The 72,089-nt window shown below is 39.7% G+C and overlaps 2 protein-coding genes across 2 annotated transcripts; both read right to left on the bottom strand.

The window, feature by feature from the left end:
• Positions 1-3,866: 3,866 nt before the first annotated feature.
• Positions 3,867-11,803, bottom strand: LOC308615816 (uncharacterized protein). Its single transcript, XM_081231611.1, is given in 3 exon segments — positions 3,867-6,596; positions 6,599-6,639; positions 9,241-11,803. Coding segments are annotated over 3 exon segments (4,794 nt in total). The 5' UTR covers positions 11,630-11,803; the 3' UTR covers positions 3,867-4,232.
• Positions 11,804-23,854: 12,051 nt separating this feature from the next.
• On the bottom strand, positions 23,855-60,916 carry LOC308616366 (uncharacterized protein). The gene is made up of 5 exons (XM_081232621.1): positions 60,034-60,916; positions 52,379-54,597; positions 48,324-48,429; positions 39,355-41,805; positions 23,855-24,258 (listed from the first exon to the last, which is right to left on the bottom strand). The coding sequence occupies exons 1-5, from the start codon at positions 60,169-60,171 to the stop codon at positions 24,124-24,126; spliced, it is 5,049 nt and encodes a 1,682-aa protein (XP_081088747.1). The 5' UTR covers positions 60,172-60,916; the 3' UTR covers positions 23,855-24,123.
• Positions 60,917-72,089: the final 11,173 nt, after the last annotated feature.

Raw genomic sequence — 72,089 nt, 5'->3', positions numbered from 1 at the left:
ATAATAAGCAACCAAAGGAAAAAATAAATAAATTGGGTTTCATTAAAATAAAAAAATCTTTTGTGCTTCAAAGGATACTATCAATAAATTTAAAAGACAAACCACAGAATAGGAGAAAATATTTATAAATCATATGTCTAATAAGGGTCTGGTATCCAGAATAAAGAACTACTCCAACTCAACAATAAAAAGACCAAAATCCTATTTTTAAATGTGCAAAGCATTTAAGTGGATATTTCTCCAAAGAAGATATTCAGATGGTCAATAAGCAAATGAAAAGTTGCTCAACATCATATACCATCTGGGAAATGCAAACCAAGCCACAATGAGATACTACTTCACACTATCTAGGATAGCTATAATCAAAAAGAAAATAACAAGTGTTGGTGAGGAGACACTGGAACCCTCCTACACTGTCAATAGGAATGTTAAATGGTACAGTTACTTTGGAAAACAGTTTGACAGTTCTTAAGAAGTTAAACAGAGTAACTGTATTTATGACCTAGCAATTCTAATTCTGGGTATATGCCTAAGAGGATCAAAAACATACATCCACATAAAAACTTGTACATGAATGTTCACAGCAGCATCATTCATAATAGTGAAAAAGTGGAAACAAACCCAAATGTCCATCAGCTGATAAAATGTGGTACATCAATACCACATTAATATTATTTGGCCATAAAAAGGAATGAAGTATTGATATGTGCCACGACATGGATGAACCTTGGAAACATGCTAAGTGAATGAAGACAGACCCAAAAGGCTACATGTTGTATGATTCCACTTATATAAAATGTCCAGAACAGACAAATCCATAGAGACATAAAGTTGATTAGTGGTTGCCAAAGGCTAGAGGGAGGAGAGAAGGGAAAGTGACCACTAATGGGAACCAGGTTTCTTTTCAGGGTGATGAAAATGTTCTGGAATTAGACAGTGGTAATGATTGTACAACTGTTTGAATATACTAAAAACCACTGAACGGCTTTAAAATGTGACTGTTAGGGTATGTAAATTACATCTCAATTAAAAAATTAAAAACTAAAAAGCTATAGAAAGAACCTTCAGAGAACAAGAGAGAGCTTTTTGAGAGGAAAACTATAATAGCAAAAGTTTAAAACTCAATCAAAAGGGTTAAAAAATAGGTTGAGAAAACCTATTAGAATCCAGGGAAATAAAGAGAAAAATAGTAAATAGAGAAATGTTAAGAAAAATTAAATATCAACCAAGGAGGTCACTATACAACTAACATGAGTTACAGAATAAGAAAACAATGAACACAACAGAGGAAATCATTTTTTAAATTACACACACACACACACACACACACACACACACACACATCCCAAATCCTGTCTTAGTCTAAAGAACACATTACACAAGATTGACAAATCTCATTGGGTATTTATCACAATAAACGACAAAATTCTTACACTCTGGGCTTCCGTGGTGGAGCAGTGGTTGAGAGTCCGCCTGCTGATGCAGGGGACACGGGTTCGTGCCCCGGTCCGGGAAGATCCCACATGCCGCAGAGCGGCTGGGCCCGTGAGCCATGGCCACTGAGCCTGCGCATCCGGAGCCTGTGCTCCGCAACGGGAGAGGCCACAACGGTGAGAGGCCCGCGTACCGCAAAAAATAAAAATAAAAAAATTCTTACACTGACACATAATTAAGAAATTCTACAAAAATGGAGATAATATATAATGACCTAATTTCATCTTGAGCAAGGTTTCTCAGCTACAACACTATTGGCATTTGGGGCCATATACTTCTTTGTGGGCAGGGGGGCTGTCCAGTGCATTGTAGAATGTTTAGCAGCATCCCTGGCCTCTACCCACCAGATGCCACTAGCACCATCTCCTCCACTTGTGACAATCAAAAATGTTTCCACACATTGCCAGGTGTTGCTGGGTGGCAAATTTGCCCCCAGTTGAGAACCAGTGATCTAGGAAAAAAATAGGTCTCAGAAAAAATGGGTAATGAGAATGTTGAATATCTCAACATTGGAGATTAGAAGACAATGAAGCAATGCCTTCAAAATACTAGTAGCAAATAATTCCTCACCTATAATTCCACATCCAACAAAATCAACAAATCAACATTTGATTTTATAGCATCCAAAATTTTCAGATGTTCAAGTTCTGAATAAATTTGTCGCCAAATATTTTTCAGGAATTTAGGGGGGTAAACCAATAAAGAGGAAGACATAATAAATGCAGAAAATGAAATCAAACATATGAGAGACAGAAAATAAATTTCCAGGATGAAGGGTATAGCAAATCCCAAACTGCCAGCTGTGGAGTAGGTCTAAAGAGAAAATAGTGTACAGTTGAGCAGGAGTCTGGGTGGCTCCACAATAGCTCCAAGAAAAGATAATGGGGGCTTCCCTGGTGGCGCAGTGGTTGAGAGTCCGCCTGCCGATGCAGAGGACACGGGTTCGTGCCTGGGCCCGGGAAGATCCCACGTGCTGCGGAGCGGCTGGGCCCGTGGGCCACTGAGCCTGCGCATCCGGAGCCTGTGCTCCGCAACGGGAGAGGCCACAACAGTGAGAGGCCCTCGTACCACAAAAAAAAAAAAAAAAAGAAAAAAAAAGAAAAAGAAACTGAGAGGTTTTTTTTATGGGCTTAATAATACAATGAGGAGCTTTAGACTTTAGAAAGTATGGGGATAACTTTAAAATATGTACATAGAAAAGTAAGTAAAGTGGAAAATGAGGCAATTATTAACTTAATAGTAAAGAAATAGAAACAAAATCTTAGAGCAATATGAGGTTTGGGTCTAAGTGATATTTCAATAGTCATAATTATTTAAACACTATTTAAACAGAATAATGATATTGGTATGAGAGAGGATGGGGTAGAAGAAATGTGCAAGTTTGTGTGTGTGCCCTTTGTAAGTAAATGGATAATATCTAAAACTTAAATTTGAGAAAAAGCATTTTGTAAGCATATTATTTAGAAATATGGAGGTAAATATCATGGGGGAAAAAACCAAAAGGTTCAAAAGTTGTTACCTCTGGACAGACTTGAATAAACTTGAAAAAAGTTGTAGCGTTGTATGACATTAAATATTTGAAACATAAAATGTCTAAACAATTATGAAGATTATCCTTTTAAAGCACATTGTAAATGTTATAAACATTGTTAAGGTAACTACATATAACAAAAGTATAAAGTAAGGTGAGGAGAGGAGGAAGTGTAACATTGTTTATTTGCTCGTTTTTCAGCAGGCAGTTGATCATTGCTAATATCTTAATATGCACCATAACTCCTGTTTGTTAATCTTATAGGGAATATTTATCTAAGCTTAAGCAAGTTCTATAGTTTCATATTATTTTTATTATATTTCAGTAAAATCTGATGGTTTTAATTATAAAGAAAGCAGTTTCTTACAGATTCGTTTCATAAAATTATTTCCATCTAGCTAGTAACTTATAAGCATCATAGAAATATTTTAGAATGATGATGACATTGATAATTATTCATGAGTGGGACAATCATGGTGTTAATTCACTTTCTTTTTTGGTCTTATTGAATATGTTTGAATCATGTGACTACATATTATTTTAAAAGAATGAAAATCATTATTTCCATACTAAAACCCATTTATTATGAAAAAGAAATCATAACTCTACCAACATTTTTTCTATTTAACTGGGATTAAATCCTTTTAAATTATAGCAGACGGTCTAAATAATGATATAAATTTTGAAAGAAAATACTCAGAAAACATCCAGATAAAATATTAGTTCATTTGAGGAAAGACAATAGTATTTTCAAAACAACACTACGGAAATCCAACGATATTCGAGGTCACAAAATTTTTTGCATAGGTGAAAATTATTTTTAAACCTAAAAGCCATCATTTACAATAGCCTGACATGCTATGATCATCGTAAAACACAATTCTCTTAGTCATAACAAGATATCAACGAACAAGCTCAAATATCAGGAACCTGAAAACATTTGTGACTTCCAAATATCTGACCACCAAAAAACTGAGAAACACCATTTCACCATTTCATGTCTCATCTCACATGCAAAATGTGAAGGGCTTAAAAAAAAACAGCAACAATAAAAAACATCTAGAGATTCGAAATGTAAAATACTTCAAACTATAAATATGACAAAACTTACGAATGAGTGAATATGTAAGCTCTATGTGAATGAAAGGGTTGGAAATTAATACATTCGTGAATATGATCATTTATCACGTCTTGTCAAGTGAGATTCTTAATTGAACTCAAAATGGTTTCTAAAGTTCGAGTTTTCCTCGGTGTCCGTACCAACCCCTTCACCCATGATGTTGGGGACAGGAGGTTTCAGACACCTGAACTCCCTGGTCCCAGAGCCTGCCGTCAGACACACCTCGTACTGGTAGCTCTGGGACAGGGTCCCCGTGCCGCTGACGTCCACCAGGTGGCCCGGAAAGGGGCCCTCGGGCACCGAGCAGCGACCCACCGAGGCCGCCCCGCCCCTCCTGCACAGCCGCACCGCGACGAACACCAGAACCGAGAAGAGGAAGAGCGACGACACCGACGCCAAGGCGACCACCAGGTAGACGGTGAGCGGGGCGGCCGGGGCCGCGTCCGCCGCTTCCGCTTCCGGGGCCGGCAAGTAGGGCTGCGAGAAGCCGTCCACCAGCAGCACGTGCAGCGTGACGCTGGCCGACAGCGGCGGCTCCCCGTTGTCCTTGACCAGCACCACCAGCCTGTGCTTGGCCGCGTCGCGCTCGTTCAGCAGCCGGGCCGTGCGCACCTCGCCGTTGTGCGCCCACACGCCGAAGAGCCCGGGCTCCGTGGCCTTGAGCAGCTGGTACGACAGCCAGGCGTTCTGGCCCGAGTCGCCGTCCACCGCCACCACCTTGGTCACCAGGTAGCCCGCCTCGGCCGCCCTGGGCACCAGCTCGGTGCAGGGCGCCGAGGCGTTCTGCAGCGGGTACAGCACGAAGGGCGCGTTGTCGTTGTCGTCCGCCACGAGCACGCGCACCAGCGCCTGGCTGCTGAGCGCGGGCGAGCCGCGGTCGGCGGCGCCCACGCGGAACTCGAACGCCCGCAGGGTCTCGTAGTCCAGGGACCTCAGGGCGAACAAGTGGCCGTTGTCCGGGTTGATGGACACCAGGGAAGCCAGGGGCACGTGCGGGTCGAGGGGCGGCAGCAGCGAGTAGGTGACCTGTGCGTTGGCGCCCGCGTCTCTGTCTGTGGCGCGGACGCTGCCGATGTGCAGGGCGGGGCTGTTGTTCTCGCGGACGGTCAGGGTGTAGGAGGTCTGGGTGAAGGCGGGGGCGTTGTCGTTGACGTCGGCCACCAGCACGGTTATGTTGTGCTCGGTTTTCAGCCTGGGGGTTCCCATATCTGTGACGGTGATGGTGATGTTGTACTTGGCTCTGCTCTCTCTGTCCAGCTCTCCTTCTGTTACCAAGGTGTAGAAATTTTCTACAGTAATTTTCAGAAGGAAGGGGAGATGGTCTTGGATGTAACACATCATTTTGCCATTGTCCCCGGCGTCTGGATCTGAAATTCCGAAAATAGCGACCACAGTGTCAGGGGTGTTTTCTGGGATATCATTCATGAGTAATGACATGGTCAATTCAGGGGCGTTGTCGTTTACATCCGTCACTTTTATGGCTACAGTGCATTTTCCTGAAAGACCCCCGCCGTCTGAGGCCTCAATTTCCATACGGTAAGATCGAATTTCCTCAAAATCCAACATTTTTTTTAATCGAATATCCCCCGTGACTGTGTTGATTTCAAAGGCCTGAATGACTTGATTTGAGGATTGGAAAAATGAGTAGGAGAGCTCTCCGTGGGTCCCAGCATCCAAATCTCTGGCAGAGACAGTGATGACAAGGGAGCCTATAGGGCTGTTCTCTGGGACCTGCACCTCGTAGAGCTGCCGAGCAAATTCAGGGGCGTTGTCATTTATGTCCAGGACCATGATGAGAACCTGGGAAGTCCCAGTCTTTGGTGGTGACCCACCATCCAGCGCCGTGAGGGTTAACCTGATCTCTGGCTGCTCCTCACGGTCCAGCTCTTTGTCCAGCACCAGCTCCGGGTATTTCCTGCCGTCGCTGCGATTTCGAGTGAAAAGGTGGAAATGGAAGTTGGTGCTAATTGTGTAGTTCTGAACTGTGTTACTGCCCACATCTAAATCTTGAGCTATTTTCAAAGGAAATGCGGTCCCTGTATGGCTACTTTCTGAGACTTTCAGGAGGATTTCATTTTCCAGGAACTCAGGGGCATGGTCATTTACGTCTTGGAGCTGTAATTCACCTTGAATAAACTGCACCGGGTTTTTCAGTAACACCTGGAAATGCAGTATACATGGATCCATGTCACCGCACAACTCTTCCCGGTCCAGTTTTTCGTTTAGGAGCAAATTCCCACTCTTGTGCTCGACCTGCAAATGCTGTTTATTTCCTTTGGAAAGAATCCGGGCGCCCCGCGAGGCCAGCTCTCCTAAGCCCAACCCCAGATCTTTTGCTAGGTTGGCCACAACTGAGCCGCTGTGTCTCTCTTCTAGAACGGAATACTTAATGACCGCACCACCCACCTCCCACAATAGTAATGAAATAATAATGGCAGTCACTTGCCTTTTTTGCGTCGCTTTGGGTAGCGGCGTCTCCATGGTTCCTCCGGGTCTATAAGATGCAGTATTTAATCACAAAATAATTGCTTTGCAGCCAACTCTGCTATCTTGGTTCAGAAATCTTGAGTTAGCTCTTAACATTGATCGACGGGGATAGCTGCCTCTCTGAAATCTTCTTTACCCATCAGTGTAAATGTTTCCTTTGTGAGCTGCCACAAACGGATCGGTTTTTATGGAGTCTGGGAGCATGCAGCGACGGTTTTTCACTCTCTTAGCCTGCAGCGCCACCAAGCGTTCTGCTTCACAACTTCAGGTAGTCTTTATTTCAAAGAGTAATGTAATAATAGCTAAACTGCATTGAACACCTTTTGGGTCACAGAGTGTTATAAACTCCTTTCCCCCTCACCTGTGATGCAGTTTTGTTCAAGTATCTAACAACAGTTGTGAGAGCAAAGTAATACCTATTTATCTATATATTCATCTTCCCTATAAAGGTACAAGTTCAGTAGACAAAACTGGGCTCAAGACAAATTTATTTATTTATTTAATAAGTATTTGTGCAGGAATTTTTCTAGCTTCTCAGGATAAAGCAGTAAATTAAACACAAAAATTCTTGCTCTCAGGAGCTTATATTCTATTACAAAAATACTAATTTGTTCTATCGTGTTAGAAGTTATAAAATTTTAAATCCAGTTTCTGCTCCCAATCAAATTGCAGTGTGCCTGTAACTTCTGAAAAATGTGATTTCTTTTCAGTCTCTGTATACATAACCTTGGGGACTTTTTTTCCTTCATAACCTCATTGTGTGCATAGCTCACTAAAGTTGAGAAGAAATGGCCATTTGTTTTATTGGAAATCAGTAAGTTCTGAATTCAGGCAATGTCTTTCTGCAAACATGAAGAAGGCAATAAAGCCAATGAAGTCAAAGATATACTTTCTAGGGAAGGGTTTTGACCTGTCAGCATTGGACAGGGCCCATCCCAGTGTACACCCTCTGGGACTGTGCAGATGGGGTTACTGAAAAAATCCACTGCAACAAGTAAAGCCATGTGGTTGGAGTAAGAATAGCAGAAGAAGCAGTTCCCCCAAAGAAGAATGGAGGAAGAGAGGGGAAATATCTGGGAATACAAACCAGTAAGGGTTCCCTACACTCATTGAATTGATCAGTAATCATCCCTGACAAAAGAGCCATGATAGTTAATTTATTTGGACACAGAATACAGCTAAATATAATTTAGTTAAGCCCAGTTCCATTTTAATTAAGGATAAAAAGAAAATATTCACTCAATTGTCACTGCCAGACTTTGACGGGACCTTGTAAAGAGGGATACTTCATAAAATACTACAAATAAAACCAACAAAAATAAAACCAAATATGGGTTAAACTGTGAAAGTAAATGATTTTGTGGTTAATAAAGATAAATGGTGCATACACAGCACTGGAAGGGAAAATCTGACATTAGCTAGTAACCTGCTACTCATAACTTACTTACGTCTTGGCAGGTATCACACATATAGAAGGAGGAGGAGTTTGAAAAGTATAATTTGGATTTTACCAAAAATACCTCTGAACTTGCAAACTGTTAGACAAAGACAAGGAGATAAAATGTACTCTCAAGCACTTTATATTCTGTAATAGAGATTAGGGTGAACAAGGATGTTTTCTGTTTAGAAGGAAAGTTAAAACAGTGATATTTAATAATGTCACTTATTGGCAAGGATACTATATTGTAAAGAGAATACTAGTATTACTAATTCCTTGAAAGTTATTTTTTAAGTTTGCTATTAGAATGTTAATAACATTTAGCAAATATTTATTAAGCATTTATAATTGGCTTGGTGTTGTTTTAAAAAGGCCAGCATATTCTTACATGAAGCTCACAAACTAATGTAATGTGTTGACAATTTTGTTAAGTCTATATTCATAGAAAATATGTATTGACTATTGTGGTAATACTGAAATACACATAAATATGAATGGCTATTTTAGCATTTAGCCATCTTTAGTATTTATCTTTAGTTTTCCACACTTTAGTTACCCCAAACTTATACTGGGAATACAAAACAGTAAGTGTTCCCTACACTCATTGAATTGATTGGTAATCATCCCTGACAAAAGAGCCATGATAGTTCACTTATTTGGACACAGAGCACAGCTAAATATAATTTAGTTAAGTCCAGTTCCATTTTAAATAATATCAAATACATTCAATAATATCAATTACATTAAAATTTAAAATATCTGATTAAATAATATTAAATACATTAAAATTTTTTCCCTACATAGCAGTAGTGATGACAATTGTCACAACTACTTAGAAATACAATCTTAAGGACTTTGGAATATAATTTTTGTAAAAAGGATAGATTATTCAATTAAAAAAATTTTTTTGAATGCAAATAAAAATTTACTTTTGTTCAAATTTTCAAATATACTTGAGTGAGAGTAATTTTTAAAAACTACTAACGATAATATAGGGAAAATACTGTGCATACCCAGTACCTGATTTTTAAAAATTTCACCCTAAGGAACAGTAATAAAATAATCAGGAAAACGGACCGTCAATAATATGCATTAATAACATGTAGGTTTAAATTAAAAGAGATTTCCAACTTATTAAGTAGGGTTTAATAGAATAATCCGATACTTAACTGAACAGGAAACTACTCCGAAAGGTGGGGTTTTCCTCCATTTCCCTCCTAGTGCCCTGGGGAGGGAAGTTACGGTGAATAGGTTTCAGAAACTTGAACTCGCTGGTCCCAGGGCCTCCCGTCAGACACACTTCGTACTGGTAGCTCTGGGAGAGGGTCCCCGTGCCGCTGACGTCCACCAGGTGGCCCGGAAAGGGGCCCTCGGGCACCGAGCAGCGACCCACCGAGGCCGCCCCGCCCCTCCTGCACAGCCGCACCGCGACGAACACCAGAACCGAGAAGAGGAAGAGCGACGACACTGATGACAAGGCGACCACCAGGTAGACGGTGAGCGGGGCGGCCGGGGCCGCGTCCGCCGCTTCCGCTTCTGGGGCCGGCAGGTAGGGCTGCGAGAAGCCGTCCACCAGCAGCAGGTGCAGCGTGACGCTGGCCGACAGCGGCGGCTCCCCGTTGTCCTTGACCAGCACCACCAGCCTGTGCTTGGCCGCGTCGCGCTCGCTCAGCAGCCGGGCCGTGCGCACCTCGCCGTTGTGCGCCCACACGCCGAAGAGCCCGGGCTCCGTGGCCTTGAGCAGCTGGTACGACAGCCAGGCGTTCTGGCCCGAGTCGCCGTCCACCGCCACTACCTTGGTCACCAGGTAGCCCGCCTCGGCCGCCCTGGGCACCAGCTCGGTGCAGGGCGCCGAGGCGTTCTGCAGCGGGTACAGCACGAAGGGCGCGTTGTCGTTGTCGTCCGCCACGAGCACGCGCACCAGCGCCTGGCTGCTGAGCGCGGGCGAGCCGCGGTCGGCGGCGCCCACGCGGAACTCGAACGCCCGCAGGGTCTCGTAGTCCAGGGACCTCAGGGCGAACAGGTGGCCGTTGTCCGGGTTGATGGACACCAGGGAAGCCAGGGGCACGTGCGGGTCGAGGGGCGGCAGCAGCGAGTAGGTGACCTGGGCGTTGGCGCCCGCGTCTCTGTCTGTGGCGCGGACGCTGCCGATGTGCAGGGCGGGGCTGTTGTTCTCGCGGACGGTCAGGGTGTAGGAGGTCTGGGTGAAGGCGGGGGCGTTGTCGTTGACGTCGGCCACCAGCACGGTTATGTTGTGCTCGGTTTTCAGCCTGGGGGTTCCCATATCTGTGACGGTGATGGTGATGTTGTACTCGGCTCTGCTCTCTCTGTCCAGCTCTCCTTCTGTTACCAAGGTGTAGAAATTTTCAACGGATGGTCTTAGAAGAAAGGGGAGATTGTCATCTATAGAACAAGTAATCTGTTGGTTATGTCCAGAATCTGCATCTGATACACTGAAAACTGCCACTATGATCTCTGGCAGGTTTTCAGGGATGGGGCTGGTAAGTGACGACATAGTCAATTCGGGAGCATTGTCATTCACGTCCAGGACCTTGATGACTAAACTGCATTTTCCTGATAGTCCCCCACCATCTGTGGCCTCAACATCCACCTGATATGATTGAAATTCCTCAAAATCCAATGTCTTTCTCAGTCGAATTTCTCCCGTATTTGCATTTATTTCGAAGGGTTGGTTAACATCATCGACTTGAAATAGGGCATAAGATACCTCCCCAAAGGATCCTGCGTCTAAATCTCTCGCTGAGACGGTGAGAACCAGAGAGCCCAGGGAGCTATTTTCAGGGACTTGGGCCTCATAGAACTCCTGAGCAAACTCGGGGGTGTTGTCATTGCTGTCCAAGACCACGATCTGAATTTTTGTGGTCCCAGACCGGGGCGGAGACCCGCCATCCAGCGCTGTGAGGATTAGCCTGAGCTCGGGCTGCTCCTCACGGTCCAACGCCTTGTCCAGTACCAGCTCTGGGGACTTCCTGCCGTCCTTGCGGTTCCGAGTGAGAACGTGGAAGTGAGGATTGGAGCTGATTTTGTAGCTCTGAAGGCTGTTGCTACCAGCGTCTAAATCCTGTGCCATTTTCAAAGGAAATACCTTTCCTGGCATAGTAATTTCTGATATTTTTAGTAGCATTTCTCTAGCGGGGAACTCTGGGGCGTGGTCATTTATATCTCTAATTAGCAAGGCAGCCTGAAAAAACTGCAAGGGATTTTCCAGTAACACTTGGAAGGGTAGCACACAGGGCTCAGTAGAGCCGCAAAGCTCCTCCCGGTCCAGTTTTTCATTTAGCAGCAAATCATAGGTCTCTGGATCAAACTGCAAATACTGCCTATTCCCCTTAAAAACAACTCGGGCGGCCCGGGCAGCCAGCTCTCCCATCCTGAGTCCCAGGTCCTTTGTCAGGTTGGCCACAAATGTGCCACTTTCTGTCTCCTCCAGTATAGAATACTGAATCGATTCTGAACCTGCCTCCCACAAAAGAATCAATATAATGAAGATCACCACTTGCCTTTTCTTATGATGTACTTTTGTTTGCACCATCTCCATTGTTATGTCTGGTTCCAGAGGAAAAATCCTTTTCCAATCCCAATCACCACATCCACCGTTGACCCTCCAAAATGTCTGCTATAAAATTTCAAATTCGTTCTTATAATTTGTCTGGTGGCGACCGCTCCCTGAACACTTCTATCTTAGCTTTAGCTGTGTGTTCTGTGTTTTTTTCTTGGGTTTCTCCGTGAAATGGAGTCCACTGAATGCAGAGCTTTTATCCACTCTCTTAGCCTGCACTGCCACCATGCGTTCAAATTAATAACTTCGTGGGGGTGCTGCAGGTCGACACCATATCCAAAATCTGAGCATTAAAAGGTTTTTTAAAAATCAGTGTTTCTCAAACTGTAGTGTGTGAAGCACATGAATAAAGACTTACCTGGGAGTCTCGGGGTGTTTTTTCAAAGTCAATTCCTGAGCTCCCCTCCAGAACTTGAATCAAATTCTCTGGCAGTACTAACAGAAATTTGCACTTCAGTCTTACTTCTTAAGTGATTCTGATGCGAACTAACACATTTAAGAATCATTCCCTCAGGTAATGTAAACTTCCTATAACCAACTTTTATTCATTGGCAGTGCAGTTTATCTCTGAGGAGCAGTGTAATTTCTGAATCCAAGTATACTATTTAATTGTCCCATCAACAAACTATACAAAACGTAAAAGTTGGTTAGCAAGACCAATCTTAAAATACACAATCATTTCTCTAAATTATATGGCTAATAAAATGATATGAACAACATACTTACTTTGTTTTGTGGGCACACCTGCACAGTACAGGGAACAATTAGGCTATTAGGAAAACTGAGGCCAAGAAATACTTATGATAGAAGTATCTAATCAAATTAAAGTGTTTAAAAGATGGACTAGGAGCAATCAGGTATCTGTCATAAGTAAGCATTTTAGGATTCCCTTCATTTTTGTATGGGTAAAAATGGTCATGATTTTATTAGTGTTGTTCATTTTATTGTAACTTTTTGGTCAAATTTCCCTGCTATATTAAATAATTAATCAAGGTCCAAATATATTGCCCTGTTGTAAGAGCATATGCAATGCAGAAAACAAACATTCAGGAATCACCTCTACCAGTCTCTCACAACAAGGATGACACTAGGTCCTATAAATATAGACCAAGTAAGGTAGTGTGAAAGGTGAATTATATTTGAGTGGATACCCTGGAATTCAATGATTGATGGTTCATCATGGCTATATTCATTCACAGCTCACCAATTTCTGCTCAGATAAATTGGAAAATGTATCTCTAAACTTCCTGAGAATACATTAAATGGGTCAGTGCATATCTGAGTACACAAAATACACCAAACATAATTCATTTAAGAATGATTTCATATTTATTGAGAGGTGAAATCAACCGAGTTCAAGCAAAATTCACTTCAGGTAAGGAGTGAATAATGGAGGATTAAAAATGAGGATATTTTTCAAAATACTTCAACTCTAGCTAAAATAAATAAAGCTAAATGAATCTAAACTCTGAACAGATGAAGTCATTTTGTAGTTGAAAAGCACCTCTATCTACCCAGAAGGATAAAATTAACATCATTTTGTTTCACTTGATAAATTTTACTGAGAACAGACTTCCTTGAGGATCTGAATAACAAAATACACTGATGAAGTAAAACTAACAATCATAAACATCTTGGATGGGTTTAGTTTCTTCTCTGAAACAAAATTATTTCTAGCTCAATCCTAAATGCTTTCAGTGGGCAGTCTGAGTTCTGATTCCAACTTAATGGCATCCCTGGCATCCACAGAGTCCTTTATTCACTCTCTTTGCCTGCAGGCATCCTCAAATACAGCTTATTAAATTATTTTTTCATTTTAAAGCAAATCTTAATTATTAGCAGTACAGTATGTGTAAAAAATCAAGTTAGATCATTGAAGTGTCTGTGAGAGCATTACCTGTTATGATAGAAAGAAGATAGTATCTTTTTGTTATCTTCTTTGGTTTCCTCTTTTTTAAAACTTATTTTATTTATTTATTTTTGGCTGCGTTGGATCTTCGTTGCTGCACGCGGGCTTTCTCTAGTTGTGGCAAGCGGGGGCTACTCTTCGTTGCCGTGCGCGAGCTTCTCATTGCGGTGGCCTCTCTTGTTGTGGAGCACGGGCTCTAGGCGCGGGGGCTTCAGTACTTGTGGCTCATGGGCTCTAGAGCGCAGGCTCAATAATTGTGGTGCACAGGCTTAGTTGCTCCGCGGCATGTGGGATCTTCCCAGACCAGGGCTTGAACCCATGTCCCCTGCATTGGCAGGTGGATTCTTAACCACTGCACCACCAGGGAAGCCCCTCTTTTTTTTGAAAAAAACACTTTTTTTTGGCTGCGTTGGGTCTTTGTTGCTGCGCATGGGCTTTCTCTAGTTCTGGGGAGCAGGGGCTACTCTTCATTGCGGTGAGCGGGCTTCTCATTGCGGTGGCTTCTCTTGTTGCAGAGCACGGGCTCTCATGCCTGCGGGCTTCAGTAGTTGCAGCACGAGGGCTCAGTAGTTGTGGCTCACGGGCTCTAGAGTGCAAGCTCAGTAGCTGTGGCGCACAGGCTTAGTTGCTCTGCAGCGTGTGGGATCTTCCCAGACCAGGGCTTGAACCCATGTCCTCTGCATTGGCACGTGGATTCTTAACCACTGCACCACCAGGGAAGCCTCAAGAAGAAAGTATCTTAATGTAACCCCAAAAGATATCAGTTGGGTATGTGAAGAAACTGCCTTTTTGGAAAGTGGATTACATTAGATTCCATCAGGAAAATGCTTCTCAGTTGCTTTGATTTGATCAGCTAGAGTTGAATTGACTTTGCTTTTACAAACATCTCACAGGAATAATTCAAGTCTTTATTATGGAAAAAGTTCAACATATACAAAGTAAACAGCATAAACTTGCATGTACACATCACCCAGCTTCACAACATTCTGTCTTGTTTCATCTGTACTTTTTCCTCCACTTTATGCCTCCCACTCAGTGTTTTTTTTGGTATAGTTCTTTTCTTTTTTTCTTTTTTTAACATCTTTATTGGAGTATAATTGCTTTACAATGGTGTGTTAGTTTCTGCTTTATAACAAAGTGAATCAGTTATACATATACATATATTCCCATATCTCTTCCCTCTTGCATCTCCCTCCCTCCCACCCTCCCTATCCTACTCCTCTAGGTGGTCACAAAGCACCGAGCTGATCTCCCTGTGCCATGCGGCTGCTTCCCACTAGCTATCGGTTTTACATTTGGTAGTGTATATATGTCCATGCCACTCTCTCACTTTGTCCCAGCTTACCCTTCCCCCTCCCCATATCCTCAAGTCCATTCTCTAGTACGTCTGCCTCTTTATTCCTGTCTTGCCCCTAGGTTCTTCATGACCATTTTTTTGTTTGTTTTTTAGATTCCATATATATGTGTTAGCATACGGTATTTGTTTTTCTCTTTCTGACTTACTTCACTCTGTATGACAGACTCTAGGTCCATCCACCTCACTACAAATCTCAATTTCGTTTCTTTTTATGGCTCAGTAATATTCCATTGTATATATGTGCCACATCTTCTTTATCCATTCATCTCTTGATGGACACTTAGGTTGCTTCCATGTCCTGGCTATTGTAAATAGAGCTGCAATGAACATTGTGATACATTACTCTTTTTGAATTATGGTTTTCTCAGGGTATATGCCCAGTAGTGGGATTGCTGGGTCGTAGGGTAATTATATTTTTAGTTTTTTAAGGAACCTCCATACTGTTCTCCATACTGGCTGTATCAATTTACATTCCCACCAGCAGTGCAAGAGTGTTCCCTTTTCTCCACACCCTCTCCAGCATTTATTTTTTCTACATTTTTTGATCATGGCCATTCTGACTGGTGTGAGATGATATCTCATTGTAGTTTTGATTTGCATTTCTCTAATGATTAATGATGTTGAGCATTCTTTCATGTGTTTGTTGGCAATCTTTATATCTTCTTTGGAGAAATGTCTGTTTAGGTTTTCTGCCCATTTTTGGATTGGGTTGTTTGTTTTTTTGTTATTGAGCTGCATGAGCTGCTTGTAAATTTTGGAGATTAATCCTTTGTCAGTTGCTTCATTTGCAAATACTTTCTCCCATTGTGAGGGTTGTCTTTTCATCTTGTTTATGGTTTTCTTTGCTGTGCAAAAGCTTTTAACTTTCATTAGGTCCTATTTGTTTATTTTTGTTTTTATTTCCATTTCTCTAGGAGGTGAGTCAAAAAGGATCTTGCTGTGATTTATGTTATAGAGTGTTCTGCCTATGTTTTCCTCTAAGAGTTATATAGTGTCTGGCCTTACATTTAGGTCTTCAATCCATTTTGAGTTTATTTTTGTGTACCGTGTTAGGGAGTGTTCTAGTTTCATTCTTTTACATGTAGCTGTCCAGTTTCCCCAGCACCACTTATTGAAGAGGCTGTCTTTTCTCCACTGTATATTCTTGCCTCCTTCATCAAAGATAAGGTGACCATATGTGCGTGGGTTTATCTCTGGGTTTTCTATTCTGTTCCATTGATCTATATTTCTGTTTTTGTGCCAGTACTGTATAGTTCTTTTCTTAAGGTAATGTTTACACAAATTGAAATGCACCAATCTTAACTGTATCATTTTTAACAAATGGATCCATCAGTGTTAAAGATAATGAACATTTCCATGATTCACTGGGAACTGTCTTAATTATATTTTCCAGGTTAATTTTAATAATTAGGTGGCAAAATATTGATCTCCTCTGTACACAACACAGAAAGGTAAACAATGTAAAAAATCACCATGTCCCATGCTCTTTTTTGTTCATGTATGCTAATTTGAAGTGACCATTTCAAGATTAATTTAGTTGTATTATTACCAATGGGTTGAAATAGTACTTTAACTGATGAAACATTGTAAAGTGTGTTAAACTTAATTTTATTAGTTAACTTATAACTGTTGCATAGCTGATCAAGCTGATTTCCATTTATATGCCACTTGTGTTTGTTTTCCTTTCATTCCATTATAACATTTAAAAAACTTCAAGTTATTAAAAATGAAAGATAAAGACTAAACTTCAAGGATGGATTGAACCTCTTGGAAATCTTTCTAAATTTAGTTATGTGCAAGGAAAAACACAATAATTCAGGGAAAAGATAGAAATGATATATAAGCCAATAACTTATGAAAACCTTTCAACTGATGTGACATATGCAGCAGAAAAGTTTTAAAATACAAACAATTTTATGCTAAACACATTTGAAATCTGAAATGGTTGGGGAAGATCATTCACTTCAATATATTTGAAAAATTTCCCTTGAGACTTTGTGTTTGACCCATGGATTAGTTAGAAGTGTGTGTGTTGTTTAGTTTCCAAGTGTTTGAAGATTTTCCTGTTATTTTTCTGTTATTGATTTTTAGTTTGATTCCATTGTGGTTGGAGAGCCCATGCTGTATGGTTTCAATTTTTAAAAATTGGTTGAAGTTTGTATTATTGACTTGTTTACATGGTCTGTCTTGTATATGTGCTCTGAGCATTTGAAAAGGATGTGTATTCTGGAGTTGTTGGGTGGGTGTTCTATAAATATGTTGGTTGATGATACTGAGTTTTATGCATTCTTGCTGATTTTCTGCCTAGTTGTTCTGTCAGTTGAGATAGGGTTGAGAGAGGGTGTTTAAGTCTCCAACTTTAATTGTGGATCTATTTCTCCTTTCAGTTCTATCAGGTTTTGCTTCACATATTTTTCAACTCTGTTGTTTTGTGTGTACATATTTAGGCTTTCTATGTCTTCTTTTATCATTATATAATGTCCTACTCTATCTCCAATGTCATTTTCTTTGCATAATATATTTTTCTATCTTTTTACTTTCAATCTGCCTGTACCATTATATATATTTTCTAATTAATTAATTAATTAATTTTTGGCTGTATTGGGTCTTTGTTGCTGCGCGTGGGTTTTCTCTAGTTGCGGCGAGTGGGGGCTACTCCTTGTTGTGGTGTGTGGGCTTCTTATTGCAGTGGCTTCTCTTGTTGCAGAACATGGGCTCTAGGTGAGCAGGCTTCAGCAGTTGTGGCTCACAGGCTCTAGAGTGCAGGTTCAATAGTTGTGGTTCACGGGCTTAGTTGCTCCTCAGCCTGTGGGATCTTCCCAGACCAGGGCTCGACCCTGTGTCCCCTGCACTGGCAGGCGGATTCTTAACCACTATGCCACCAGGGAAGCCCCTGTATCATTATATTTGAAGTGAAGTTTCCTATAGACAGCATATGGTTGGTCATTTTTTAAAAACCCATTCTGCCCATCTCTGTTTTAATTGGTGTGTTCAGACCATTTACATTTAATATAATTAGTGATATGTTAAAGCTTAAGTCTGCCATTTTATTTTTTGTTTTTTATTTGTCTATCTTTTCTTTCTCCATTTTCTTTTTCCTGTCTTCTTGTGTGTTATTAGAATGTTTTTTAGAATTCTACTTTGATTTCTCTATAGTGGGTTTTAGTGTATCATTTTGTATAGCTTTTATAGTGGTTGGCCCACACATAACTTATCACAGTTTACTGGTTGTCATTTACCAGTTCAAGAGAAGGGTTGAAAACCTTCCTCCCTTTACATACCTTTACCCTCCCCCATCTATAATTGTCTTAAATATTTCCTCTACATACATTTTGAACTATATCAGACAGTATTATAATTTTGGATTCAACCGTCAAACATAATTTAGAAAACTAAATTCTAAAAAGGAGAAGACCAAAGAAGATATACAGACTGCCAACAAACACATGAAAGAATGCTCAACATCATTAATCATTAGAGAAATGCAAATCAAAACTACAATGAGATATCATCTCACACCAACCAGAATGGCCATCATCAAAAAATCTACAAACAATAAATGCTGGAGAGGGTGTGGAGAAAAGGGAACACTCTTGCACTGCTGGTGGGAATGTGAATTGGTACAGCCACTATGGAGAACAGTATGGAGGTTCCTTAAAAAACTAAAAATATAACTACCCTACGACCCAGCAATCCCACTACTGGGCATATACCCTGAGAAAACCATAATTCAAAAAGAGTCATGTACCAAAATGTTCACTGCAGCTCTATTTACAATAGCCCAGAGGTGGAAACAACCTAAGTGTCCATCAAGAGATGAATGGATAAAGAAGATGTGGCACATATATACAATGGAATATCACTCAGCCATAAAAAGAAACGAAACTGAGCTATTTGTAATGAGGTGGATAGACCTAGAGTCTGTCATACAGAGTGAAGTAAGTCAGAAAGAGAAAGACAAATACCGTATGCTAACACATATATATGGAATTAAAAAAAATGTCATGAAGAACCTAGGGGTAAAACGGGAATAAAGACACAGACCTACTTGAGAATGGACTTGAGGATATGGGGAGGGGGAAGGGTAAGCTGTGACAAAGCGAGAGAGGCATGGACATATATACACTACCAAACGTAAGGTAGATAGATAGTGGGAAGCAGCCGCAGAGCACAGGGAGATCAGCTCGGTGCTTTGTGACCGCCTGGAGGGGTGGGATGGGGAGGGTGGGAGGGAGGGAGATGCATGAGGGAAGGGATGTGGGACCAGATGTATATATATGACTGATTCACTTTGTTTTAAAGCAGAAACTAATAAAAAAAATGATAATAAAGCAGAAACTGCCACACCATTGTAAAGCAATTATACTCCAATAAAGATGTAAAAAAATTTTTTTAAATAAAAAAATAAAAAGAAGGAAAGTCTATTGTGTTTACCCATATTTTTGTTTACTGTGTTCTTCCTTCTTTCCTGATGTTCCAAGATTCCTTTTTTTATTGATTCCTTTCTGTTTGGAGAACTCCCTTTAACCTTTTATTTATTTATTTATTTATTTATTTTAGGGTAGGCCTATTGGCAACAAATTTCTTCGAGGAGGATATTTTCACTGGACATAGAATTCTGGGTTAATTTTTCTTTTCTTTCACCACTTGGAAAATACGCCATTTTCTTCTGACATCCAGGTTTCTGATGAGAAATCTACTCTCATTCAGATAGTTATTGCCCTATGGGTAATGTGTCATTTCTTTCTTGCTTCTTTTAAGATTTTTTCCTTCTTTTTAGTTTTCAGAAATTTGACTATGTCTTTTGGTATAAATTTTTTGTTTGTTTATCTTGCTTTGGATTTGTTTGGCTTCTTGAATCTCTGGGTCTCTATCTTTTGCCACATTTGGAAAGTCTTCTCCTCTCCTTCTGGAATTCCAGTGACACAAATATTAGATCTCTTGGTATTGTCCCTGAGGCTCTGTTAATTTTTTACACTTTGTTTTCTCTCTTTTGCTCAAATTGGGTACATAATTGCTATTGTTCTATCTTCTGGTTACCTGACTCTTTGTCTTCCTGTTGTTAAGCTCATCCACTGTTTTTCATTTCAATGATTGTATTTTTAATTTGTAAAAATTCCATTGGTATTCCTCTGTATTTCTTTATTTCCTTGCTGCAACTTTACATTTCTTTTCTGAGAATATTTTTTCTTTTGTTTCAAGCATGTTTATAATTGCTCATTGAGGCATTTTTCAGTCCACTTAAAAATCATTGTTAGATATTTCCAACATCTCTTGCATCTTGGTGTTGGCATCTTTTAATAGTCTATTTTATTCACTTTGATATCTTTCTAGTTGTTGGTATGACCCAGGTAGTACCTTCCTAGATGTGCCTGTACCCAAAAGGAACTCTTGCTCAAGTGCATGAGGAGATGTATTCAAGAATGCTTATAGTGGTATTATTATGGTAACAAAACTCTTCGAGCAACCCAAAAGTCAATCAATAGTAAAATGAATTTAAAGGTGAAGATGTATTTATATAGTGGAATACTGTAGAGTGGTGTAAATGAATGAACTGCATTAACATGGATGAATTCAATACCATAATGATTGAAAAAAGCAAGCCCACAGATGATCCATACTACATGAATCCATTTATATAAATTTCAAAGACAGACAAAAATCAAACAATGTATTATTTAGCAATAAATGCATATCTGATATAATTACAAAGAATAACAAGTAATTAATTAAAAATTTAGGATAGTGGTTGATTATAATGAGGGTGGAAGATGTTATCGTGGAGGCACACAGGGATTTCCAAGGTCTTGGTATTGTTCTAATTCTTAAGCTGGGTGATGAACATTTTATTATTTTTATTTTAAATTGCACATATACATTGTATACACTTTTTGGAATGTTTAATAGATTTCAAAATAGAAAAAAATAAAAACAAAAAGTAATGTCTTTGGGGTCAGGCTGCCTGGACTCAAATCCTGATTCTACCACTTACTAGCTAGGTAGCCTTGGGCAAGTTACTTTAATTCTGTATGTCCAGTTTGTTCATCTCTAAAATTGGCATACCAATTGTACCATTATTTTGAGGATTAAATGAGGTATGTGTAAAGAATTTAGAAAACAGTAAGGTGCATAGAAATTGTATAATAGTAATAATAATAATACATCATATGTAACATATAATTTTAATAATTATTAGTTTCCCTCCAGACCTTCCTTCAAAAACATTAAGGCTCATTCCTAAAGAAATAAAAGAAATTTTTTTGGAGAACACTAGGATATTTTAGTGGAGATTTTAGGAGTCCCAGCTTTGTATCCTGACACTTGCCGGGCCACATCCTGAAAAGAGTTCTTTGCCCATTCATCACAATGCCCCTTAAAGTCAAGTCTGATATTTTATAAACCTGGCTCTGCACTACCTCACATGGAGCACCATGTCAAAATTTCCACTCAGGACAGAAACTTGGGTGCAGACCACCTTATCACACAAAAGCAGAGAAGACTTGGGACTTCCCTGGTGGTCCAGTGGTTAACACTTCACCTTCCAATGCAGGGGATGCGGGTTTGATCCCTGGTCAGGGAGCTAAGAACCCACATGCCTCACAGCCAAGAAACCAAAACATAAAACAGAAGCAGTACTGTAACAAATTCAATAAAGAATTTAAAAATGGTCCACATCAAAAAAATCTTGAATAAAAAAAAGCAGAGAAGAGAAAACAGCAGTTGCTACACACCAGCTACTCAGTTTCTTTTTCTTACATATGAACAGATAATCTATCACCAGACATATGAAAACCACAAATGACACAGAAACACAAAAAGAGAAATGCAACCTTCAGGAAACAGATCATTCAGGAAATAAAGTGAACTTTGAAAATCTCAAGTGCTACTATGGAAAAGACATAATCAGATAATAAGAAAACTCTTAGGGATTTAAATATGCCATTAAAATTAAAAATTCAATAAAAATACTCAAAATAAAGTGAGAGACTAACTTTAAGTGAGGATATAGAGGAAAAACCTAAGATGTAAAAGAGAAATATAAGAAAGATAGAGAAACAATTTAAAATGTTCAATATCCAACAAGTACAAGTCTCAGAAAAACATAACAAGCTGAAGTTAGGAATACAATTATTAAGGAAATAATACTAGAGATGAAAAAAATCCCAGATATGAAAAGGCATGAATCGTTAGAATGTATAAAACATTGAATGACATAAGTAACATGTAAGACATTTATGAAGTGGAAGCGAAAACTAAATGCATTTCCAGTTATGCAGAGACACAGAAAGTTTATTTTTGTGCACTCTCTCTTAAGAAGCCACTAGAGGATATACTGTAGCAAAGAGAAGGAATTAAAAAAAAGAAGGAAAGAAGGAGACTTTCTTGAACCTTACCGCAATCACCTAACATATGCCCAAATCCTCTAACTCCTTTGTAGGGCACTGTTACTTAGTTGACCCATGGTTCCCCATGGTGTGCAGTCTCCCTCATTATAAGTCAGTAAACCCACCTTTACTGACTATAATGTTCTGATATAATGTGTTCCTGGTGATCTTTACCTGCAGGGCATTCATAATTTATAGGGTCATTAAAAGTAAATTTTTAACATTGCTTTTCAGGTTTTAAAACATCTATAGACAAACAAGGAATTCTTAGCTACAGTTGTAGAATGGGTCATTAACCCTAACTATATAAAAGTAAAAGCGCATTTTTGAGAGGTTTGAAAGTATAAGGGAGAAACAAGTAACAGGAAAAATAAGAATTCTATTAGTTTCTTTCATGCAAGAAAATCAAAAGAAACTGTTGTTAGTGGAACAATAAATGGAGCTTTCAGTTTGAGCAGAGAAGTAACAGAAACTAGTGAGACAGCTATATGTGAAGGATGTATGAGAGAAATTGTAAGTACCAGATACCAAACAACAATAGCATGAAATTAATTGTTTAAAGTTTATGAAAAAGTTACAAACATATTCTTTAGCGATAAGAAAGTATTTTAAAAGTTAGAAAATGAAGGTTTAAAAGTGCTTTCCAAAAGGATAAAATGAAAAACAGATAATACCAGGTGTTGGCAGGAATGCTGAGGAACTGGTATATCCAGACACTGCTGAAAGCAATGTAAACTGGGACAACCACTTTGGAAAACTATTTGGAAATATCTGCTAAAAGTGGACATGCACTTACTAAATGAGTAGCAATTCCACCCTTAGGTATATACCCAACAGAAATGCATATACGTGTTTGTTGAAGGACATGTAAGAGAATGTTTATAGCAGCGTTATTCAAACAGCCAAACGTTGCACCAACCCAAATATCCACATACAGTAAGATGGGTTATAAATTGTGACATATTCCTACAGTGGAATACTATACAGCAACAAGAATGAAGAACTAAAATTAAAAGCAGTATCACGGATAAATGTCATAAACATATTGTTGAGAAGCCAGATGCAAAACAGTTCACACTCTACTATTCCATTTATATAAATTCAAAACCGGCAAAACTGATCTATAGTATTGGAAGTTGAGATATTTGTTATACTTGAGCTGGTAGTGATTTTAAGGGGTAATTGTGTGGCACCTGGGATGCTAATAATGTTTCGTTTCTTCAAGTGCTGATACCAAGTATGTTCACTTTCTGAAAATACAGTGAGCTGTGTTAAGGGTTTGTTCACTTTTCTGTATGTATGTTATAATTGAATTAAAATATTCATTTAAAAAATTATTTGCCAGTAGGATGAGAGCTAGGAAAGAAGTGTAAATAGAAGTGTTGGTTTTCATCGTGCTTTCTCACATATTATATTTGTTATATGAATGTATTCCTTTGCAAACAAAATGAATATTATGTAAACATTTAAAATTTTTGCTATTTAGCATCAAATAACTTAGAGCGTGATTAAACAGAATGAATATAGAGAAAACAATATTTTATTAAGACAGTTTATTGCAACAAGTACCAACGGAAGGAGCAAAAATTTCAGGAAAATCAACAGCATGCAAGGATTTGGAATGGCACACTATAAATAAATGCAATGACAACAGAATTTAGTTTTCCAAAATTGGACAAGGTAAAATTAAATGGACTAATTCATTACAAAAAGGAAATCAAGGCTATATCGGAAGATGGAATTTTTCTCCATGATGCCCTCAAATTCGGTATCTGGGGAAATTAGAGATAAATGACAAATACCTTGCATCATGATGAGATCCCTAACTGAATCCAAAGCTATTCCAGAAGTTGGCGTTTTCCTCTATTTCTTCACCAGCGCCCTGGGTCGGGAGGTTAGGGAGAATCGGCTTCAAAAATTTAAACTCATTTAACCCGGAGCCTCCTGTCAGACACACCTCATACTGGTAGCTCTGGGACAGGGTCCCCGTGCCGCTGACGTCCACCGGGTGGCCCGGAAAGTGGCCCTCGGGCACCGAGCAGCGACCCACCGAGGCCGCCCCGCCTCTCCTGCACAGCCGCACCGCGACGAACACCAGAACCGAGAAGAGGAAGAGCGACGACACCGACGCCAAGGCGACCACCAGGTAGACGGTGAGCGGGGCGGCCGGGGCCGCGTCCGCCGCTTCCGCTTCCGGGGCCGGCAGGTAGGGCTGCGAGAAGCCGTCCACCAGCAGCACGTGCAGCGTGACGCTGGCCGACAGCGGCGGCTCGCCGTTGTCCTTGACCAGCACCACCAGCCTGTGCTTGGCCGCGTCGCGCTCGCTCAGCAGTCGGGCCGTGCGCACCTCGCCGTTGTGCGCCCACACGCCGAAGAGCCCGGGCTCCGTGGCCTTGAGCAGCTGGTACGACAGCCAGGCGTTCTGGCCCGAGTCGCCGTCCACCGCCACCACCTTGGTCACCAGGTAGCCCGCCTCGGCCGCCCTGGGCACCAGCTCGGTGCAGGGCGCCGAGGCGTTCTGCAGCGGGTACAGCACGAAGGGCGCGTTGTCGTTGTCGTCCGCCACGAGCACGCGCACCAGCGCCTGGCTGCTGAGCGGGGGCGAGCCGCGGTCGGCGGCGCCCACGCGGAACTCGAACGCCCGCAGGGCCTCGTAGTCCAGGGACCTCAGGGCGAACAAGTGGCCGTTGTCCGGGTTGATGGACACCAAGGAGGCCAGGGGCACGTGCGGGTCGAGGGGCGGCAGCAGCGAGTAGGTGACCTGGGCGTTGGCGCCCGCGTCTCTGTCTGTGGCGCGGACGGTGCCGAAGTGCACGGCGGGGCTGTTGTTCTCGCGGACGGACAGGGTGTAGGAGGTCTGGGTGAAGGCGGGGGCGTTGTCGTTGACGTCGGACACCAGCACGGTTATGTTGTGCTCGGTTTTCAGTCTCGGTGTCCCCATATCTGTGACGGTGATGGTGACGTTGTATTCCGCTCTGCTCTCTCTGTCCAGTGGCCTCTCGGTCACTAGGGTGTAAAAGTTTTTGAATGTGGGTTTCAAAAGAAAGGGGAGATCATTCTGGATGGAGCAAACCATCCTACCGTTGTCCCCGGAATCTGGATCAGAAACACTGAAAACGGCCACCACAGTCTCTGGGGAGTTTTCTGGGGTAGAGCTGGTGAGCGTCGACATGGTCAGTTCAGGGACATTGTCGTTCACATCCACCACCTCTATAACTACAGTGCATTTTCCTGAAAGGCCCCCGCCATCTGTGGCTGCAATCTCCACGTTATAATATCGAGTTGCCTCGAAATCCAATGCCCTTTTCAGACGAATTTCTCCTGTTATTTCGTCTATTACAAATGGTTGAGTAACTTCATCACCTTGGAATAGAGCGTAGGCTACATTCCCATTCGTTCCTGCATCTAAATCTCGGGCGGAGACAGCGACAACAAAGGAGTTTAGGGGGCTGTTCTCCGGAATCTGTACCTCATAGACCGACTGTAAAAACTCAGGGGCGTTGTCATTGATGTCCACGACTTCAATGCGGACTGCAGTGGTCCCGGACCTGGGCGGAGCCCCACTATCCAGCGCCGTGAGGGTTAAACTGAGCTCAGGCCCTTCCTCCCGATCCAGCGGTTTGTCCAGCACCAGCTCTGGGTATTTTCTGCCATCTCCGCGATTATGAGTGACAACATGAAAATGGGAGTTGGGGCTGATTGTGTAATTCTGAATAGTGTTGCTACCTATGTCAAAGTCCTGAGCTATTTTCAAAGGAAACACAGTCCCTGTCTGGACGTTTTCTGGGATTTTTAGGAGCATTTCCCTCTCGAGGAACTCTGGGGAATGGTCATTTATATCTGTGAGCTGCAGATCAGCTTGAAAAAATTGCACCGGGTTTTCCAGTAATAGTTGGAAATGCAGTATGCAGGGATCTGTCGCCCCACACAGCACCTCCCGGTCTAGTTTTTCATATAGAAGCAAATTCCCGGTCGTTACATCCAGCTGCAAGAGCTGTTTATTTCCTTTGTAATGGATTCGCGCGCCCCGAGTGGCCAGTTCCCCCACCCTGAGCCCCAGGTCTTTTGCCAGGGTGGCCACAAAAGACCCACTTTCTGTTTCTTCTGGCATGGAATACCTAACTGCTTCAGAGCCAGACTCCCACAAAAGCAACAATATAGCAAGAAAGATAACTTGCCTTTTCTGTAGCGTTTTTGCTGGTGCAGTCTCCATTGTTGAGATCCGGTTCAAGAACTTGCAGTTTCTTCAACTCCGTATGCAACCAACCCAGATGATTTGGTTAAATAAACTCGAATTAGATCTTTCTGACTGACCTGCAGTAGAACGATGCCCTTCTCTGGACATCTCTGCCTCTAGATCTTATGTAAAATGCTTCCTTCTTTTAGAAAGCATTCAGAGTTCTGATTCCCAGCTTAATGGCTTCCCGGGTATCCACAGAGCCATTCATTCCTACTCCTAGCCTGCAGCACCACCAGGCGTCCTTATTTACTATTGCATATAGTATTTGCCGTCTCATTCCAAGTTAGAACCTTTTAAGTCACAGAAGTGTTCCCAGTTGTATCTCCACTTCTCAGTTATTGTAAGTTCTAAATAAACATGTGCTAAGTTAACTTCTAGTGAAAGAATGCTATTCAGAACAAACTAAAACACTAGTATTCCTCATAAAATATCTTTTGAGTACTTGAAGAAACTTTCTTTTGTGCGATTCTTATTTGATTATATTCACGAAATAAGCAATAATGGATGTTTACAAAAGTTTACACTATTAAAATTATTTTTATTTTTAAATATTACATATTAGAAAAGGGCATAAATCATGAGTGTACAACTCAAAAAATTTTCAGGAAGTAAACACACTCATAAGCAAAACCTAAATTAAAATTAAAATGTTACAAAAACCCTAGAAGCCCCCTCCTCTCATTGTCTGGTCACTACCCTCCCCGCTAAAGGTAAGCACTCTCCTGATTTCTATTATCATAGAGCTTGTGTGTGTGCGTCTTTTTTGAACTTTTATACAAATGGAGTTATAGAGTGTTATGTTTGTCTTCTTTCAACATTACCTTTGTAAAATTCATCTGTTACATATTGTTCTAATTTATTTTATTCTCATTGCTTTATGTTATTCTATTGTATGACTATACACCATTTGTTTTTTTATTCTCCACTTGATGGACACTGGGGTTTTTCAGTTTGGGAATATTTTGAGTAGTGCTGCTATGAACACTCTTGTATATGTCTTTTGGTGTCTATGTGTGCATTTATATTTACTATATTCCTAGGAGTTAGACTGTTGTGCCTTAAGATGTGCACATATATATATAGCTTTAATAGATATTGCAAAACAGTTTTCAACTGTGTTTTTATCAAAACCAGCAGCGTGAGAGTTCCAGTTGCTCCATATGCTTGTCAACATTTGATAATATCTTTTAACTTCTCTGATGAGTGTATAATGATGTCAAATTGTAATTTTAATTAGCATTTCCCTGATGATTAAATTGAGCACATTTTTCACATGATTATTTTTATTAGTGTATATTCTTGTGAAGTACATAAGTCTTTTGTCTATTTTTCTATTTAGGGTATTTGTCTTTCTTTCTTATTGATCTTTAGAAGTTCCTTATATATTCTGGGTATAAGTACTTTTTTAGAAGTATGTATTGCAAATATTCTCTCCCATTCTATGGCACGCATTTTAACTCTCTTGTGGTATCTTTGAAGAACAAAACTTCTTAACTTTTACTCTAATTTTTCAATATTTTTTATTTACGGTTAGAACTTTTTGTGTTTTCTTTAAATCTTTGCATACACTAAAGTCAAGAAAATATTGTTGTATGGTGCTTTTGAAAAATCAATTACTTTACTTTTCACATTTAGAGCTATAATCCTCCTGAAATTATTTTTTCATGTTAATGAGGTTAGGGTCAAATTATTTTTTTTCATATAAATATCCAAATGACTGCACCATCTTGAAAAGAAGTTCCATTCCCAATTGTTTCTGACGTGCCATTTTTTTCATGAATCAAGGGTTCATAGTTCTGTTCAAGAGTCTTTTTTTCCCATTTTCTCTTTGTTTATCCCACAATACAATATTATCTTAATTACTATACTTCATAATAGGTTTTATTATCTGATTGCTAAGTCCTCCAGTTTTATTCTTTTTCTTTAAGATTGCTTTGGTTAGGGGCTTCCCTGGTGGTGCAGTGGTTGAGAGTCCGCCTGCAGATGCAGGGGACAGGGTTCGTTCCCCGGTCCGGGAAGATCCCACATGCCGCGGAGCGGCTAGGCCCGTGAGCCATGGCCGCTAAGCCTGCGCGTCCGAAGCCTGTGCTCCGCAACGGGAGAGGCCACAACAGTGAGAGGCCCGCGTACCGCAAAAAAAAAAAAAAAAAAAGATTGCTTTGGTTATTATTGTCCCTTTGTATTTCCATATAAACTTTACCTTTCTCTTTTTTGTAAGATTTTTTTTGATGTGGGCTATTTTTTTTAAGTCTTTATTGAATTTGTTACGGTATTACTTCTGATTCATGCTTTGGAGTTTTGGCCGCAAGGCATGTGGGATCTTAGCTCCCTGATCAGGGACTGAACCCACATCCCCTGCATTGGAAGGCAAAGTCTTAACCACTGGATGGCCAGGGAAGTCCCCATATAAACTTCAGATTCAGCTTGTCAGCTTCCACAAAGAAATCTGCTGAAGTTTTGTTTAGGATTTTATTGCCTCTGTAGATTGAGAAGAACTGACATATTCCCAATATTGAGTCTTCCAACTATTGAACATTATATATCCCTCTGTTTATTCAGATATTTAACTTTTCTCAATAATATTTTATATTTTTCAGTGTAGAAGTCTTATGCATTTTGTTATGTTTGTTTCTAGATATTTGATGTTTCTGAAACTATTGTAAATGATGTTTGAAAATTTTAATTTTCTGGGTTTTGCTGCTGTATAGAAATACAATTATTATTTGCATGCAGACCTTATATCCAGTGGCATTACTTACTTCATTTATTAATCCTAATAAATAGTCTGCAGATTCTTTATGACTTTTAATGTATACAATCATGTCATTTTAAAAAAAGACTTCTTATTTCTTCTCTTCAAATCATTCTGTCTTTTATTTTTTCTTTGCTTTATTCCACTGGTTAGAACCTATAGTAAAACACTGAAGTGAAATAGTAAAGGCAAGCATTCTTGTCTCATTCTTGATCCCTGAGGGAAAGTTTTAAATAATTTACCATTAATGATAATGTTTACTCTAGGTTTTAAAATACTTTATGAAAGTTCCCTTCTGTTTTCAGTTTGCTAACAATTTTACCATGAGTGTGTGCTGAATTTTATCTAGTGACTTTTTCTGTATCCATTGAGGTAATCATATGATTTTCCTCCTTTACCTAATGTAATGTAGTATATTGATTGGATTTGCATTCTTAAAATAACACAGTTTTCTCATAATTTATTATTTCTCTTTTATATATTTCTGAATTTTATTTACTGATATTTTGTTTAGAATTTTTCCATCTGTGTTTGTAAAAGAGATTGGTCTCTAGTTTTCCTTATGATGTCCTATTCAGGTTTGGATGTCATAATCCATTGAAGTCATGCTGGTACCCAGATAATCTGGGAAATATTTCCTGTTTATCTGTCTTCCAAAAGATTTTGTATAAATTGGTGTTAGTTGTTCCATGAGTATTTAGAAGAATTCACTAGTGTGAACTAAGTGGCAAGGTTTTTAATCACAAGTTTAATTTACTTAAGATATGACTAATCAGATTTCTTCTTGTTTCAGTTTTAGTAAATTGTGTTTTTAAAAGATGTTTCCCATTTTACATAAATTATCAAATTTATTGGCATACAGTTGTTCATAATATCTTCTTTTATTTTTTAATATCTGTAGGATTGGTAGTGATGTTCCTTTTTCATTCCTGATACTTATGATCCATGTTTTCTTTCTTTTTAACATTAGTCTTATGAAGAGTTTTTAGTAAGAGTTATTAATTATTACATGGAACCAACTTTAAGTTTTGTTAATCTTCTTGGTTGTATATTTGTCAGCTTTGTATTTATTTATGTTTATATATATATATATGTATTATTTTCTTCCTTCTACATTGGTATTTGATTTGTTCTTTTTCTAGCTTCTTCAGATGAAAGCTTAGATTATTGATTTTTAACCTTTCTTTTCTAACCTGTGCATTTAAAGTTTTAAAATTTCCCTGTAAAAGCTGTTTTGATATATCAGATCTTAACTTTTACCCAGTTCAAAATATATGTAAATTTCTTCTGCGATTTCTTCTTTGATGGATTATTTAATTTTGAAGCACTTGGTATTTCTTTTAAATTTTTATTTCTGCCTTAATTTCATTGTCAAAGAGCATATTGAGTGATTTCAATTCTTTAAAAAAAAATTAGAGACTTGCCTTATGACCCAGAATATGGATAATTTTGATATATGCATGTGCATATAAAAAGAACTTGTACTTACCAGTGTACTATGTATGTCAGTTTATTCAAATATAATTATTGTGTTGTTCAGATTTTTAATATTCAGTGTAGGTGTGTCTTCTTATTCTATCAGGGGTTGAGAGAGTTGTAATACATCCTCCTCCTATGACTGGATTTATCTATTTCTTATTTATGTTCTTTCAGTTTAACTTTCTATATTTTGTAATTATCTTATGGGGATATATTCAGTCTTAGAATTGACATACTTCTGGTATATTTACCTCCTTATCATTATGAAATATCTCTCCTTGTCCCTAGTAATGCATCTTTCCTTAAAGTCTCCTTTGTCTTATGTGAGTATATCTATACTTGGTTTATTTTGGTTAGTGTTTGTGTCATGTATCTTTTTCTATTTTTAAATTTTCAAACTTTCTGTCATAACACACACACAGAGACACACACAGTTATGTGACAGCATATACTTGAATTTTTCTTAAACCTAATCGGACAACATTGGTTGTTTAATTGGATTATTTAATCCAATTGCAATTAATGTAATATTTGATATCTGTCCACTTATATTTACCATCTAAATTTTTGCTGTTTGTCCCTAAAGATTTTTTCTTCTTTTTGATTATTTAGATATTTATTTTTTTCCTTTGATTCATTTTAAAATTATTCTCCTTGTGATTATCTTAGAGATTACAACATCCATCTTTGATCTACAAGAGTCTAATACAAATTATTTAATTTTACTACTCCCATGATAATGCTTAGAACCTTAGAATTCCTTAACTCTTTATAGCACCTGCCTTTTACATTATTATTGTTATGAATTAAAATTTTATATATATTTTAAATCCTTTAAGAAACTATTATTTTTGCCTTTAATAATCAATAGCAATTTATAGTTACACTTATTCTTGTTCTTCATTTCTTCCTGCAAATCTGTGATTCCTTCAGGACTGTTTTCCTTCTGCCTAATGAATTCCATTAAAAGTATTTCTTTTAGTGCAGATGCGACTGTGATTAATTCTTGCAGTTTTTGTTTGTTTGAAAACTTCATTTTTGAAAGATATATTTTCCGGTGATAGAATTCTAGTCTGATAGTTATTTTTTTCAGGACTCTGAAGACATCATTCCTTTGTCTTTTGGCTGCTTGATAGTCAGCTCTCTATTTTATTGTTGTTCCTTTCAAAGCACTGTGTCATCTTCATGTGGTTGCTTTTAAGATTTTCTCTTTGACTTTGGTCTTTAGCAGCCTTCCTGTGATATTCCTAGCTGTGCTTTGTTTTCTCTTTAACATCTTTATTGGCGTATAATTGCTTTACAATGTTGTGTTAGTTTCTGCTGTATAACAAAGTGAATCAGCTATATGTATACATATATCCCCATATCCCCTCCCTCTTGCATTTCCCTCCCACTCTCCCTATCCCACCCCTCTAGGTGGTCACAAAGCACTGAGCTGATCTCCCTGTGCTACGTAGCTGCTTCCTGCCAACTATTTTACATTTGGTAGTGTATATATGTCAATACTACTCTCTAGCTTCGTCCCAGCTTACCCTTCCCTCTCCCTGTGTCCTTAAGTCCATTCTGTACATCTGCGTCTTTATTCCTGTCCTGCCCCTAGGTTCATCGGAGCCTTTTTTTTTCCTCTTAGATTCCATATATATGTGTTAGCATACGGTATTTGTTTTTCTCTTTCTGACTTACTTCACTCTGTATGACAGACTCTAGGTCCATCCACCTCACTACAAATAACTCAATTTCGTTTCTTTTTATGGCTGAGTAATATTCCATTGTATATATGTGCCACATCTTCTTTATCCATTCATCTGTCATTGGACAGTTAGGTTGCTTCCATGTCCTGGCAATGTAAATACTGTGGCAATGAACATTGTGGTACATGACTCTTTTTTTTAAATAAATTTATTTATGTATTTATTTATTTTTTGCTGCATTGGATCTTGTTTGCTGCACACGGGCTTTCTTAAGTTGTGGTGAGCAGGGGCTACTCTTCACTGCGGTGCATGGGCTTCTCACTGCGGTGGCCTCTGTTGTTGCAGAACACCGCCTCTAGCCACGCGGGCATCAGTAGTTGTGGCACGCAGGCTTCAGCAGTTGTGGCACACAGGCTCAGCCGCTCCGGGGCATGTGGGATCTTCCTGGGCCAGGGCTCGAACCTGTGCCCCCTGCATTGGCAGGCAGATTCTTAACCACTGCGCCACCAGGGAAGCCCATGACTCTTTTTGAATTATGGTTTTCTCAGGGTATATGTGCAGTAGTGGGATTGCTGGGTCATATGGTAGTTCTATTTTTAAGGAACCTCCATACTGTTCTCCATAGTGGCTGTATCAATTCACATTCCCACCAACAGTGCAAGAGTGTTCCCTTTTCTCCACACCCTCTCCAGCATTTATTGTTTGTAGATTTTTGATGATGGCCATTGTGACTGGTGTGAGGTGATACCTCACTGTAGTTTTGATTTCCATTTCTCTAATGATTAGTGATTTGAGCATCTTTTCATGTGTTTGTTGGCAATCTGTATATCTTCTTTGGAGAAATGTCTGTTTAGGTCTTCTGCCCAATTTTGGATTGGGTTGTTTGTTTTTTTCATATTGAGCTGCATGAGCTTCTTGTATATTTTAGAGATTAATCCTTTGTCAGTTGCTTCCTTGGCAAATATTTTCTCCTATTCTGAGGGTTGTCTTTTCATCTTGTTTCTGTTTTCCTTTGCTGTGCAAAAGCTTTAAAGTTTCATTAGGTCCCATTTGTTTATTTTTGCTTTTATTTCCATTTCTCTAGGAGGTGAGTCAAAAAGGATCTTGCTGTGATTTATGTCATAGAGTGTTCTGCCTATGTTTTCCTCTAAGAGTTATACAGTGTCTGGCCTTACATTTAGGTCTTTAATCCATTTTGAGTTTATTTTTCTATATGGTTTTAGGGAGTGTTCTAGTTTCAGACTTTTACATGTAGCTGTCCAGTTTTCCCAGCACCACTTACTGAAGAGGCTGTCCTTTCTCCATTGTATATTCTTGCCTCCTTTATCAAAAACAAGGTGACCATATTTGTGTGGGCTTATCTCTGGGCTTTCTATCCTGTTCCACTGATCTATATTTCTGTTTTTGTGCCAGTACTGTACTGTCTTGATTACTGTAGCTTTGTAGTATAATCTGAAGTCTGGGAGCCTGATTCCTCCAGCTCTGTTTTTCTTTCTCAGGATTGCTTCGGCTATTTGGGGTCTTTTGTGTTTCCATACAAATTGTGAAATTTTTTGTTCTAGTTATGTGAAAAATGCCAGTGGTAGTTTGATAGGGATTGCATTGAATCTGTAGATTGCTTTGGGTAGTATAGTCATTTTCACAATGTTGATTCTTCCAATCCAAGAACATGGTATATCTCTCCACCTGTTTGTATCATCTTTAATTTCTTTCATCAGTGTCTTATAGTTTTCTGCATACAGGTCTTTTGTCTCCTTAGGTAGGTTTATTCCTAGGTATTTTATTCTTTTTGTTGCAATGGTAAATGGAAGGAAACAACAGCAAATATCAATAAAACTAAAAGCTGGTTCTTTGAGAAGATAAACAAAATTGATAAACCATTAGCCAGACTCATCAAGAAAAAAAGGGAGAAGACTCAAATCAACAGAAATAGAAATGGAAAAGGAGAAGTAACAACTGACACTGCAGAAATACAAAGGATCATGAGAGATTACTACAAGCAACTATATGCCAATAAAATGGACAACCTGGAAGAAATGGACAAATTCTTAGAAAAGCACAACCCTCTGAGACTGAACCAGGAAGAAATAGAAAATATAAACAGACCAATCACAAGCACTGAAATTGAGACTGTGATTAAAAATCTTCCAACAAACAAAAGCCCAGGACCAGATGGCTTCACAGGCGCATTCTATCAAACACTTAGCAAAGAGCTAACACCTATCCTTCTCAAACTCTTCCAAAATATAGCAGAGGGAGGAACACTCCCAAACTCATTCTATGAGGCCACTATCATCCTGATACCAAAACCAGACAAAGATATCACAAAAAAACCTACATGCCAATATCACTGATGAACATAGGTGCAAAAATCCTCAATAAAATACTAGCAAACAGAATCCAACAGCACATTAAATGGATCATACACTATGATCAAGTGGGTTTATCCCAGGAATGCAAGGATTCTTCAATATATGCAAATCAATCAATGTGATACACCATATTAACAAATTGAAGGATGAAAACCATATGATCATCTCAAAGATGCAGAAAAACTTTCAACAAAATTCAACACACATTTATGATAAAAACTCTCCAGAAAGTAGGCATAGAGGGAACTTACCTCAACATAATAAAGGTCATATATGACAAACCCACAACCAACATCATTCTCAGTGGTGAAAAACTGAAACTATTTCCTCTAAGATCAGGAAGAAGACAAGGTTGCCCACTCTCACCACTATTACTCAACATAGTTTTGGAAGTTTTAGACACAGCAATCAGAGAAGAAAAAGAATAAAAGGGGGCTTCCCTGGTGGCGCAGTGGTTGGGAGTCCGCCTGCCGATGCAGGGGACGCGGGTTCGTGCCCCGGTCCGGGAAGATCCCATATGCCACGGAGCGGCTGGGCCCGTGAGCCATAGCCGCTGAGACTGCGCATTCGGAGCCTGTGCTCTGCAACGGGAAAGGCCAAAACAGTGAGAGGCCCACATACTGCAAAAAAAAAAAAAAAAAAAAAAAAGAATAAAAGGAATCCAAATCAGAAAAGAAGAAGTAAAACTGTCACTGTTTGCAGATGACATGATACTATACATAGAGAATCCTAAAGATGCTACCAGAAAACTACTAGAGCTAATCAATGAATTTGGTAAAGTAGCAGGATACAAAATTAATGCACAGAAATCTCTTGCATTCCTATACACTAACAATGAAAAATCTGAAAGAGAAATTAAGGAAACACTCCCATTTACCATTGTTTTTTATTCTCCTAATTGAGTTTCATTGAGCATCTTGAGCGGTACATTTTGTTAACCATTTTTGGAAAATTCTTGGTCATTATTTCTTTAAATATTCCTTATTCCCCATTCCTAGTCCTTCTAGGATTACAATCATATGCGTGTTGGAGTTTTTCATTATGTTCCACATGTCACTAAATGTTCTTGTCTGTATTTTTAATTATTTCATTTCTCAGTACTTCTATTTGGATATTTAATATTGGCCTGTCTTGCATTCACTAATCCTATAATCCTTTACAACTACTATGCCATTACACAATCTAATATTTTAAAATTTCAGTTATTATATTCTTCAGTCCCAAAATTAATTTCCATTTTATTCCATTCTCTAGTGAAATTCTCTTCTACCTATTTTCTGTATTCCTTATTTTAACATATCAGTCATACTTATTTTAAGATCACTGTCAGTAAATTCTAGTATGTATTTTAGCTGTAGGTCTTCTGTATTGTCTGTTTTTTCCTCTAGGTTTTATTCATGTCAACCAGCCTTTTTGTATGTGTGCCTCATAATTTTTTATTGAATGCTGAAGATTAATGTAAAAAGCTGTCCAGGATCCAGATGATATTATTTTCTTCCAGAAAGAGTTCACCTTTTCCTCTGTTAGCTTGATAGAGTCATGTCTAATCAAACTGCCTTAACTGAAACAAGCACTGTGCTTAGTCAAGGTTCTTTGCAGTCCTGAAAAGTACCTGACCCTTCAGAATTTTCAGTTCAGAACTCAGTGTATTCTCCACAGCCTTTCCCATGGAAGGTCACAAACTCTAATTTTCATGCATTAAGACTATTAAAACTTCACTCTGCTTTTCAGAAATTTTCCTTCAAGTTTTTAGTCTTCTTCCCTGGAATGCCCCAGAATTTGACAAGCATCTTGAGGGGGAAAACTGGCCTTGAGCTTGAACCTTCAGTTTGCCAAAGGCTATTGAAGTTACCTACCCCATCCCTGGCAGAAGCCTTTTGTCTGTTCTTTGAGTTTGCAAATTTCCTTAGGGCAAATTGACTGTAGGAGTCAGTTCAGAACTCTAAGGATTTTCCTTTTCAGGAATCTTAGCCCCTTCAGTTCTTTTTATATCATCTGCTGTCTGTTGCTTGAAACTGGTAACTTATGAATTTAAAACAGGTTTTATTGTTGTTTTCTGCTGTTAGATAATCCATCTAACCGGGAAACAGAATTCCACCAAATATGTGCATAACTTATAATTTAAGACTATTTAAAATCTATATTTTGTAATTTCTGGTAGTAAGAAATAGAGGGTCTTAAAGTGATGTGGGTTATATTGCCTTCAGTAGAATTTCTGTGCCTAAAACAGCATGTGTTAAACTCACTATATGCTATGCCTAAAAACAACAACAAAGGAATTGTAAAAAATGCACACATAATAGAAGCACTTGAGAAACTATGATTGAAATGGGTATTATTATCCAGATATTTGGCCTCCATTCTCTATTTTTGTTTTGCAAAAGTAGAACTGTCCTATTTTTCTTAAGGTATTCATTTTGGGGAAGTTATTTGGATTATATTTACTATTAAATTATAATCATTGAATTTTAAAATGTTCATCTATTCTACACCAAAGACTGGTGGTGATCCCCAGCTAGTAAGGAATGATCCATACTTTATAAATACACACAGTAATTTATAAAGTAATACACAAAGTGATTCATAAATTTACTCATATAAATTCATAAGTGTGGTTCTGAGTGTTTGGCCAGTCTCATTTGGGTGATTATACAAATTGGACTTTCCTGGCATAAACAAAAACATGAACTTAGATTTTCATAATGTTGAAATATATTGCTGAAAACTTCAATTACATTTCTTGTCATCATACATTAAAAACTATTTCATTTAAATATCTAACAGTAAATGGAGAAGTCAAAGTAAATGGAGAAGTTAAAGTTGACTACCGTATTTATGTCATATTTATGTTTAATTTTGTTCTCATTTTTATCACTTTCTAATTTTAAGTATTAGGTTGGATGAAGGCTAAAAACTATGTTTCAATAATAACTTAAACAGTAATTTTCCTTTTTTATTTCATTATATCCTTAGAAAAAATGTAATTCAGAGAAAGATGCAAGTAATTAAATTCCAGTAGGATGACACGAGATCTAAAAATAAATACTTAGGTTATAAAGCAGGCTCTTTAATTACTCACATTGTGCCAAAAGTTCAATAACTGGTCTTATAGTTACATCCATATAAATTTAGTTGGAAACCACATAATCGTCTTGCTTGGCTTAATGAACACAACATGAAACAATTATAATTCAGATAAGTTTATCTTAATTTCTATTTCTATTCTTGTTGTCTTAAAAGAAAAAACAATGCTTATTTCTTACTACTAAAAGTTAGAATAATTGAAAAAGTAAATTTATGTAAAATACCCAAAAGCTACATTGAAGAAGAAAACAAGGTGACTTGGAGATCAAAAATAAACCATCATTTTGTTCATAAAAGCTGCCCATGTTTCCAGAGTAACTTAAAATGAGCAATCAGACTAGAACATAATAACCAAAACTGAGAAGAAATTCTGACTCTTTTGAAATATGCAGAGAAGCTGCAGGAAAACCAAGAAAAACACATACGTTAAACTACATTTGAACTTCTATTAATAGGGCAAAAGGAAGGACAAGAAAGTATATGCCCTCTACCTCTTGAGTTCTTTTAAAGGATTAAGGGTTTAATTAAGGTTCTAAGATTTTAAGTATTTTACCAAGCAGTGACTTAGTTTTATTTTAGTGAAGTGATACCAAGTTATATAAGATTTTCTCTTTAATTGTTATTTATAACTGAGAATAATTTTTATTTTAATATCAGTGAGTATTTATGGAGCAATTACAATGTGCTACGTAAGTAGCAAACAAGATAATCTCTAGCATATACAGTGCTCACAATGGGATATGGTCACAACTGTAGTGTATCAATAATTTAATAAAGTGCATGTTTAGGTACAATTTGGGAGAAACAAGTATGCTAATTTATACGTTCATGGCTATTCAGTGGGGCATAGCCTGGTAGAATAGTGAACAAGAAAGGTCTAGGTAGCTACAAAGAATTTCAAACATTCTGGCCTTGCAAATATAAGGCTATGTGGTAAAGACAAGCACCAAAAATATAGAGAAATATAAGATTACACAGAAGCTTTAAAATGTTTCCTTGAAAAGACATTAACCAAGAAGTTCCTTTAAATAAAATTTCTTCTTACACTACTTGAGTAATTTATAGTTTTGGAAAGATTAATCATCAAGAGAAGGTCAAATATGGAGAAATACATAATATCAAGTGTAACTAAAAATGCTAAATCCAATGAATATTAATAAAAGGAAGATTTAGCACAGAGACATGCATAAGTTTGCAGTAGAGATATACATATTTATACAACAAAACAATCTCAAGATAAAGTAACGCAATGTGAGTCAGGTTTAACAAACTTGAGAGGCTCACTTGACCAAATATGACACTTGACCGAACAAAACTATTCCTGCAGTTGGGGCTTTCTTTTAATTTCTCTCTGTGTGTTCTGAACCAACTGTTTGGGAAATACTGGCTTCAGGAATTTGAACTCACCGGTTTCATGGTCTCCCATCAGACACACCTCGTACTGGTAGCTCTGGGACAGGGTCCCCGTGCCGCTGACGTCCACCAGGTGGTCCGGAAAGGGGCCCTCGGGCACCGAGCAGCGACCCACCGAGGCCGCCCCGCCCCTCCTGCACAGCCGCACCGCGACGAACACCAGAACCGAGAAGAGGAAAAGCGACGACACCGACGCCAAGGCGACCACCAGGTAGACGGTGAGCGGGGCGGCCGGGGCCGCGTCCGCCGCTTCCGCTTCCGGGACCGGCAGGTAGGGCTGCGAGAAGCCGTCCACCAGCAGCAGGTGCAGCGTGACGCTGGCCGAGAGCGGCGGCTCCCCGTTGTCCTTGACCAGCACCACCAGCCTGTGCTTGGCCGCGTCGCGCTCGCTCAGCAGTCGGGCCGTGCGTACCTCGCCGTTGTGCGCCCACACGCCGAAGAGCCCGGGCTCCGTGGCCTTGAGCAGCTGGTACGACAGCCAGGCGTTCTGGCCCGAGTCGCCGTCCACCGCCACTACCTTGGTCACCAGGTAGCCCGCCTCGGCCGCCCTGGGCACCAGCTCGGTGCAGGGCGCCGAGGCGTTCTGCAGCGGGTACAGCACGAAGGGCGCGTTGTCGTTGTCGTCCGCCACGAGCACGCGCACCAGCGCCTGGCTGCTGAGCGGGGGCGAGCCGCGGTCGGCGGCGCCCACGCGGAACTCGAACGCCCGCAGGGCCTCGTAGTCCAGGGACCTCAGGGCGAACAGGTGGCCGTTGTCCGGGTTGATGGACACCAGGGAAGCCAGGGGCACGTGCGGGTCGAGGGGCGGCAGCAGCGAGTAGGTGACCTGGGCGTTGGCGCCCGCGTCTCTGTCTGTGGCGCGGACGCTGCCGATGTGCAGGGCGGGGCTGTTGTTCTCGCGGACGGTCAGGGTGTAGGAGGTCTGGGTGAAGGCGGGGGCGTTGTCGTTGACGTCGGACACCAGCACGGTTATGTTGTGCTCGGTTTTCAGCCTGGGGGTTCCCATATCTGTGACGGTGATGGTGATGTTGTACTCGGCTCTGCTCTCTCTGTCCAGCGGGCTCTCTGTTACCAGGGTGTAGAAATTCTTTAAAGTCGGTTTTAGAATGAATGGCAGATTACCTGGAATAGAGCAAACCATCCTTCCATTGTCTCCGGAGTCTCTATCTCGAATTCGGAAGATGGAGACTACAGTCTCAGGAGCATTTTCTGGGATGGAGCAGGTGAGTGAAGGTATGGTAAGTTCAGGGGCGTTGTCATTCACATCTACCACCTCTATGACTACAGTGCCTTTTCCGGAAAGGCCTCCTCCATCTGTAGCCTCAATTTCCACGTGGTAAGATTTAATTTGTTCAAAATCCAATTTCTTTGTCAGTCGGATTTCTCCTGTGATTTCATTTATTGAGAAAGTTTGTTTAATTTCCTCTGATGCTTGGAACAAGCCATAGGAAACAGCCCCAAAGTTTCCAGCATCTACATCCCTAGCTAAAACAGTAAGTATTGGGGAGCCTAGGGGGCTGTTTTCCAGAACCTGCACCTCATATGGAGTGTGCACAAACTCAGGAGCATTGTCATTGACATCCATGATCAGGATTCGTAACATGCTGGTGCCAGACCTAGGTGGAGACCCACCATCCAGCGCCATGAGGGTTAAGCTGAACTCAGGCTGCTCCTCTCGATCCAGTGCTTTGTCCTGCACCAAATCTGGATATTTCTTGCCCTCACTATGATTTCGAGTGACAACGTGAAAATGAGAATTGGGGCTGATAGTGTATTTTTGAAGACCATTGCTGCCCACATCCAAATCCTGAGCTAATTTCAACGGAAAAACAGTCCCTGGCTGGCTGTTTTCCGGTATTTTCAGGAGCATTTCCCTATTCGGGAATACTGGGGAGTGGTCATTTACGTCCTGGATTAATAGTTCTCCTTCAAAAAATTGCACCGGAGTTTCCAGGAACACTTGGAAATGCAGCACACAGGGTTCAACGGGGCCACATATATCTTCCCGGTCTAGTTTCTCCCTCAAAAGCAAATCTCCAGTCTGGCGATCTAGCAGCAAGCGCTGCTTGTCATCGTCACACACCACCTGGGCCGACCGGGCGGCCAGCTCCCCAATTCCCAGGCCCAGGTCCTTGGTCAAATGGGCTATAAAGGAGACGCTCTCTGTTTCTTCCAGCACAGAATAACGAATAGGCGCAGGGTGAGCCTGAGACAAGAATACCATCAAAATAAAGGTCATCACTTGCCTGTTTTGTTGAATTCTCTCTAGCGTCTCCATGTTGGAGCCAGAGTGCTTACATCCAATCCCTTCAGCAACCACAAAAAGACCCGAGGTATTAAATTCTGACTTCTTGCTTGGTAGAATCTTCACAAAATTGCCTTTAATCTTAAAGTCGTTTAGTATATCGCTACCCAAACTCGTTGGTAACCCAGCACGGCTGGCAAAGCTTCTTCTGTGTGGTGTTGATTTCGTCTGGCAACAAAGGAACACGGGAGCTCTTTACGGCTCCTTATTCACAGTCTTAGCCAGCAGCGCCACCCTGCGTCCTTATTGAGAAACTAATACTGTAGTCTCAAGTCAGCCTATTTTGGAAGTGTCCAAATGTAAGCCCTTTAAAAAGGTGTATAGAGCTTTTAAAAGTTTTGTTATTCCATTAAATGGCTGAAGGTATAGGTTATTCCATTACATTGCATGAGCTAGAATAATTGTGAGCACAAAGCAAGGGGATATCTTCCTCTCCCCATACCCTTACAAGTGGAACTTAAAGAACTCCATTTCCCCTTTGTCATAATCTAAACAGGGGAGATAAACTCTTATAAAATTATAATTCATAATAGTTTTATCTGTTTATTTCCAAGTATGTGAGAAATTTATGATGATGCAAAAAGTTTATGTAAGGTGTTCTGTACCACCTGGTCTCAGGTTCTATTTTTTTACACTGGTGTGCAAACAGTAATACAGTCGAATAAAGAGGCATCTTGCTTTGTTGTAAGTCCTTTTACAGTGTGAACCCACATTAAAATATTAAGGAGGTCAAATAGTATTAGAGTCAGATTCTTAGATCCAGAGAGGAAATGAAAGGATTTTTACAGATAAAGAAACAGAAGGGCTTCCCTGGTGGCGCAGTGGTTGAGAGTCCGCCTGCCGATGCAGGAGACACGGGTTCGTGCCCTGGTCTGGGAAGATCGCACATGCCTCGAAGCGGCTGGGCCCGTGAGCCATGGCCGCTGAGCCTGTGCGTCCGGAGCCTGTGCTCTGCAACGGGAGAGTCCACGGCAGGGAGAGGCCCCCGTACCACAAAAAAAAAAAAAAAACACCAAAAAAAAAAAAAAAGAAACAGAAGCTCAGAGGGTGATAGGACTTGATTATTCTACTTGACTATTATCAGGATAATATCAAGACAAAATTGAGTGAAAATCATATAATCTTATTAAGGTAAAGCCTTTAAGTTTAAGGTGATTTAGCTAGATATCTGTATTTAATAATGAGTTTGCTTCTTACCACATTGATCCTTTGTAGCCCAGATATCACATTCCTTGACTAGCCAATTTGCGGGAAGACAAGAAGCAGTGATTTAAAACATTTTAATGTGTGAGCAAAGGGTACCACAAGCTTTGACTACTTATATATGGTGAAGAGGAGAGACTTGTTTATAAAATGGATTTCAGCGCAGCATGCAGCTATTGTGATTTCCCTGATACAGTAAGTTAACTGAGACACAGTTAATCAGTTTACTGGTTACAATTAGTATATTAAATGGAGTACCACTTATCTTCGTACATATGGGATTTCTCCTAAATATCTTGTAATTTAATTACTTAATCTCATAAATTATGATTCACATTTAATGAATTATTTTAAAATCATGTCAGTAATCTTAGATTCTGATAATGATAGAAAGTATTAGGAAAAATTATTATTTACTTTTTTTTGGCCATGCCGCGCACATGCGGGATCTTAATTCCACAACCAGAGATCAAACCCGTGTCCCCTGCAGTGGAAGCGTGGAGCCTTAACTGCTGGTCCGCCAGGAAAGTCCCAGGAAACATTATTTTTGAAAGAAGCCTGGACTATAGTAATCATTCAGTACATATCATTTGGATAAATTAATTAACCCACTCTAATGATCATATTTCTACCTATATTAGCAGATTACTGTGAGATCATGCATTCAGCCATGAACATGTCTGACACTGAATACAGAATTCTGAGAGATGAGAGTATAATACACGCTAAGCACTGTTCAAATAAATTTACTTTTATTCTAGCTCTGTTAATTCCTGTTGTAAGAGATCTAGTAATAGCAATAATAGTAATATTAATATGCTGTAGAATTTTCTTTCATGTTTAGGGCAAATCGGAGAAAGATATATCAACATTAAGTGAAATGAAAAAATAATAATAAACATACTGAAAAAAAAGAAAGAATATTATTTTAGATATAAATGGAAAGCAAATTTCCTGAATGAAACAAAAAATTGTTTCATACTATGTTAACTGAGCTCTAGTTAGATTCAAGTTAAAGAGTTCAGGACAAAATTCAAACTAGATTTTGTTTACTTATTCCTATATGCTGACATAGTAATAGTGTTGCAGATTAGCTCTTTTCGATCCCTTTTGTCAATCCAAAGCAAATGAAATCTAGGTAATATTAACATATATGTGTCACTATATGCCAGATAGTATTTTAAGCATTTTACATACACTAACTCATTTTATCCCTCAAACAACCCTATGAGGTGTGGGCACTCTTATTAGGCACACTTTATAGAAAAAGACATTGAGGAATAGAAAGTTTAAATAATCTGCCCATAGTCACACACCATGTGAAATGGCAAAGGTAGGATTCAAACTGTTACAGAATGGCTCCAGAATCCATTCTTTGATCTAACTAAGTGGAATTACAGAGGTGAACAACTTTTTAGGTAATTTAGATCCAAACTTCAGCCTTGCCTTGGGTACACAGATATCATATGTGAAATATATTTGTATTCAAATTTTCAATTAGTATAAGAATCTTTTAAATAGTTTGTCTCCCTTTAGAGATAGGTACCAGCAAAAAGAGGTGCTTACAAAATTTAGAAATTGAAAGGAAAACTAAGAGTGTTTTGTTGAGATCATTATTAGGTTTTAAAAAAATACTAAGAGTGACATGAATAATGAATTCCCTGTAGCCTTAAATATATATCCATATATATATACATATACATATATATATACATATACATATATATATATACCTATGTATAGATCTTTTGAAATGTTATCAGCGTGTAAAGTTAAAATCAAGAAAGGTGGCCTAAGATGATAGTTTAACATTGCATCATGGATTATTTTGCCAAACTGCCAAACTTATCAGAAAAAAACTATTATATCTGCATGGAAGAGGCATTAATGATAAAGAGAATGACCACCTGCAAAACCATTCCATTCCAGTCAGGAAAGCTGCATTATCCATTCTGAAGGATTCATACAACAACTTACACAATTGGTTGCCAGACCTGAAGCACAATATTTAAAACATTTCTTCCATTTTGAATACACAAAGAGAGATAGAATAGTTAGAGAGATACTCTGGTAATTAAATATCAGTTTTAATTCCTCCCTGGTAAAATACAGGCAAGAACTTTAAATATCATTGAGGGAAAGATAAAAATCATTTTAAAGGAATTTGAATACAAGAAGTCCTAAAGTTCAAATGCGAAACACATACTTTGAAGTTTTGAGTAGTCTCACTTGTTTAAAAAAAAATGAGAGAATGTTCTTTTAAACTTCATGATAACTTGAGGGCTGTTTTGTTCTTAACTTGGAGGGGGAAAGTACAGAGGGATATTAAGCGATAATTGTTGAAAGGAGAGATGAATTGGTGAAATATGTATTAGATTTTAAATATTATTTTTAGTTACTGAAATCACACTTCAAATAGTATTATTTTAAAATATTAAGCAGCATTGATAATTGGTAATTATAAATGGTTTGTAGATTTTACTAGAAATTCTTATAAAAGGAATTATCTTTTGGAATTTTCTACTAAATAGATATATTAGATTCATCAGCTGGCCATTCAAATGAAATAACTGTAAAGCAAACAATACTTGTCACTGGTAAAAGCAAACTAAAATTTAATATCTTTTAACCTTTTAATATCTTATAGCTAAACTGAAGCTATTTTTTTAAAAAATCACACTAATTGAAATGCAAATTTAGAAAGGAGATATTTGAATAATTAGAGTGTTTGGCCTTAGAAATTTGTGATGAGATCCAATATAATTTCTAATAATTCCTTGTATTACATACTAAATTAAAAATAGTATTTGTATGTTTAATGTATCAAAATATTCAAATATTTATTGTTGTTATTTTTCAAGATTGTTTTGGCTACTTGCATTTCCAAGTGAATTTTACCTTCAATTTACTAATTTCTGCAAAAAAAAAAAAAAAAGCAAGCCTGCTGGGATTTTGATAGGGATTCAGTTGAATCTGTAAACCAATGTTAAATCTTCCAAAACATGAACAATTTTCCATTTACTTAGGTTTTCTTTCATTTCTTTCACTGATGTTTTATAGTGTTTGGCATACAAGTCTTGCACTTATTAAATTTATTCCTAAGTATTGTATTATTATTATTATTATTATTGTTATTTTTTGCGGTACGCGGGCCTCTCACTGTTGTGGCCTCTCCCGTTGCGGAGCACAGGCTCCGGACGCGCAGACTCAGCGGCTGTGGCTCACGGGCCCAGCCGCTCCGCGGCATGTGGGATCTTCCCAGACCGGGGCACGAACCCGTGTCCCCTGCATCAGCAGGCGGACTCTCAACCACTGCGCCACCAGGGAAGCCCCCAGTATTATTTTTGATGCTATTGTAAATGGAACGTTTTCTTCATTTCATTTTTGCATTGTCCAATGCTAGTATATAGAAATAGTATTGATTTTTGTATACTGGTCTTGTATCCTTTGCTGAATTCATTTATTAAGTTTAGCAGTTTTTTGGTGGATTCCTTAGGATTTTTATATGCACAGTCATGTCACCTGCAGAGATAGTTTTACTTCGTTTCCAGTTTGAATTATTTTATTTCTTTTCCTTGTCTAATTGCTCTGGCTAGAACTTCCAGTACAATGTTAATTAGGAACAGTGAGAGGGAACATCCTTGTTTTGTTTCTGATCTTAGGGAGAAAGTTTTCAGTCTTTCACCATTAAGTGTGAAGTTAGCTGTGGGCTTTTATAGTTGCCTTTTATCAAGTTGAGGATATTCCCTATTATTCTCAGTTTCATGAGTGTTTTTATTATGAAAAGGTGTTGTATTTTGTACGATGCTTTTCCTGCATTTATTGAAATGGTTGTATGGTTTTCCTCTTCTGTTAATATGGTATATTGCATTGATTGATTTTCATATGTTAAATCAACCTTGTATTTCTGGGACAAATCCCACTTGGTCATGTTGTATAATCCTTTTCACATGTTGCTGGAGTCAGTTTGCTAATATTTTGTTGAGGATTTTTTGTACCTATATTCACAAGAGATATTGGTATTTAATTTCCTTTCCTTGTGTTATCTTTGGTTCTGGCAGCAGGGTAATACTGGCCTCATAAAATGAATTGGGAAGTGGTCCCTGCTCCCTTTTTTTAAAAAACAAGTTTGTGAAATATTGGTGTTATTTAAAAAATATTTATTTATTTATTTGGCTGCACCTGGTCTTAGTTGCAGCACTCGAGATCTTCGTTGCCACATGCAGGATCTTCATTGCAGCATGCAGTATCTTTAGTTGCGGCATGCAGGATCTTTAGTTGCGGCACGTGGAATCTTTAGTTGCGGCATGCGGGATCTTTAGTTGCGGCATGCGGGATCTAGTTCCCTGACCAGGGATCAAACCTGGGCCCCTTGTATTGGGAGCATGGAGCCTTAGCCACTGGACCACCAAAGAAGTCCTTGGTGTTAATTCTTTAAATGTTCAGTACCATTCACCAGTGAAGCCATCTAGTCCTGGGCTTTTCCTTGTAGAAAGTTTTCTGACTACTGATTAAGTCTTGTTGAATAGGATGAAACATTCAGGATGAAGAAATCCATTTCCCCAGAGATAAATATAAGGGGAAAAAATCCTCAAAAGACAACATTTAGAGAAGACAATTTTAATTTTTGATAAACTTCTAATTTTTCTAGAAGTTGAGTTTCTCATCAAAGTCTTTCCTCATGGACAGCCCATATTAGTTGGACACTATTGACTTCAAAAATCTGAACCCATTTGTCTCTGATATTCCAGTCAGAAACCTCTCATATTAGTAGTTCTGGAACTAAGTCTTAGTGATGTTGACATCCCCAGAATGCTCAGAAGGTGGCCTTATGAGCAGCAGTCCACTGAAGGTTCCTTGTTCATCCTCCACATTTGAGCATCACTGAATAGGAGCAGAGAGAATTGAAAGAGGAAGATGGCTAAATAAAATTAGTGATCAAGAGGATAGAGCATGTGTTGGCTTGAGTAAACTTCTGTGGGTGGTTCAAGGAACAGAAGGTAGGGCTGGGATAGGTCCTCGAACAGGTATAGCATAATTATGCCAAATAGAAGGTGGCTTCTAGTTGTCTTTAATAACAGCACAAGCTTGTGCCTGGCTGTATCTATCTCTTATGAGCTTAGATATGCTTCAGTGCTCTATACTTCCAGGTTGTGGGTCCATGTGCTAATAAACATTAAGTACTTTGAGGCTTTGAATTATTGATAAAATAGTCATGAGTTCTAGCTCATCACCATCCAGGATACCACCTTGTTCTACCTGGTACCAACTCAGTACACAATATAGGATTGCTTAGCAGTGGATTTTCTTTGTCATCCAGCATGTTGGGTGTGTCATCCAGGACCACCATATGCAGCACTGTCATGCATACTAATCAAGACCATGTTTTTTCCCTGTAGGTAATTCTCATGTATCAATTACTTCAGTTACAACTCATTTTCCTCAAAATCAGCTTTATTCTAAGATTAAATCAGCTTGTTTACTCTAAAGATTGAAAAGTAAATGATGTCTTCATTAGCTCTCATGTCTATAGCCTTATCAGACATCATGACAGCCAAGAAGCAGAGGGTGACAGTCCCTAAGATTTTGCTTCATAGAGCAAATGCAGAGCAGTGCCACCCAAGGGAGACTGGGGCCCAGCTCAAACACATCATTAGGTGTTGGTCCAGAACTTCTACTTGTGTGTGGCAAAGTTGAGCTAAGCTTCTTAATTAAGGCTTGGATTTGTAGAGCCTGAGGCTGTAACCACTTTGAGACTCCTTCCTCCCTTTGCAAGACTACCAAAACCAGTAATGCTATGAGGGAAACCTCCAATAGAACATGAGTTCTCAATAAAATATCACCAACTAACAAGACTAACAGTGTGAAAAACAGACTCAACAAATAAAAGATGTATACAGAAGAAACAGAGATTGGAACAATATGGAAAGAACTTAAAAGTAAAAGATATTTAATTTCCTCCAACAAAAAAGAAGGAAATGGCAATTGTTTAAAAAAAAAAAGAACAAATTGTTGTGAAAACCTGCCAAGTGGAAATTTTGGGGGAAAAAAGCCCACAAAAAACTATAGTTAATTAAAAAAATTCAGTATATTGGGTGAATCTCAGGTTTGGACCTAGCAAATATCAGAACATCAAGAATAAAGAAAAGGGCTTCCCTGGTGGCGCAGTGGTTGAGAGTCCGCCTGCCGATGCAGGGGACACGGGTTCGTGCCCCTATCCCGGAAGATCCCACATGCCGCGGAGCAGCTGGGCCCGCGAGCCATGGCCGCGGAGCCTGTGTGTCCGGAGCCTGTGCTCCGCAACGGGAGAGGCCACAGCAGTGAGAGGCCCGCGTACAGCAAAAAAAAAAAAAAAAAAAAAAAAAAAAAAAGAATAAAGAAAAAATCTTAGAGTTAAGAAGTTTACAGATAAAAGAATGAGAACTAGACTGATATACTTTTCATCAACAGTCTTCAATACTAAAAGAGGGAGAAGGAAAATCAGTTTACATTTTTTTAATATAAATTTATTTATTTATTTATTTATTTTGCTGTGTTGGGTCTTCGTTGCTGTGCACGGGCTTTTGCTAGTTGAGGTGCATGGGCTTCTCATTGAAGTGGCTTCTCTTGTTGCAGAGCGTGGGCTCTAGGCGTGTGGGCTTCAGTAGTTGTGGCTTGTGGGCTCTAGAGTGCAGGCTCAGTAGTTGTCGTTCACGAGCTTAGTTGCTCCGCAGCATGTGGGATCTTCTCAGACTAGGGCTCGAACCCGTGTCCCCTGCATTGGCAGGCGGATTCTTAACTGCTGCACCAACAGGGAAGTCCCTAGTTTACATTTTAAAATCTATGATCAACCAAGCTATTGGCTAAGAACATGAGGATTAGACATAGAAATAACTGAATTATGCCTAATAGGTTGCCAGCTTTAAAACATGTAACAATCTACTCTAAGAAGCAAAATAGAGTAGTGGGATATATTTTTTAAAACTGTCATTTTTTAAAGTCCCCATTTGCAAGGAAGCCATATTTAAGGATTAAGGAAGATTTATTAAAAGTGTGGTAAGTTAGTTCACTAGTTTTAATGAGTGATATTTGAACATAGTTTAGTCTTTTAACACCTCTACATAAAAGTTTAAAGTTCATTTTCATCTCTTTGCCTTTCAGTGTTAAAAACTAGATTAGAATATTAGTAAGAGATCAATCTGGAAATAATTCACAGTAATGAATTTGTCCATCCTTTAGAAGAAAAACTACTGGGAAATTATTATGAATGTAGAAAGTATCACTTTTACCTAGTGCTGGACTTTCAGTTGGGGGAATTCCAAAAAGTGGCAAAGATAGTTAGTACTATACATATGGTGCCCTCTCTGTCATGCATGTAATAAAATATCCAGGTAAAGAAGTTTCTGAAAGTTGTCTTCAAATAAAAGGGTAAAAGGTTTCCAATAGACAAGAAATAAAAGCAACTTTGAACCAAGAGTACGGTATAATTTTTTCCTATCTTCCAAATTTAGTCCATATGATCTTTTCTGGCTTTACTAAATTCTGATCACTTCTCAACAATATGTGAATTCAGTGCATCTATCAACTAAGATATTAAGTATCTGTTCTTATGTCTGGGTCTAACTAACTCCCCGGTTATATAGCGCCTCCAATTTGAGTCCAAAATCATATACCATATTGGCCAAAAAAAGAACTGGCCTCCATATTTTCTGTAGTTGAAAATTTCCCTGGTTCTGACACGAGCTGGAACTAAGCCAGCCAAATACAGAGAAGTCTTGATCAGCATTCTTTGCCTTTTCTCTGATCTTCATGAAAATTCAGCTAAGTATGAAAAGTAGAAAAAAAAATCTGACCAAAGAGCCAGATTCAATTATCTCTATAAAGTACTTAATGAGTGAAAGGAAATACTGTCTTTCCCTTGATTACTAAGGATTCATGTATTTGAGTCTCATGCATAAAATAACACCATTTTAATATGATTATAACTTTATGTGTGATTGAAGACATGTCAGTATTATTTTTTTTTGTTTGTTTTTTGGGTTTTTTTTACAGTCATTAGGGGTTTTAAATTTTTGAGCTGTAATTGACATGTAACACTATATTAGTTTCAGGTGTAACAATGATTTGATATTTGTGCATATTGCAAATGATGACATAAGTCTAGTTAACATCTAGTTAACGACATTCTTTTTCTCTTTTGAGAATTTTCAAAATCTTTGAGAAATTTCAGTTCTCTTTCTTCTAGTCATGAGTATTCAATTCCTGGAAAGTTCTATGCCTCTGGATGAGAAAATGCCTATGAGGAGAAATTTTATTTTTTCCTAATCAGATTTTTAAATTGGGGACTAAATATTTTTACTTTAAAATAAGTTTTTTTTCTATTTCATTCAAAATAGACATAAAAATCGATGTTTGGTTGCTTCAAGAGTTTATTCTTAGTTGTAGTTAGTTTAGACTTTCACAGTGATATTGCTCTCTCCCCTTTAGAACTTCCCATTCTTATAATCTTCTTTTAATTACTCTATAGGAGCTAGAATGCTGATGTGGTTGGGCAGTGTTTATCCCAGAAGGACCATACATAATCCTAAGTCATGTCAGGTTGAAATGTGAAGGAGGAAACTAAGAGAGGAAACAAAGAAAATATTTCCTTCATATATCACCATATAAATGCCAAGTAGATATTAATTTTTTTAAAGTAGGATTGGATGGGACACCACTTTTGCTATAAAGCATTTAGAGAACATATATACATGTACTTTCTTGAAATTTTTTAAAAATGGCCCTCAGGTTGATAATACTTACATCTCAGAAGTTAAAAAACAAATTGTCATTCCACCAGATGTTTATTAAATAATGTTTTCATGCCAAATGGAAAAGCATGATCAGTTGTTCAAAATGTCTATGTTTAATTTTTTTTCTCAGTCATCCATCATAAATACATTTTAGGCAAATCTAAGAGTAATCTGACCTATTAACCTACATTTTTTGTCCATTTTTAGCCAATATAAGCATATACAGTGTTGAAATATTAATTGCAAATGTCAAAACAAAATGAATTATATATGTAAGCTTTATTTGAGTACTAAGCCTCTACAGGATGATACACCTTAAAATGGTACATATTAAAACATTTTTATTTATCCACTTCATTAACCACAGACAAAGCTGCTTTAGGAGTATTATAAAGAATATTACCTGACTATATTCAATAGGGTAAATTATAATATTGGTGGTTCAGAACTCTCTACATTGCTTTGGATATAGAATTTGAAATGACAACCTTAAATAAACCTATTTGAAATCATCATTAAAAGATAATGCATTTATTTTTACTCACCTATTAGAAAAAGAAAGAGGCATTAATACTGGATTGAAAAGGTAGGAAGCAGACGAAAAAAGAACATGCAGGGTTAACTAGATAGAAAGTAAAATCAATATATAAACAAAATACTATATCAACTCAAGAGCCTTGACTTAAAAGAAAGCATTCATAGCCAGACAACTTTTTGATTCTTCTGTTAATGAAACCTACGCTATTCTTGCAATTGCCTTTTTGCGCTAGTCCTGCCCAGTGTCTTGAACCAGACCACTAGGGAGAATTGGCTTCAAGAATTTAAACTCATTTAACCCGGAGCCTCCCGTCAGACACACCTCATACTGGTAGCTCTGGGACAGGGTCCCCGTGCCGCTGACGTCCACCAGATGGCCCGGAAAGTGGCCCTCGGGCACCGAGCAGCGACCCACCGAGGCCGCCCCGCCCCTCCTGCACAGCCGCACTGTGACGAACACCAGCACCGAGAAGAGGAAGAGCGACGACACCGACGCCAAGGCGACCACCAAGTAGACGGTGAGCGGGGCGGCCGGGGCCGCGTCCGCCGCTTCCGCTTCCGGGGCCGGCAAGTAGGGCTGCGAGAAGCCGTCCACCAGCAGCAGGTGCAGCGTGACGCTGGCCGAGAGCGGCGGCTCCCCGTTGTCCTTGACCAGCACCACCAGCCTGTGCTTGGCCGAGTCGCGCTCGCTGAGCAGCCGGGCCGTGCGCACCTCGCCGTTGTGCGCCCACACGCCGAAGAGCCCGGGCTCCGTGGCCTTGAGCAGCTGGTACGACAGCCAGGCGTTCTGGCCCGAGTCGCCGTCCACCGCCACCACCTTGGTCACCAGGTAGCCCGCCTCGGCCGCCCTGGGCACCAGCTCGGTGCAGGGCGCCGAGGCGTTCTGCAGCGGGTACAGCACGAAGGGCGCGTTGTCGTTGTCGTCCGCCACGAGCACGCGCACCAGCGCCTGGCTGCTGAGCGGGGGCGAGCCGCGGTCGGCGGCGCCCACGCGGAACTCGAACGCTCTTAGGGCCTCGTAGTCCAGGGACCTCAGGGCGAACAGGTGGCCGTTGTCCGGGTTGATGGACACCAGGGAAGCCAGGGGCACGTGCGGGTCGAGGGGCGGCAGCAGCGAGTAGGTGACCTGGGCGTTGGCGCCCGCGTCTCTGTCTGTGGCGCGGACGCTGCCGAAGTGCAGGGCGGGGCTGTTGTTCTCGCGGACGGTCAGGGTGTAGGAGGTCTGGGTGAAGGCGGGGGCGTTGTCGTTGACGTCGGACACCAGCACGGTTATGTTGTGCTCGGTTTTCAGCCTGGGGGTTCCCATATCTGTGACGGTGATGGTGATGTTGTACTCGGCTCTGATCTCTCTGTCCAGCTCTCCTTCTGACACTAAGGTATAAAAATTCTCTACAGATGGTTTCAGGATGAAGGGGAGATCATTCTCGATGGAACACACCATTTTCCCATTGTCTCCAGAGTCTAGGTCAGAAACACTGAAAACAGCCACCACAGTCTCTGGCGAGTTCTCTGGGATAGGGCTGGTAATTGAGGACAAGGTCAGTTCTGGTGGGTTGTCGTTCACATCAACCACCTGAACTATCACTGTTGATTTTCCTGAAAGGCCTCCACCATCCTTGGCTTCTATGTCCACTTCGTAAGTATGGATCGCCTCAAAATTCAAATATTTGATTAGTCGGATATCACCAGTAACTGGATTTAGTTGAAAAGTTTTTCTAATTTCTTCAGAAACATGAAAAAATGCATATGATATTGTCCCCAAATTTCCTGTATCTAAGTCAGAAGCTGAAACAGTGACAATAAGAGAGTTAACGGGGCTGTTCTCTAGAACTTGAACCTCATAGAGGGACTGTGTAAATTCTGGGGTGTTGTCGTTTATGTCTAAGACCAGGATGTGAACCTGGACGGTCCCAGACCTCCGTGGAGTCCCGCCATCCAGCGCAGTGAGCATTAACCTAAGCTCTGGCTGCTCCTCACGATCCAGTGCTTTGTCTAGTACTAGTTCTGGGTACTTCTTTCCATCCCTACGACTGCGTGTGAGAACGTGGAAATGGGAATTAGGAGTGATCGTGTAGTTTTGGAGACTGTTTCTTCCCACATCCAAGTCTTCAGCATTTCCCAAAGGAATGATTGTTCCTGGGGGAGTGTTTTCTAGGATTTTCAGCTGCATTTCATTTTCAGAGAATGCCGGAGAATGGTCATTTACGTCTATGACCTGGAGCTCATTTGTAATAAACTGTAAGGGGTTTTGCAGTAATATCTGAAAATGCAGTATGCATGGCTCTGCGGAGCCGCATAGCTCCTCCCGGTCCAGTTTCTCTTGCAGGAGCAAATCACCGGTCTGATGGTTGAGCTGAAAATACTGTCTGTTCCCTTTAGACACAACTTGGGCCCCCCTCGCGGCCAGTTTCCCTACACTCAGCCCCAGATCCTTTGCTAGATTGGAGATGAAAAACCCCCTCTCTTTTTCCTCAGCCACAGAGTAGCGTCTCGACTGGGACCCAGCCAGAGACCCACCCAGAAAAACAAAGAGAAACAGGACTTGCCTTTGTCTAAGAAAGCGCTCTCCTCCGGCCTCCATTGCATTTTCTGCCATGTTCTTCCGAGAAATATTGTCAAGCTAGCCTCCAACAGCACTGGGGAACACAGTCTTTTGCCTCCTAACCTTTGAAGAAAACCTAGCGAATAATCCTTACCAGAATCTCAGATTTGCTTGCTTAAAAATCTGCCCCGGCTCCCAACCCCTAGTTTACGGCACTGAATCGGTGTGTTACAGAGTATACACAGTGCCTGAGGTTTAATTCTCCTTCTTAGTCAACAGCGCCACCGTGCGTTCGCTCACAGCTTCAAAATCTTGGAGAAGGTGATGTTTGCTGGGCTTTTTGTTTTGATTTTTTTAATCGCTTATTCCCTTTTATCAAACCGAGTTGATGCTACTGTAGGAATTTCTTCTGTTATATGGGTTAAATAAACACAATCTAGGGAGAAGAAATGCGCTCTTATCTAAAAGAAGTGACTGTCCCTGGTAGAGTCCCATTTCCATGATTTTGCGGAAGTGGACACCTGCTAGAGCTACTCACCCCACCTCCTGTAATTATTACAGAAAAAGTTTTACAAGATTTTGCTCTAAGTGATGAAGCTTTGCTTTCCTACTAGTGTTTTTCTTTATTTTCCAAATTTTGTAAAATGCACACGAGTTGCATTTATAGTCAGAAAAATGCTATAAAAAGACAACCTCAAGCAAGGTGATAAAAAATTATAATAGATCATGTCAGGGGATATATCCAGAGACCACGAATGCCTAATTCCTTCCACATTTTCGCACTCACTCAAGGAACACAGAGCTTTCTCCTCCTCCTATTTCACAGTAATTCTATGATTACTGGTTTCATCTGTATTAACTCTTTAATCTGCATAACTGTATTTCACCTGTGGAAACCGACATTTATTGCGTTTGTAGAAGTTAGATGTATTGTGGTAATAAGACAGACTATGTCTATATATCTTATAGAGTTTCCCATCTAATGGGGTGAACAGAATTTAAATAGATGTTTAAACAGTACTATACAGGAAATGTATAATGAGTGCACTGGAAGTATACAATATGGAGACCTAACTTAATGGGGGGGGGATTCAGAAAGTTTCCCAAAGATGTCCCATTTAATCTGGAATATGAAGGATGAGAAGTCTGCCAGGCTAAAACTAAAATGGGAAGATTCCATATGTAAGAAATGCAAAGGCCCGGGGACAGTAAAGATAATGAAGGTAGGACAGTGTACCCAAAATTTAGTGTCTCAAGAGTAAGTGGAGGGCTTCCCTGGTGGCACAGTGGTTAAGAAGCCACCTACCAATGCAGGAGACACGGGTTTGAGCCCTGGTCCAGAAGATCCCACATGGCGAGGACTAACTAAGCTCGTGCGCCCTAGAGCCCATGCTCTGCAGCAAGAGAAGCCACCACAATGAGAAGCCCGTGCACCACAACGAAGAGCAGCCCCAGCTCGTGGCAACTAGAGAAAGCTGGTGTGCAGCAACGAAGACTCAACACAGCCAAAAATGAATAAATAAATAGACTTACTTTTTAAAAAAAGAAACATAAATATCACCTATTAAAAAAAAGAGTAAGTGGGAAGAGAAGGCTGGACAGGGAGGCAGGGGCCAAATAATAGGTGGCTGGATTTTGTTCTAAGAGTGAAAGGAAGCTATTGTAAGGTTTTGGGCAGAGCAGTGAAACAGCACAAATATCATGTGTTCAATATAGCTTCTTCACAATTATAAGTAATGTTATATGAAGGACCATTTATTAAATTTACTCTTAATATTAGTGATAATAAAAATAACAAAATTACACTTCTTATCCTTATGTTATCTTATTTGGACATAACTGCAAGCTATTTAAATAGCTGTTATCATTAAATCAGAGAGCATTTAATTCCAGCAAAATTTGTCCTGTGAGTATTTTAATGTATTTGAGTGTCAGTATATCACAGATGAAATAAAGACATTTCTTTCCTTCAATCAGTCATTTAAAATTTTTATGAAGAACCTAGTCTTGCAGTCATTGTTCTAATCATGCAATAAATAGAGAGCTACTGAGAAACATAACTCAAGCGCTAAAAAGGAAACAAGCATTGAAAAGCCTAGGAAACTGAAAGGGGAAAAATGGAAGTAGTGAAAAAAATAGAATGAGCAAACCAAGATAAATATTTTTTCCATGGGCTTATTTCCAATTGAATCATAAATGCTCCAGATATTTTTTTAAATGCAATGCCAAATTACATATGAAGTTTCTAAAATTTGGTCATGGACAAAAACATGTACTCTCTCAGATCTTTTGGATTTTAATGAAGTACTCAAAGAATAGATGGTTTTAAATAATTAAGACAGATTTTTAAATGGAGGGATTGAAACAATCAGAGGTTTAAAATTTTTTAATAAAAAGCATGAATAATTAGCATGTCTGAAAATGACTGGACATTACTATTTATTTAACTACATTTTAGAATATTGGTAGTTGATTTATTGAAGACTTTTAATGTGAATGATTTGTAGAATCCAACAGTCAAGGTTTTCACAATCTCTAAAGAATCATAATTATCAGGTATGAACATTTTAAGGAAGTATATATTTAGAAAAGTGTGAGAGGGTGCTTTGTTATTCATGAATGTACCTATGTTAATGGTTTTAGCCAATGTGAGTTCACAGGAAGAAAGTTTAAACTAGCCTAAGAGAATACTCTATACAAACACAAATATTCTGGGTAGGAAAAAAGAATAACCCTATGTACTTATTGCAAACTTTCAAAAATGTAGGAATGCAAACATTACCTAGGGACTGTGGGAGGTGAATTTTGAAAAAGTGTTCTAAAAATGAACGACTTCAGAAAATACAAAATATACTTTCACACATTAAATCGAATTAAGTTACAGTGATATTAACAGTAAGAAAAGAAAGAAAATTTGCATTCATTATACCACAGAGCAGCACATCTAGAAACACCAGTAACATGCACTGAATTGGAATAAGATAGTTACATTTCAAATACAAAGAAAACAACTCCAATGGGCAAGGCAGTAAAAAAGGACTTTCCACAATTTAACTGAGACTAGGCATCATAGACCCTTATTAAAATTTAACTGAATTCAAAACTATTCCTGAAACTGGGGTTTGCCTCACTAACCCTCTCCTCATCTTGAGTTAGGAAGTTTGGGATAATCGGCTTGAGAAACTTGAAAGTCCCCGAGCCTCCTGTCAGACACACCTCGTACTGGTAGCTCTGGGACAGGGTCCCCGTGCCGCTGACGTCCACCGGGTGGCCCGGAAAGTGGCCCTCGGGCACCGAGCAGCGACCCACCGAGGCCGCCCCGGCCAACCTGCACAGCCGCACCGCGACGAACACCAGCACCGAGAAGAGGAAGAGCGACGACACCGACGCCAAGGCGACCACCAGGTAGACGGTGAGCGGGGCGGCCGGGGCCGCGTCCGCCGCTTCCGCTTCCGGGGCCGGCAGGTAGGGCTGCGAGAAGCCGCCCACCAGCAGCAGGTGCAGCGTGACGCTGGCCGAGAGCGGCGGCTCGCCGTTGTCCTTGACCAGCACCACCAGCCTGTGCTTGGCCGCGTCGCGCTCGCTCAGCAGTCGGGCCGTGCGCACCTCGCCGTTGTGCGCCCACACGCCGAAGAGCCCGGGCTCCGTGGCCTTGAGCAGCTGGTACGACAGCCAGGCGTTCTGGCCCGAGTCGCCGTCCACCGCCACCACCTTGGTCACCAGGTAGCCCGCCTCGGCCGCCCTGGGCACCAGCTCGGTGCAGGGCGCCGAGGCGTTCTGCAGCGGGTACAGCACGAAGGGCGCGTTGTCGTTGTCGTCCGCCACGAGCACGCGCACCAGCGCCTGGCTGCTGAGCGGGGGCGAGCCGCGGTCGGCGGCGCCCACGCGGAACTCGAACGCTCTTAGGGCCTCGTAGTCCAGGGACCTCAGGGCGAACAGGTGGCCGTTGTCCGGGTTGATGGACGCCAGGGAAGCCAGGGGCACGTGCGGGTCGAGGGGCGGCAGCAGCGAGTAGGTGACCTGGGCGTTGGCGCCCGCGTCTCTGTCTGTGGCGCGGACGCTGCCGAAGTGCAGGGCGGGGCTGTTGTTCTCGCGGACGGTCAGGGTATAGGAGGTCTGGGTGAAGGCGGGGGCGTTGTCGTTGACGTCGGCCACCAGCACGGTTATGTTGTGCTCGGTTTTCAGTCTCGGTGTCCCCATATCTGTGACGGTGATGGTGATGTTATATTCGGATCTTGTTTCTCGGTCCAGGGGTGTGTTTGTGACTAAGCTGTAAAAATTCTCAACAGAGGGTTTAAGAATGAAAGGAAGATCATCTTGGATGGAGCAAACCATCCTTCCATTGTCTCCTGAGTCAGGATCTGAAATGCTGAATACAGCAATTACGGTCTGCTGCAAGTTTTCTGGGATCTCACTGACAAGCGTTGACATGGTGAGTTCCGGTGGGTTGTCATTCAAATCCATCACTTGGACAAACACCACACAACTGCCAGAAAGGCCCCCACCATCTGTCGCCTGAATATTTAATGTATAAGTCTGAATAGATTCAAAATCCAGTTCCTGTGTTAAAAGGAGTTCTCCCGATTTTGCATTTATTCCAAATGTTTTCCGAATATCCTCAGATGCTTGGGAAAGTACATAAGATATTTCTCCATAGGTTCCAATATCTAAATCTCTGGCAGAGACAATGGCAACCTGGGATCCAATGGGGCTGTTTTCTAGGACATGCACCTCATAATGCAGCTTTGCAAACTCGGGGGCATTATCATTGATGTCTAAGACTTCAATGCGGATTAGGGCGGTCCCAGACCTGGGTGGAATCCCGCCATCCAGCGCTGTGAGGGTTAATCTGATCTCAGGCTGTTCCTCTCTATCCAGTGCTTTGTCCAGCACCAGCTGTGGTAATATTGTGCCGTCGGAACTGTCTTGTAATTTAAGGTGGAAGTGGGAATTGGGGCTGACTGCGTAACTTTGGAGACTGTTGCTTCCTACATCTAAGTCCTGGGCACGCTCTATTAGGAAAGTAGTTCCAGGAGTGATACTTTCTGAAATTTTCAATATTATTTCTTTGTCTAGGAAAACTGGAGAATGATCATTTATGTCCCTAATCCGTAGCTCGGCCTGGAAAAACTTCAAGGGATTTTCCAGTAACATCTGGAAAGGTAGTACACAGGGCTCAGTAGGGCCACATAGCTCCTCCCGGTCCAGTTTCTCATTTAACAACAAATCCCCCGTCTGCCTATCAAAATGCAAACGCATTTTTTTCTCTTTGGAAACGACCCGGGGGACCCGAGCAGCTAGATCATCTACCTCCAACCCCAAGTCTTTCAACAGATTGGCCACAAAGGAGCCACTGTCCATTTCCTCGGCCACTGAATAACGCCTAGGCTCAGAACCAGCCTGAGCTATGCCCAGCAAAACAAAGAATGTCAAGACTTGCCTTTGTTTCAGAAAGCATTTCTTCCTCTCTCCTGCCTCCATCGCTCTCTCGTCTCCCAGCAAACTTGACCCAGCTCGGATTCACGTTGTCGCTGATCTATATCCCAGTATCACTCAGACACTGGGATAAGTGGAGATGCCTAGGGCCCTGATTTCCCGGAGCAACTAGCTTAGAAAGCCTCCTTTTCCTGCTTGCTTCTTTAGCAGAGCATCTGGCTAGAGGAGCGCAGACTGGTAGCTTTCTTCCTTCTACTTCTAATGCTGCAGCGCCACCCTGCGTCCTTTCCGAGTGTTTATTTTTTCCAAAACATTAAGGAAATCCCAGTCCTTTCTTTCAGACTGATGGCAATCTAAATGGAATATTTTCAAGTAGTGTCTCTCAATGTACCGAAGTAACAATAATTCCATATTAACTAAAATCCAGTCCTTAATAACTTTTTAAAATTATCCTTCCATTATCCTCCGCCAGTTTTCTTCAACTTAAATAAGAATTCATATTCACTCTTGAATTCCTTTTACAAATGCACTTATTTTCTTAACCACTTGACTTAAGGAATGTCTTAGAAGATTTGTTTTTAAACCAAGTTTCATGATTGTATTGGTGTTACATCTATTTATTCTAGAACAGTCCCCTGTATTTTATTGATATTGAATTTTTTGAAGTGTCCAGATCAGTTGTCTTATAGGTAAACAAAAGATAAAAATAGCTAAGGCATTGGTACTTGTTGACTATAAATTAACAATTAGCTATGCTTCAGAAGAAAAGAAAACACTACTGAAGATAGAGCAATAAAACAACAACTATAGCATTATTCAGAAAGGGGGTGTTTCCTCTACTTTTTACCTAGAGCCCAAAAAGCAAGAATGCCAAGGGTGATAGCTGTCTCCACATACTATCTTGTTTTTAGCTTCAAGGAACCTAATTTAATTGGAGATAAGGTGATGTTAAAGAGATGTATCTCCCGTCTCTCTGTCTTGCATTAGGTTGGCAGAATATGGGGATTTTTTTTTTTTTACATTCAATGGAAAGAAAATTCTGGAAGGAAGGACCAAGGCATTTTCTCTTTATTCCAGAGTTCTGAGATAATCCTTAAAGAGGTGAAGTCTTCTTCTGGAAGTGCTGTAGGATGAGCAGGTAAGTGTCAACATCACCAATTTTATGGAATTGTCATCCAGCATCTTTTACATGAAGAAAGGTATTTCTGAAACTATTTCCTATGTAAATTGCCTGAATGTTTGTCACGTAGCCATGAAGTTGCCTGGTAATTTTCTTGCAGTGGATGTTTATAATGCACAGATAATGAGTGGTATTTAAAATGTGTGGTGAGTATGCACCAGAGATTGGAGAATTCAGTGAGACTGGAAAATTCAGTGAGCCTGGAGAATTCTGTGCACAGCTCCTTAATATACTGAGATTAAATCTTTAGCAGCCTTTGACAACCAGGTTGCTGAAGAGCATGCATCTCAAAGGTTGTCACTGATTGTCATGAACTGGACCTTAGGAGGTCTGAGACTAGTGTTGATACCTACCATTCTCTTCTGTGAGAGTTAAACTTACCATAGGTTGTTCTTCATCCAGTGATTTTCCCCCAAGAATGGGCAACTTACTTACCCCACTATTGCATCGCATAGTATTGTGAAATTAAACTCCCTGTGTGGTTTCCAATGGTGGAAAATTCAACCAAATCTCATGCACATTCTGAAACATTCACAAGAATTTTTCAAAGGGGCAACATCTCAGATTCATAGATTTTTCTCAGAAAACAAAAAAGTTTACAGGTAATACTTGGAAATGTATCGTTTCTATAGGTCTGGCTTTCTATTCGGGAGGAAAGGCTCTTCTGTGGGTGTATCTCAAATATTCTTTGATCTCTTAATAGTTTAGATCCACCCACAGAAGAGCCTTTACTCACGAATCTTTGGTCAGTTTGGAAACCACCTTGCTTAGGTCTATCTGCCCGCCGCTACGCAGACACTCCCCTTTCCGCTGCGAGGCCAAATCTCCAGGAACCGGCTATAAAAAGCAGCCTTCCTTTTCCTGGACTGCTTACGCTACTCCCAGGAAGAAAAGGAAAACTCACCACTTGCCTTTTTCTGCTAGATTTTCTCTCAGTTTCCAGCATAGCCTCTTTGACTGCGTTTTCTTTAATGAAAGAAGCCTTCGGAAGTCTTCCAGTTGGGATAACATCAACATATATCTAGTTCCCATTTGTTTGAAGAAAGGTCTAAAATCTCAGCTTGCTGCTGACGTTTTCCAAGGCGCGTCAACCCCCAACCCCTCTCAGTTTTGTCTTTTCTAAAATGGAGTCTGTGACAAGCGCCTGGCTCCACCTCCATTTTTAGCTTGCAGCGCCGCCAGGCGTCTGAACTGAAAACCTGGTTTGTACAGCGCTTTCCCTCAGAAGCTGTACCCCCCACCAAAAAAAAAAAAAAAAAAAAAAAAAAAAACAAAACCTGTTCGTGTCACGTGATCTAGTGGCACAATTCTTATCTCCTGATAGTTTAAATTACTTCTCCGACTTTTGGTTTAGCTAATTAAAACTTTTAATTAGTATACGGCTTTATTATCAGTCAGCTGTACAATTTCTTTTGAGAGTAACTTGAATTTGATTTCTTCCATTTTAGACAGGCCAGTCGTTTGGCTGTACATTCACTGAGTTTTTAAATTCATCGGCAGGTGTTTATTACACACAGATTAATTTCAGGCACTGTGAAAGGCATTAGGGATATAAAATGGAATAAAGCCTGGTACTTACACCCCAAGAGGTTACAGCCTAGAAGTAAAGTAAAGCGATAATTACTGTAGTGAGTAGTAAGTGCTAAGACAGAGATTTGCACAGGCACTCTGAAGTACTCAAGAGGAATATTTGAGTAAGAACAGAAATGGGGTATCAGGAAAGATTCTCAGAGGAGGTGAGGTTTGAGCTAAGTTGAATTTTATGGTACCAACTTAAAAAGAAACCCATTGAAATAGTTTTCTACTGCAGATAAAGTAGATAAAGTATTTCTGATTTTACAGGAAAGAAGATTTACTCAAATGATGGGAACATCATGGCTTATTTGGGATACAGTCTTTTACTCAGTCAACATCACAGAGTTCTGTATGATGTGTTGTGGGGTGACAACTAACTAAAAGACTAGGGCTGGGCCCTTTTTTCCTATTTGAATTTGCTCATCTATCTACTACTCAACTTAAATGAGAGTCCCAAGCATGAGTATGTGCGTGTATGAGTGGCTTGTTATGTTAACAATATCTTTAGGAGATATTTTTGAGTGGTGATTAAGAGCACAGACTTTTATGTCAGGAAGACTCATATTCAAGTACTGGCTCTGCTACATCGTATATGTTAAGTTAGGAAAATTCTTTACTCTCTCCAGACTTCAGTTTCCTCATCTGAAGAAAAAAAAATGGATGTAAGGATGGTATCTACTTCATGAATTTGTAAGAATTAAGTGAAACAATGCTTATGAAATAGTCAGCCTAGTGCTTGGAACATCATAGTGTTTCATAAGTGCTATTTTAAGTGGGGATACAATGAAAACAAGGAACTTATCTACATAGTTCTGTTTACTCCTACCAACAAATGTAAGTGTAAATGACTCCCTTGTGTACTGTTGGTGGGAATGTAAATTGGTGCAGCCACTATGGAAAAGAGTATGGAGGTTCCTCAAAAAATTAAAAATAGAACTATCATATGATCCAGCAATTCCACTTATGGGTATATATCTGAAGGAAATGAAATCACTATCTTGAAGAAATATTTGCACCCCTATGCTCATTGTAGTATTATTCACAATAGCCAAGACATGGAAAAAACCTAAGTGTCCATCCATAGATGGATAAAGAAAATGTGGTGTGTATATATACATGGTAATTATGTCAGAAAAAGGATATGTTAACTGACCTTACTGTGGTAAACATCTTGCAGCAGAAAGGGGAATATTAGAGTAGTGGCAAGAGGACAGACCCAAGCAGGGTGGTTTACAAAGAGACCAAAGAATATCTTAGATCCACCCACAGAAGAGCCTTTGGTTCCAAAGGGAAGGCAGATGTATAGAAGCACTACATTTCCAAGTATTACTTGTAGACTTCCTTTCTGTATTCTGAGAAAAATCTATGAATCTGAGATGTTCTCCCTTTGAAAAATTCTTCTAGAGTACCAGAATGTACATGAGGAAGTGCATGAGATTTGCGTGAATATTCCATCATTGCAAACTATGCAATCAGTTCAATTTCCGTTTTGTTGTTGTTGTAATTATGGTGACAATATTGAGCTCTCCTCTCATAGCAACTTTCCATTATTGAAGTATAGTTGATTTACACTATCATGTTAGTTTCAGGTGTACAGCAAAGTGATCCAGATATAGATATATGTACATAAATATATATTCTTTTTCAGATTCATTTTCATTATAGGTTATTACAAGATATTGAATATAGCTCCCTGTGCTATATAGTAAATCCTTGTTGTTTATCTGTTTTATATATAATATTGTATATCTGTCAATCCAAACTCCTATTTTATCTCCTCCCCCTTCCCCTTGAGTAACCATAATTTTGTTTTCTGTCTGTGAGTCTTTCTAATTTGTAAACAAGTTTATTTGTATTATTTCTTATATTCCATATATAAGCGATACCAGATAATATTTGTCTTTCTTGGTCTGACTTACTTCACTTTCTATGATAATCTCTAAGTCCATCCATGTTGCTGCAAATGGCATTATTTCATTCTTTTACATGGCTGAGTATCATTCTTTTTGTATATGTACCCCACATCTTCTTTATCCATTCATCTGTTGATGGACATTTCCATTGTTTCCATGTTTTGGCTATCGTGAATAGTGCTGCTATGAACGTAGGGGTGCATGTATCTCTTTGAATTATAGTTTTGTCTGGATTATGGCCAGGAGTGGGATTGCTGGATCATATGGTACTCTATTTGTAGTTTTTATAGGAATCTCCATGCTGTTCTCCATAGTGGCTGCATCAATTTACATTCCTACGAACAGTGTAGGAGGGTTGCCTTTTCTCCACACTGTCTCCAGCATTTGTTATTTTTAATGATGGCCATTCTGACTGATGTGAGGAGGTACCTTATTATAGTTTTGATTTGCATTTCTCTAATAATTAGTGATGTTGAGCATCTTTTCATGTGTCTGTTGGGCATCTGGATGTCTTCTTTGGAAAAATGTCTATTTGGGCCTTCTGCCCATTTTTTGATTGGGTTGTTTGTTTTTTGTTTGTATGTTTGTTTTTTGGTATTAAGTTATATGAGCTGTTTGGATATTTTAGAAATTAAGCCCTTGTTGGTCGCATTGTTTGTAAATATTTTCTCCCATGCTATAGGTTGTCTTTTTGTTTTGTTGATGGTTTACTTTGCTGTGCAAAAGCTAATAAGGTTGATTAGGTCCCATTTGTTTAATTTTGCTTCTATTTCTTTTGCCTTGGGAGACTAATCTAAGAAAATATTGCTATAATTTATATCAGAATCATTTACTTATGTTCTCCTCTAGGAATTTTATGGTGTCGTGTCTTATTTAAGTCTTTAAGCCATTTTGAGTTTATTTTTGTGTATGGTGGGAGGGAGTACTCTAACTTCATTAATTTACATGTGGCTGTCCAGAGTTCCCAACACCACTTGAGAAGAGATTGTCTTTTCTCCACTGTATATTCTTCTCTCCTTCATCAAAGATTAACTGACTGTCAGTATGTGGATTTATTTCCGGGCTGCTTATTCTTTCCCATTGATCTGTATGTCTGTTTTTGTGTCTATATCATACTGTGTTTTTTCAATAACATTTTTTAAATTTTGGATTGCACATGGGCAAGGGCAAGTGGTCTGGTGTGTGTTTGTTTGTGTGTGTGTGTGTGTGTGTGTGTGTGTGTGTTTTCCACTCATTTTTTTCAGAGCTTGGGACTGCTAAGGTCTTTTCTTTTGTTAAGGCCATGCTGTGCGGCATAGGGGATCTTAGTTCCCTGACCAGGGATCGAACCTATGCCCCCTATATTGGGAGCACAGAATATTAAACAATGAATTGCAAGGGAAGTCCCCACACTGCGTTTTTTTGTAATTTATTTTATTGAAGCATAGTTGAGTTATGATGTTGTGATGATTTCTGATGTAGAGCAGAGTGATTCAGTTTTACATATATACAGATACTTTTTCATATTCATTTCCATTACTGTTTATCATAGGATATTGTGTATAGTTAAATGTGCTATACAGTAGTACCTCCTTCTTAATCCATTCTCTATATAATAGTGGGCATCTGCTAATCCCAAACTCCCAATCCATCCCTCTCCTTCTTGGCAACCACAGGTCTGTTCTCTATGACTCTGAGTCTGTTTCTGTTTGCAGATGAGTTCATTTTTGTCATATTTCAGATTCCACATGTAAGTGATACCATATGGTATTTTTTTCTTTTTGACTTCCTTCACTTAGCATTGGGAAGTGGTACTGGGAAGATGTTTTACGTAAGATTTTATGGAAAAAATGCGAACGACCTTTTTGGCCAAGCCAAAAGATACTCTCTTGATCCATCCATGTTGCTGCAAATAGCATTATTTCATTCTCTTTTATGGCTCAGCAGTACTCCATTGTATACATTTACCACATCTTGATCCATTCATCTGTCAATAGACATTTCGATTGTTCCCATGTCTTGGCTTGTGAATACTGCTGCTGTGAACATAGGGGTGCATGTGTATCTCTGAATGATAGTTTCGTCTGGATATATGCCAAGGAATAAGATTGCTGGATCATAATGTAGCTCTTTTTGTACTTTTAGTAGGACCCTGCTTACTGTTTACCCAAGTGGCTACAACCATTTACATTCACACCAATAGTGTAGGAGGGTTCCCTTTTCTCAAACCATCTCCAGCATTTGTTCTTTGTAGGCTTTGTATTGATGGCCAATCTGGCTGGCATAAGGTGGTACCACTTTGTAGTTTTGATTTGCATTTCTCTAATAATCAGCAATGCTGAGCATTTTTCATGTGTCCATTGGCCATCTGCATGTCTTCTTTGAATAAATCTCTATTTAAGTCCTCTGCCCATTTTTGGATTGGTTGTTTGGTTTGTTTGTTGGTTTGTATTGAGTGGTATGAGCTGTTTGTATATTTTAGAAGTTAAACCCTGTTGGTCTTAGAGTTTGAAAACATTTTCTTTCATTCTGTAGGTTTTTTTGTTTTGTTTTTTTGATGCTTTCCTTTGCTGTGGAAGAGCTTATAAGGTTGATTAGTCCTGTTTGTTTATTTTTGCTTTTAATTCTTTTTTGTTGGCCAGCTGATCTAAAAAAACATTGCTAGGATTTTTGTCAGAGCATGTTTTGCCTATGATTTCTTATAGGTGTTTTATGGTGTCATGTGTTTATATTTAAGTCTTTAAGGCATTTTGAGTTTATTTTTGTGCACGGTGGGAGGGAGTGTTCTAACTTCACTGATTTACATGTGGCTGTTTATCTTTCCCTATACCCCTGGCTGAAGAGACTGTCTTTTCTTCATTGTATATACTTGCTCCTTCATCAAAGATTAATTGACCGTCGGTATGTGGATGTTTTTCTGGGTTCCTTATTGGGGTCCATTAATCTATATGTCTGTTTTTGTGCCAATACCACACCGTGGTGTTGTTTTTTCAATTTATTTTATTGAAGTATATTTGATATACAACGTTGTGTTAATTTTCTGCTCTGCAGCACAGTATTTAGAATTACTATATACAGATTCTTTTTCATATTCCTTTCTGTTACAGTGTATCACAGGATGTTGTTTATAGTTGCCTGTGGTATACAGAAGGGCCTAGTTGTTTATCCATTCTCTGTGGAATGTTTTATATCTGCTAATCCCAAACTTCCAATCCATCCCTCCCCTGCCCTTCTCCCCCTTGGCAACTACTGGTCTGTTGTTTATGTCTCTGAGTCTGTGCAGATCAGTTCCTTTTTGTCATATTTCAGATTCCACCTGTAAGTGATACCGTATGGTATTTGTCTTTCTCTTTCCGACTTCCTTCACTTAGTTTTGGGAAGTGGTAGTGGGAAGATGTCTTCCGTACCACCTTACGGAAAGACCAGAATGAACTTTTTGGCCAACCCGATGTGATGATCTCTTGGTCCATCCGTGTTGCTGCAAATGGCATTATTTCATCTTTTTATGGCTGAGTAGTACTCTATTATATATGTATATATATACCATATCATCTTGATCCCTTCATCTCTTGAGTGACATTTAGGTAGATCCCATGTCTTGGCTGTCGTGGATGGTGCTCCTATGATCATAGGGGTGCATGTGTCTCTTTGAATAATAGTTTTGTCTGGATGTATTACCAGGAGTGGGATTGCAGGGTCATATGGTAATTTTAGCTGTATTTTTTGAGGAACCTGCCTACTGTTTTTTATAGTGGCTGCACCGATTTATATTACCCATACAGTGTAATAGGGTTGCCTTTTCTCCACACCCTCACCAGCATTTGTTATTTGTTGACTTTTTAATGATGGCCATTCTGACCCGTGTGAGGTGGTACCTCAATGTACTTTTTTTTTTTTTTTTTTTTTTTTTTTTTTTTTTTTTCTTTTTGCGGTATGCGGGCCTCTCACTCTTGTGGCCTCTCCCGTTGCGGAGCACAGGCTCCGGATGCGCAGGCCCAGCGGCCATGGCTCACGGGCCCAGCCGCTCCGCGGCATATGGGATCCTCCCAGACCGGGGCACGAACCCGTATCCCCTGCATCGGCAGGCGGACTCTCAACCACTGCGCCACCAGGGAGGCCCCCTCAATGTACTTTTGATTTGCATTTCTCTACTCATCAGTGATGTTGAGCATCATTTCATGATTCTATTGGCCATCTGGATGTCTTCTTTGGAAAATGTCTATTTAGCTCTTCTGTGCATTTTTGACTGGGTTGTTCATTTTTCTTTTATACGTTTGTTTGTATGAGCTGTTTGTATAGTTTAGCAATTAAGCCCTTGTCGGTCACATCATTTGCAAATCTTTTCTCCCATTCCGAAGGTGATCTTTTTGTTGTGTTGATGCTTTCCTTCGATATGCAAAAGCATATAAGGGTGATTAGGTCCCATTTGTTTATTTTTGCTTTTGTTTCTTTTGCATTGGGAGAGCGATCTAAGAAAATATTGCTACAACGTATGTCACAGAATGTTTTGCCTATGTTGTAGGAGTTTTATGGTGTCCTGTCTTACATTCAAGTCTTTAAGGCATTTTGAGTTTATTTTTGTATATGGTGGGAGGGAGTTTCTACCTTCATTGATTTTCATGTGTCTGTCCTCATTCCCGGTACCACTTGCTGAAGAGACCGTCTTTTCCGCATTGTATATACTTGCCTCCTTCCTGGAAGATTAATCGTCCATTGGTCTGTGGATTTAGTTTTGGGCTCCTTAATCTGTTCCAGTGATGTATGTATCTGTTTTTGTGCCTATACCACAGTATGTTTTTTTCGATTTATTTTATTGAAGTATAGTTCACTTCCAGTGCTTTGTTAATTTCTGCTGTACAGCACAGTGATTCAGTTTTACATATATATATACTTTCCACATTCTTTTTTAGTACAGTTTATCAGAGGATATCGAATGTAGTTCCCTGTGCTATACAATAGGACGTTGTTGTTTCTTTTTTCTCTATAGAATAGTTTGCATCTGCGAATCCCAAACTTCCCAGCCATCCCTCTCCCAGTTCCTCTCCTCCTTGGCCACTGCTGGTCTGTTTTGTATGTCTTTGTGTCTGTGTCTGTTTTGTAAGTAAGTTCATTTGTGTCGTATTTCTGATTCCCTGTATATGTAGTATCACATGGTCGTTGTCTTTGTCTTTTTGACTTTCTGCAGGTAGTATGACTTCCTGCATGACTTCCTGCATGTAGTATGACTGTCAGTGTGTGGATGTATTTCTGAGCTCCTTATTTTTTTCCGGTGATCTATTTGTCTGTTTTTGTGCCAATACCACACTGTGGGTTTATTATTTCTTTAATAGAATTGTGCTTGTTTTACAACATTGTGTCCATTTCTGCTGTACAGCACAGTGATTCAGTTTTATTGACATATTCTTTTTCATATTCCTTTCCATTACAGTTTATCACAGGATATTGTATATAGTTCCCTGTGGTATACAGTAGGACCTTGTTGTTAATCCATTCTGTATATAATAGTTTGCATGTGCTAATCTGAAACTCCCAGTCTAGCCCTCTCCTAGTTCCTCTCCTTCTTGGCAACCACACTTCTGTTCTCTGTGTCTTTGAGTCTGTTTCTGTTTGTAGATGAGTTCATTTTGTCATATTTCAGATTCCACATGTAAGTGATACCATATGTATTTTGTTTTTTCTTTTTGACTTCCTTCACTTAGTTTTGGTAAGTGGTACTGGGAAGATGTTTTCCATACGATGTTATGGATAGAGCGGAACGAACTTGTTGGCCAACCGAATGTGATGAATCTCTTGGTCCATCCGTGTTGCTGCAAATGGCATTATTTCATTCCTTTTTATGGCTGAGTAGTACTCCATTATTTATATATACCATATCGTCTCGATCCATTCATCTCTTGACATTTAGGTTGTTTCCATGTCTTGGGTATTGTGGATAGCGCTCCTATGAACATAGGGGTACATGTATCTCTCTGAATGATAGTTTTGTCTGGATATATGCCAAGGAATGGGATTGCTGGATCATAATATAACTCTTTTGGAACTTTTTGGAGGACGCTGCTTACTGTTTCTCCTAGTTGCTATACCCATTTACATTCCCACCAGTAGTGTAGGAGGGTTCCCTTTCCTTACATCCTCTCCAGCATTTGTTCTTTGTAGGCTTTGTAGTGATGGCCATTCTGACTGGTGTGAGGTGATACCACTTTGTAGTTCTGATTTGCATTTCTCTAATAATCTGCAATGTTGAGCATTTTTTGATGTGTCCATTGGCTCTCTGGATGTCTTCTTTGAAGAAATCTCTATTTAAGTCTTCTGCCCTTTTTTGGATTAGGTTGTTTGGTGTTTTTTTTGTTTGCTTATTTGTTTCGTTCTTTGGGTTTTGGTGGGGGTTTTTTGTATTGAGTTATATGAGCTCTTTGTGTATTTTAGAAGTTAAATAAACCCTTGTTGGTCACATCATTTGAAAATATTTTCTTTTATTCTATAGGTTTTTTTCTTTGTGGATGCTTTCCTTTGCTGTGCAATTGCTTATACAGTTGGTTAATCCCGTTTGTTTATTTTTGCTTTTAATTCTTTGTTGTTGGCCGGCTAATCTAAAAAAATATCGCTTGGATTTTTGTCAGAGCATGTTTCGCCTATGATTTTTTCTAGGTGTTTTATGGTGTCATGTCTTATATTTAAGTCTTTAAGCCATTTTGAGTTTATTTTTGTGCACGGTGAGAGGGAGTGTTCTAACTTCATTCATTTACATGTGGCGTTTATCTTTCCCTATACCAGTTGCTGAAGAGACTGTCTTTTTTCATATTATATACTTCCTCCTTTGTCAAAGATTAATTGACTGTTGCCGTGTGGATATTTTTCTGGGTTCCTTATTGGGGTCCAGTAATCTATATGTCTGCTTTTGTGCCAATACCACACCATGTTTTACTTATTTAATTATTTTATTGAAGTATATTTGATTTGCAGGGTTGTGTTAATTTTCTGCTCTGCAGCACAGTATTTAGTTTAACTATATAAAGATTCTTTTTCATATTCCTTTCTGTTACAGTGTACCACAGGATGTTGTTTATAGTTGCCTGTGGTATACAGAATGGTATCTATCCATTCTCTATGTAATAGTTTACATCTGCTAATCCCAGACTCCCAATCCATCCCTCCCCTGTCCTTTTTCCCTTTGGCAACCACTGGTCTGTTGTTTATGTCTTTGAGCCTGTTTCTGTTGTGTAGGTAAGTTCATTTGTGTCCTATTCCTGATTCCACATATAAGTGATATCATATGGTATTGTCTTTCTCTTTTTAACTTCCTGCATTTAGTGTGA

This window comes from Mesoplodon bidens (assembly GCF_964165515.1).
Source record: "Mesoplodon bidens genome assembly, chromosome: 4".
In the NCBI taxonomy this organism is placed as follows: Eukaryota; Metazoa; Chordata; class Mammalia; order Artiodactyla; family Ziphiidae; genus Mesoplodon; species Mesoplodon bidens.
This window is presented reverse-complemented; position numbering and strand designations above follow the sequence as displayed.

Excerpts from the sequence above, each read along its gene's own strand:
- LOC308616366 (XM_081232621.1), bottom strand. The coding sequence starts at position 60,171 with ATGGAGGCAGGAGAGAGGAAGAAATGCTTTCTGAAACAAAGGCAAGTC. Across the intron at positions 48,430-52,378 it reads CAAGACACTGGGCAGGACTA|CAAAATCTTAGGGACTGTCA; the intron begins GCGCAAAAAGGC and ends TGCTCTATGAAG. Across the intron at positions 41,806-48,323 it reads TTTACTTTTCAATCTTTAGA|ACGAAATCAACACCACACAG; the intron begins GTAAACAAGCTG and ends CTTTGTTGCCAG.